General features: G+C 52.5%; 1 protein-coding gene across 3 annotated transcripts; it reads left to right on the top strand.

Moving 5' to 3' along the window:
* The first annotated feature begins 12,880 nt into the window (after positions 1-12,880).
* TMCC2 (transmembrane and coiled-coil domain family 2) lies at positions 12,881-49,360 on the top strand. 3 transcript variants are annotated; one of them, XM_081112390.1, is made up of 5 exons: positions 12,881-13,306; positions 25,752-26,294; positions 44,932-45,872; positions 47,309-47,444; positions 47,927-49,360. In XM_081112390.1, exons 1-5 carry the CDS (start codon positions 13,106-13,108, stop codon positions 48,236-48,238), a joined length of 2,133 nt encoding a protein of 710 aa, XP_080968516.1. In that variant the 5' UTR covers positions 12,881-13,105; the 3' UTR covers positions 48,239-49,360. The 3 variants fall into 3 exon arrangements, with proteins under 3 accessions (XP_080968516.1, XP_080968517.1, XP_080968518.1); XM_081112391.1 differs by lacking the exon at positions 12,881-13,306 and adding an exon at positions 14,248-14,374; XM_081112392.1 differs by lacking the exons at positions 12,881-13,306; positions 25,752-26,294 and adding an exon at positions 37,153-37,360.
* Positions 49,361-70,214: the final 20,854 nt, after the last annotated feature.

The raw sequence follows: 70,214 nt of genomic DNA, 5'->3' as shown, positions 1-70,214 counted from the left end.
TGAATGTCCACGGTAGCGTTTTTGAATATTCAAGAAAGCACAGGGGGAGAAAATAAAGACCACTGATGTTTCTATCCCGAAAGAATCAGTCGGTTTCCATTTGTATAAGTTACTGTGGCCCACCCTGGAGGAAGAGGAATGGGTAAGAAATATAACTTCCTAACTTTACTGTTCTATGGCAAGTTCCTCTTGGTTAGACGATTTCTAGAAAGATTCTGAAGCCTTGGTCCTCGCGTTCATGTAGGTGGGATTCGAGTGTTTTCTTATGGAACACCAAAAGACATGAACATTGACTTCTGCCAAGTACATTAGAGACAAGCTTACTAGTAGAAAGTATTACTATTCTCCATCATGAAACATAAAATCACAGTCAGAAATCCAATAATTAAGGATCCCACAAATTAGCCCCAGTCGGTTTGGCTCAGTGAATAGAGTGTCGGCCTGTGGACTGAAGGGTCCCAGGTTCAATTGTGGTCGAGGGCACAGGCCTGGGTTGCGGGCTCGATCCCCAGTAGGCGGCGTATAGGAGGCAGCCGATCAATGATTCTCTCTCACCATTGATGTTTCAATCTCTCTCCCTCTCCCTTCCTCTCTGAAATCAATAAAAATATATTTGGAACAAAAAAGAAAGAAATCCACAAATTAAAGGGAGAAATACAATTAAACACTTCTGAGTTTCCCATAGGTATTTTACTACTGCTCAATTGTTGTCATCTTCTAAAGTTATCACTAACAGGCAAGTGAAACTCGGCTCCAAAGAAGAGAGGGAAAAAATAGGAAAATAAAATGAGATAATAAGATTTGTTAACCATTTCTTTTCTATGAATTGGGAAAAGATCACCATTATCAAGTTGAGCAACAGAAGCGTACCTTCTTCCAGCTCAAAACGGATTTCCAAGGGAACATGTTTGAGAATCCCTGTTTTATTTTTTTGTTTGTTTCTGTTTTGTTTTAAAAATCCTATTCTAGCCCTAACCGGTTTGGCTCAGTGGATAGAGCGTCGGCCTGCAGACTGAAGGGTCCCGGGTTCGATTCCGGTCAAGGGCATGTACCTTGATTGCGGGCACATCCCCAGAAGGAGGTGTGCAGGAGGCAGCTGATCGATGTTTCTAGCTCTCTATCCTTCTCCCTTCCTCTCTGTAAAAAATCAATAAAATACATTAAAAAAAAAAAGAAGAATCCTATTCTAGACTATCTTGCTCTCTTCTCTGCTTATTCTGTATATTGCTGATGGTGTTGCAATTCAGTGCCTCTCAAACTTTAATGTGCACAAGAATTGTGTGGACATCTTGCTAAAATACACTCCTGATTCAGTAGGTCTGGGCGGGACTTGGATTCCACATTATTACAAGCTCCCAGGTGGTGCCAGTGCTGCGGTCTGTGGACCACACTTTGGGAGGCCTGGGTGTGCAAAGACAGAACAGGAGTTAGCAAAGCCACAGGGTTAAGCAAAAAGTCTTGGAGTCAAAGGACCTGCATTCAGATCCTAGCTCTATCCCTTCCCATCTGTATGCTGTTGGAGACATTCCTTACTTTCTCTGAGTCTTAGTACCTCCTTCATAGAGCTACCGTGAGCATTAAAAGAACAACGCCAATTGTAAATCTCAAATTATGTCCAAGTGTTTAAAAAGCAGTATCTGACACATAATAAGCACGCAATCCATGGCTGCTGCTTTTATCAATTATATTATCAATATGACAAACCTGAGTTCTAGCCCTGACTTGCAACTTTACCATCTTGGGAAAATTGTTGGCCCCTCCGAGTCTTCATTTTCTCATCCATCAAATGAGATAATAGGTTATTATGAGGATTAAGATGAGGGGGAAAGTACTTTTAAAAATGCTCAACACAGAGCCTAGCACATAAAAGACACTCAATAAAAGATAACTGTGAGATAATGGTGCTTGCTATAAACCCAAGTTCTAAAAGCTGGCTCTGTGACTTCTGGTAAAAGGGAGAATCCTATGATTGTGCTCAACATCAGTCTTTGGTTGGGATGAGCCACAGTAAATGGAAATTAAATTTTGTAAAAATTTAGGGAAAAGCATGAGTCAGAATCTGACCCGAGTTCCAGGGCTGGTTGTGTTGCTACTTACTTTGTGATCTTAAGCAAATAATTTAGCTTCTTGGAGCCTCAGTTATTTCATCTGTGTAGTAGAGTTAATAATACCTAACTCATGGGGTTGTACAGATTGAATGGCATAATGTGCAAAGCAGTTAGTACGCTGCCTGGCACATAGGAATGCTTAATAAATGTTTTCTTCCCTGGAGACCAAAGGTCTATAAAACTGAACTAAATGCATTCTATTTAATTATACATCAAGTATCATTCCAATGCTGAATATTTCATCAGTGGCATCCCTGGCTGTTAGGATGCACAGCATGGAGAGGAAAAACAATTAAAAGGAATTTGGTGCAACCCCAAACAGTGATAATCTTGTTTTCCTGCCAAGTAGAGGAACAAAGTTTCTAGAAATTTTTCTTTTTTATTGATTTTAGAGAAAGAGGAAGGGAGAGAGAGAGAAACATCGATTTGTTGTCCCACTTTTTTACGCATCCATTAGTTGATTCTTGTATGTGCCCTGACTGGGGATCGGATCCACAACCTTGGTGGGTGTATTGGGACGATACTGTAAACCAACTGAGCTACCTGGACAGGGTTAGAAATTTTTTAGAGTAACTGACCCAAAGCTTTCCAGAAGTCCTGAACATAGTTTTGCCACAATTCATTTCTCATCAGCAAGATAATATTGCTTTTCCCAGTCTAAGTGGTTTGGATTCTTTCTCCATGATGTTGTCTGACACTTTAGTGGAATTCATTGTTGGTTCATGTTTTTGCCTGCCCAGCGTAAAACATAGCAACAGGTTGTATTTTTATATCTCTGGGCCAATCCTGGATGGAGGAAGATGGATAGATGAAAACCTGTCAATACCCTTTTCTGTGTCCATGCTCTCTTGGTAGAGGTTTTCTGAAAGATTCTGAAGCCCGAGTTCTAAAACATATTCCAACTGGCTTAGTATGTATCTATCCATACGTGTCCAACATCATGCCCGAAACAGCTCAACCTATTTCAGCTGAAAGAAAATATATCTCTCATATCATCCTCTGGCCTACCCACTTTCTCATGAATCCAGCTCTGAAGGGAGGTGGTTTAAAGGAAGTGAGGCTTAGGATTCCGAAGCAAAAGTGGATGGAAGGCATCCTGGTCACGAGAACATTCCCCACGCCCAAATGGTAGAGGAGAGAGGGAGTTCTACGTAGCAAGCTGCACATACATCTCTAAGTGCATGGAAAACAGTCCTGGGACCCAGCAGAGCCACCTTCCTACGTTCTAGGGTCTGGGACTCCTATCGTTCTCCTGCTCTCCAGCTCTTCTTAAAGGGCTAGTGACCCATTTGGGCAAGTTTCCAGATGACATGAGCATCCATCTCTGGCCTAAGGAGGATGAAATGCTTTAAGGATGTGGAGGAATAACGGGAGAAAGTAGTATTACATTTAAGGCATCATAAAAATAAATACATGTCAAAATTTTCAACAGCACTCCCGTCCCATCATGGTTTCTACAAATTTTACCCATAGAGTTTATATCACCTTTAATTCTTATAACAACCCTGGAAAGATAGATATGTTTACCCCTTAATTTATAGACAACAATTGAGACGCAGGTTAAGTGATGTGTCTCCGTCCTTATATTTAATAACACACGTTCATCGGACTCCAAAGCCCTTAATCTAGCTCAAGGCAAACTCTGTAGTCTAATGTTTCCATTTTACATCACATAAAGAAGGCTTTTTGTGTTTCTATATGCTTCTATGTATTTTGCTTAAGAGCAACATAACATTCCATTGTATCGTTATGCCATTGTTTCTCCTTCACTCCCTATTCTTGGGCATGAGGGTTGTTTCAGGCTTTTCATGGTACTAAACATTTTTGTGGTTGTTGTGCCATTACTTGCTTTCTTTATAATTATTTCCCAGGATAGTGGGAATTGAGTACAGACATTTATATGACCTGGTCTATACACCGCTGAATTGCACTGTCATTCTGTCTTGACTGGAGTACTAACTCCTTTCATCAGCACCCTGTGAGAGTACAAGGCGAGCTGGGTGGGTGGATTCACCAGTGAAAACAGGCCTTTGTCTCTCTGTCTGTGTGAGTATGCCCCAGGCTGGGTGAGACGGGAAATTGTTTGTAAGTATGCATACTTCAGAATGAGATCTCACATGGGATGGTGTGATTCCCCTTCCCAGAAGAGGCTCCCTTGATTGGGGTTGTCTTTTTCTTTGTAGTCACAAGATCAGCAGCAAGTTTTTCAAGCAACTGACATTTTCCTCTTGATTCAGACGGTGGCTCTCGTCCCTGTTCAGAAAAGGTGTGGTAGCTGTTAGAAAAGGAAACCAAGATTTCAGCTCATGATTGGCCATTCCAAACTAGGTGCCAAAGGGTTGGGATAATTTATACTAAGAAAGGAAGCCCTGGCAGCTAGAGCTGGAAAAAAGTATGAAAATTACTCAGGAGGAAGTAACAGTGAGGAAAAGCCATCCTAGAAAAAAAAAAAAAAAAAAAAGGAAGCTCTGTTCTCACTGGTGGAAGGTAATTTTGAGATTATAAATTAATATCTCTGAATCTTAGTTATCTTACATGGCAACAGTACCATTTGAGGGCATTGAAAGATTTAGGTTGAAATTATATGGCACATAATAGGCACTCACTCCCTTGGCACACTGTGGTAGGCATTGTGGGAAAAGTGCACACACTGAAGGCAAGCAGAACTGGTTTGGCTAGCTCTCTCGAACCAGGTGAACTCGGGCAAGTTTTAGTTCTCTTTGAGCCTCAGTTTCTTCAACTGTAAAATGGAGGTTACAATACTGAGCTACTAAGTTTGTTTCACAGACGAAAGTGAGTGTGCTAGGCATACAGGAAGTGCTCAATGAATAGGAGATGGTATTAGCTCGCAAATCTATCACTGTATGCCATTAACCAAGTCTTCTGCTACATCAGTGTTTCTCAAACTTCAATGTGTATAAGAATCACCTAGGGGCCTGGCCGGGTAGCTCAGTTGCTAAGAGCATTGTCCAAATATGCAAGGTTGTGGGTTCAATCCCCAGTCAGGGCACATATAAGAATCAACCAATGAATGCATAAATAAGTGGAATAACAAATTGATGATTCTCTCTTCTCTCTCCTTTCCTCTCTCTCTCTCTAAAAATCAATAAATAAAAATTTAATCCCTAGCTATTTTGGTTCAGTGGCTAGACCATCATCCTGCGGACCATCATCCATGGAGTGGAAACTTCGGACACTGGCTTTGCTGCTATCTCTGCTGAAGCCCCAGCTGCACATCCTCCAGGACTAGTTTAAGGGAAATGGGACTTTACCAACCAAGGGATATAACTCTATACAAATAAAAATCACTCATTCTCCCGTGTGAGTCTTAGTAAATTCTTTTTCTCACGATATCATAACAGCCCCACACCCATTAGCAAGGGAGAAACCCCACCCTTGCAACTCTGATAACACAGGAGCCATACTTTGAGAAGTACTGCTCTGTGGTCTCAGAGAATAAAAACAAAAGGTGTTTTTCCCATTACTAATATGCCATAAAAATTCTGTAATAGGCAGGTGTTAAAGAGATCCAAATACTGAATGAGTACATATTCAAGATGACATATAGTTCTTGCTTACTTAAAGGCTTTCGAATCATTCTAAAGCAACATTTTATCCTTTTAACATGAATGATATGGATGAATGTGTGTAACACTTCTTCCTTAGTCTCCTTAATCCATCCCAGAGAGCTCTCTCTCTCCTCTGGACTGTGGTAGGTAATGACTGCTCCCCCCCTCACCCGACTCTGAGTGCTGATAGACATTACTACTTCAATCCTGTGCTGTTGTTTTATGTTTCATGTGTGTCTCATTTCCCCAACCAGACCTCTTTTTAAAAAAATATATATTTTATTGATTTTTTACAGAGAGGAAGGGAGAGGGATAGTTAGAAACATTGATGAGAGAGAAACATCAATCAGCTGCCTCTTGCACACCCGCCACTGGGGATGTGCCCGCAACCAAGGTACATGCCCTTGACTGGAATCGAACCTGGGACCCTCCAGTCCGCAGACCGATGCTCTATCCACTGAGCCAAACCAGTTAGGGCCACTTTAAGTGCAAAGGCAGGGACCAATGACTTTTTTTGTTCTCTACCTTCCACAGGCATCTTGTAAAGCGTTTGTACATACGTGTTTCATAAATATATTTGAATGCATGTCGGTATATTTAACTATAGACTAATACTCATTGACAACTTCTTTACCACAAGAGTGGCTCAGAATTAGTCGTGAAAAGGTGAGCTACAGGCTTTTAGGGTTCGAGTCAGGCAGATCGCAGGCCTATGAAAGGGCTATGATCTCTCCAAGCCTGTTTCCTCTTTCATAGTGTGAGAGTAACACCTGCCTTTGCAGAGCTGCTGCGGGGATTAAGGGAGCGAGAGTTCACAAGGTTCCCAGCAAAATGCTTCACACCTAGGTTTCTCTGTAAATGGTAGCTGCTTGCTCTTATTATATCTAAAAGTACCGCATAGAATAGCAGATGAAACTGCCGTAGGTATTTACCTTCAGAAGTAAAATAATAAACAACGGATTTTCTCTGAGTCAAGCTGACATTTTCTCTCTTTCCTTCTTCCTTGTTTTTTTAAGGTCTAGCATTTTCAGCTTTAACTAACAGATTGTCCGGAGGTTTGTATGGTTCCCCTATAGAGACGGGGAAGGACACAAAGCAGCCATTTTACCAGTCCCAGGCTTCCACACAGAGCAGTATAATCAGGGTTTAAGTTTATGCCTCACAAACCTCCTCTGTTCATGGCCATGATTATTGTGACTTTTCTCCCATCACTGAGCAGCAACAAGCACCCAGAATGAGGAATATGCATCCTCCCCGAGAGGAGAAACAGAAACTTCCAGCTTTTTGTACTATAGATAGGAGAGTCACCGCTCCAGGGACCAGCCAGACCCTGGAGCCTCCCATACAGGTCTAGGGATGCTGGGAGCGCAAAGGTCACAAGAGGGGCAATCTGTTCAGTTTGTTCAGTCCTTTAAAACATCGTCTGGTATCAGAGGTTCTGTGCTATGGAGGAATAATATATACCATTTCTGAATAAAAAGAGTATAGTTTATTTCTGAAGGTGAAAAATTGAAATAATTATCTAAGAATAAGGTGGTTAAACCATGATATATTCACTTGATAGAATGGTAAGCTGTCATTTTAGATGTTTACTTAGCATATGTCTAATTGCATATGCAGTAACATGGAAAATGTAATGACATATGGAAAATGCTCCTGAGTACATTTTAAATTAAAAAAAAAACACAACAGGATAAAATTTGTTTAGACACAGAGCCTTCTCCAACTCACGAGTGAAGCAGAGCCTTCCCGGTCCAGCCTGCCTTTCACAATAGCCAATAAAAACCGTGTATTGCGGTGGTGGGATGGTGATGTCATCAACACTCTAGCCAATCTCCCTGAGGATGATTTGCATAGTTTCCTCCTCCCAATCCCACAGAACCCAATTTATTTTTAAGGGAAAATGGCTATCTCCAAAAGAAAGGGAAGAAAGTTATGTTAACAAGGGAATATTTGTAATGATGCTGGTATCAAAACACAGTGATCAAAATTATTATACCTAGTCTTTCTAAAGAATGCTTTCACCTTCTAAGAAAAGCAGTCTACTCAGTATGTTTAAAATAGCTCTCAAGCCCTAACTGTGGTTTGGCTCACTGGATAGAGCGTTGGCCTGTGGACTGAAGGGTCCCAGGTTTGATTCCGGTCAAGGGCATGTACCTTGTGGGCACATCCCCAGTAGGAGGTGTGCAGGAGGCAGCTGATCAATGTTTCTCTCTCATTGATCTTTCTAACTACCCCTCTCCCTTCCTCTCTGTAAAAAATCAATAAAGATATATTTTAAAAAATAAAAATAAAGATACATAGTCTTTAAATAAATAAAATAAAATAGCTCTCAAAAACTACCTACCCATTTGATACATAAGATGTTTTCTTTAATTAAAATAAAACTTTTTAAAATAAAATAATCTCAATAAAAATTTTTTTAAAGAATTTCTACAGAATAGGAAACAATTTTTTTGGATAATCTACAAGCCTCTTGCTATTGGCAAAAAGAAGTCTTTTATTTCTCAGACTTAATTGATTTTACACACACACACACACACACACACACACACCCTACTCTATGCTTAGTTGTTGATCTCAGCAACTTATCCTCTATAATTAAAACTTTATCAGTTTATCAGGCTAAATGAACTGGCTGTAGACAAAGGAACAGGATTCCACAACCCTTATCTTTATCCTTGTTTATCCAACTTACTGGTTTAACAAATCTGATACCACCAGAAAAGCCCCCTTTCAAACGGGGATTTCCTTTCACAAAAATCATTAATCCTGGTGAGACAATTCCGCCTTTCTCATGTGGCAGACAGGGGCTTGGACAAGTTGATTATTTTTGTGTCCTTCAGGTTTACTGAGCACATCAAGCCTCTTCACATACATTGTCTAGTTAATCCTTACAATAACCATCTAGGATAGATATGATCAGTCCCTGTTTATAGATGAGAAAAACAAGGGTGAAAGAAGTTGAGTGATTTGGTTGCCCAAGAACACACAGGGAGTAACAGAACCATAATTCATACATGGGTTTTCTAACACCAAGATCAATGTTCTTCCCACGAACTACCCATGTTATTCATTGGTAATGAACTAGTGATGCCAAAGCAGAAAGGGGGAATGCTACTCTTACATACCAACTATAATTTCTTGCTTTGTAAATCGCAATTTTTTTGTCTTATCTTGAACATCGAAACATAGTATGTGCCTGTATTTTCCCAAAGAAGCCTAGAAAAATAGAATGATCCAATCCTTCAAGTAGAATTTCAATCAAAATACTTCCAGGTTCTATTTGTCTCAGGTGCCCAAGAATTTACTATGGCTAATGATAATGTGCTACCAGCTTCCAACTGGCTGTTGCAGGTCACGCAGCTCTCTACACAGACTTCCCACTCAAACTTCCTTGGCAGTAGCATATTTGTTCTACAATATGACACTCAGTGGAAGTCAGAAGTGGGTGAGACACATTTAAATGAACCTCCAAGGATAGAACCGTTGGAGTGGAATGTACAACACTTTTGAAACCAGATGACATCTCTGATGATAAGTATCGCCCTCACTCTGTGCCAGGCAGTATCTAAGGGCCTTACGACAGAGGTGGCAAAAGTAGGTTTACAGCTGTGAGTGTATATGAAATATACATTCTTCTGAGTTAATAAAACTATTGTAATAATCATAACCTGCATGTCTGTTTCCATCCGAACTCCTGTAAACCTACTTTCACCCACCCTATCACCCAGTACCCACTAAGGTAGATATAGTCAGTATCCCCCCCCTTCCAAATGAGGAACCTTGGTATAAAGAAGCTAGAGAACTGGCCTCCAATCACATACTCGGGGGAGAGCAGAGCCAGGATTTGTCCCCAGGCAGCCTGGTCACAGACTCTGAAGTCTTAACTACCATGCTATCCTGCCTCTCCAAAATGGAATGTAAAGTATTCGTTGATTTCATGAAACACACCACAGACTTTTTGTTGACCTGCATCACACCTTGTTAAATATGGCCACAAAGAGGAAATTTGGCTATGTGTACGATAATACAAAAACCAAGGCCCTGGCCGGGTAGCTCAGTTGGTTAGAGTGTTGTTCCGAAATGCCACGGTTGCAGGTTTGATCCCTGGTCAGGGCATTCACAAGAATCAACCAATGAATGCATAAGTAAGTGGAACATCAATGTCTCTCTCTCTAATCAACAAATAATTTTTTTGACCATATATATTTCTTTATTGCTTAAAGTATTACAAAGAGTATTACATATGTCTCCTTCCCCCCGCCCTTGACAACCCCCCAGCCTCCCCTCCCCCCAGTGTCTTTAATTTTTTTATTTTTACTGATTTCAGAGAGGAAAGGAGAGGGAGAGATAAAAACATCAATGATGAGAGAATCATTGATCGGCTGCCTCTTGCACTCCCCCTACTGGGGATTGAGCCCGCAACCTGGGCATGTGCCCTTGACTGCAATGGAACCTGGAACCTTTCAGTCCACAGGCTGACACTCTATCCACTGAGCAAAACCACCTAGGGCAACAAATAAAATTAAAAAAAAAAAATCAAACTTAGGATCACTTCAACCTAGTACAGAAATGAGGCGTAAGTCAAAATGATAATGGTCTCTGCTTCCTTAAAGCTTCACACCATCTCTCCACGTTTCTTCAGCTTAGAGTCAGGTCATGAACATGTGTCCATGTAGGTTCACCATTTTCTGGTCACTGCTTGCCCCCCCAAGACTGGCCCAGGGTCTATGGGGCCCCTGCACTTCTCTGGGGCCAAACAGGAGGCAGTAGACTCCTCTGCTTGACATCTTGCACCCTGGGAATCTGCCCACTGGTTCTGTCTAGATCTGCCTGGGTCTTCATGGCATTCCACCTTTCCCTCACCATTAGAAATGCTATAGGCTTGCATTGTGTTTCTTCTACATTGTGTCTGATACTGTGTAGTGGATGTGGGGGGTGGTTTTACATTCCCAACCCATCCTAAGTTCCCATCTTCTAAAAAATGGAGCTGCCTAGTTTGGAAAGTAAACTCTTAACACCTTAGGCTCTTCTAGGATGTACATTAAGGTGAGTGATTAGAATGGGAAGCAGATGGAAGAGAGTCAAGAAACTCACAGGCTAGTAGGACTGACATGAGGCTAGAACAGAATGATGGGTGTAAAAAGGATTGTTACACTGTGAAACAGTGGAGATCGTCACTGTGACTCACAGGGTCAGCGTCCCCTTCACTAACAGTCTGGGCCAGGGGTTCTCAAATGTGAGCTTGCATCAGAAATACCTGGAGGCTTGTTAAAACAGATGTCTGATTCGGTGTCCAATAATTTGCATTCTATCAAGATTCCATGTGCTGCTGCTGCTGGTCCCAGAACCATTCTTTGAGAACTGCTGTTCTAGGCTGCTGGACGGGCAAAAAGTAAGCACACAGTAGGCATGCGGATGGCTTTGCTATTACTAGGCTCTGTATATTGGTTACCCCAATCAATATTTGCTCTCTTCTACCTTCAGATTACTCGGTGCAGTCTGGCTGAGATTTATGGGAAAAAGAGATTGCATTCCTCTCCTCTTCCATACGTCCCACTCTCCTGTCATTAATATCCTTTCTCATTTAAAAAGCTCTTTACAGTTTACAAGGCATGCTCACATTCATTATTGGGTTCAAATATGAAAGGCTTTGTCATTCCTGAGCATAAAGCTAAGACTCATGAGAGTTAAAGTGGGGGAAGGGGCAACGGGACAGAAGAAGCACCCTTCCCTTTGTGTTTGCAGAGCTGAATGTAGCTATGAGTTTCTGTTTCAGACCAAGTTTCCTAGGGACCAGGGTCTTCCACATTGAAGGGATAGCTATATATCTATAACAATAAAAGTGTAATATGCTAATTAGACCAGAAGTTCTTCCGGACGACCTTCTGGATGAAGCTGGGCTGTGAGGGAAACCCCGGTCCGGGGTGCCTGCTGGCGGCCGGAAGGAGGCCCGGGTCCTAGGTACCAGAGGGAAGCTGGTGCCAGCAGCCAGGGGAAGGAAGGCCTACTCTTGCACGAATTTCATACATTGGGCCTCTAGTCTATATGTATAAAAGGCTAATATGCTAAGTGTCCAACTGTCCGACCATTCAACTGTTGACCAGTAGCTATGACATGCAATGACCACCAGGGGGCAGACACTCAAAGCACAGGCACGGAAACATGGAACAGACTGATGAATCTCAGAGGGAAGCAGGGAAGGGGGGAGGGTGAGAAGAGATTAACCAAAGATCTTATATGCATACTAGAGTCCTGGTGCATGGATTCGCACACCAGTGGAATCCCGCAGCCTGGCCTGCACCCTCTCGCAATCTGGGACCCCTCGGGAGATGTTGGACTGCGGGTTTCAGCCTGATCCCGCAGGCCAGACCAAGGGACCCCCCACCGGTGCACAAATCCGTGCACCAGTACTCTAGTATGCATATAATGTGCAAAGTTAGAGTGAAAAAAAGCGGTGATGATAAGCATACCTACTGCGCCCCTCCCCACCAAATAAAACTGGGTGGGTGGGGGGTAATCCCGAGAGTCTTTCCTGGGAGGTTCCCTGCAGCATCTGTCAGCCAGGTCCGGGGTGGCCCGCTGTCCCCGCCCCTACTCCGCAGACCTCCCCGCAATGCCTGGACGCCCGGCAGAGCCCTCCAGACTTCTCCTGGGGGCGCCCACCGTGCAACCAACCCTAAAACGTGGCCGCGCGACGCCCCCTCGGCCCTGCAGGCTTCCCATTGGCTCGTTGCCCTTGTCACTCCTTCCTTGCCTCGCCTTCCCCTGCCAGGCGGAGGCGCCGGGCCGGGTAGGTTGCGTTCGCCGTTGGCTTTGGCTGCGGTCGCGGCTTTGCAGCAGGCGGCGCGCCGGCGGGGAGCGGGCCGCGGGCGGGGAGCGAGGAGGCCCGGCGCGCCGCGCGCCGCAGGCTCCGCGACCGGTCCATGCGGGGCGAGGGCCGGGGGCAGGGCCGGGGGCCCCCGCCGGCGCCGAGGGCGGCCGCCGAGGTCCTGCCCGGCCGGCTGCCCCCTGCCCTGCCTCGCCCAGAGCCCGGCCAACCCAGGGGGATGCGCTGCGCTGCTCAGCTCCCCTGCCCGGCCCGCGCCCTGAAGCAGAAAGTTCGGGGGCCGGGGGCCACCCTCCTCCCGCTCCCGCTGCCATGACCGCCCAAGGACTCCCGCCGGCCAGCCTCCACTGTGCTCTGCCTCCGCGCTCCAGGTCGTCGGGAACTATTCCAAGCTGTAACCAAGGCTCCCCTCCTCGTTCCTCCCTCCCTCTCCTTTAAAGATTGATTTCTCGATCCAAGAAATTGTATTCTGTCGACTCCTTCCCTCGTTGGTCACTTAGACCCTGGGCCTCGTTTCTGAGTGTAAGAGGGGGTGCGGTCTCCCCCCAAGACGGCTCCCCGGAAGGACAGATTCCCCGGGCCGACCCACATACAGCATGAAGAGGTGCAAATCGGACGAGCTGCAGCAACAGCAGGGAGAGGAGGATGGAGCGGGGCTGGAAGATGCCGTTTGCCACCTGCCCGGCGCGGACCCCCGGCCCGGGCTGGCCATGGGTGCTAACTCTGCCGGCGGGCCAACTTCAGACGCGGGCGCTGCGCCCAACCCGGGACCCCGAAGCAAGCCTCCCGACTTAAAGGTGAGCGCAGACCCTCCCCTGGCCGGGCCAGCCGGCGACTTAGCTCTCCCTGCCCCGCGCCCAAGTGCTTTAACGGGATGCGAGTGCTGGGAAAGCCAGGCAAAGGTCAGAGAGGATGTTGGGCCAGAACCCGGGGCTGAACTTCAGGTACCATTTGTGCCTCTTGTCTTTCGGCTCCATTTCAGGCTTCTGTGTTTGTTCCTCATTATTCAGCAGACCTTCTAGTGACTCACCCATAAAGATTGTTTGAAAGATATGTGTGAAGTGCTTAGTCTCAGACAAAGGGCTGGAGAAATCCAAGATGCTAACCAAAATGTTGACACCCACTTTCCGTCCTGTGAGATGGCGGGGGGAGGAAATGACAGCCAGGAAGGCCAAACAGGACCGACCCTTCGTCTTCTTTGCTGAATTAGTTTCCTCCTTTGGAGACCTTTCTGGATGAAGCTCAGTTTGCCCATCTGTGAAAGGGGAGTGTGGATCTCTTGCCGTTAGGTGGAGCCAGAGGTTAAGCTAGTGCTTGGCGATCCCTTCCGTGCCTGCTTGTGGAACCAACCCCCGGGTGGAGAACTGACAGGTGGCCCAGCACTTGGGCTGGTTTGGGGCCTCGGTTCAAGTTGCACACATGCTGAGCCGGCAGTTTGAACCAGAATCCGAGAGAGAGCTGATCACACGCAGCGGGGAGGAGTGGTTTATTTTCCAGCCTGAGGGTGCTGAGAAAATTACCGAGCTGTATTGTGTATGTCTCTGTATTAATGAAAACAGCAGCTGCGATAAATAAATGCACCTTTGCTGGAGCGGGGACTGCAGGCTCAGGCTTCTGAAGCCAGCTCACCTCCAGACTGAGCGAGATGTCAGCCCCAGGGAGGAACTTAGATGCCTTGGAGGTTGATGCCTTGAGGAGATTTTCTCCAGACGGGGTGCGAGGTCTTGACTAGGGGAGTGAACGGACTCGCTATGTTCAGGAAAGCCTGTATCCTATAGCAGCAGACACCGAGGAGCTCAGCAGAATAAGCCAATGACATTCCTCGTTTGGCCTGAGCGGCTCAGAGTCAGGAACTCAGAGCGCAGGTGAGTGTGCTCTTACCTGTGTGTTACCTGTCTGTGTTCCTTGGGGGAGGGATGAGGTGGGGGACCGCTAGCTCCTTGTGTGTCATTTTTTAAAAAATGGTAGTAGTTACTCGAATGTGACCTCTGGTTCTGCTGCCCGTCTGGGGCTAGCCTCATGTCTGAAGATGAGCTCTGCTGGCTAGGCTGTGCACAGGACGCTGCGGCCTGGCCCCGCTGTCACCCTTGAGCCCACCCTGTGTGCTCAGGAGGCGTGGGTCCTATTTTAAAGGAGATGGGGAAGGGACAGGGATGCCCGGAATGCTGTCGTGGGGAGGGGCCAGCCTTCTGCTGCAGGCTTCAGCTTCATTCCGTGCCGCTGTAGATGAGTTTGGCCGGCGAACTCTGATTCCTTAATCAGGTGGACCCTCAGCCTGAGTCCAGAAAGAGCAGCTCGGAAGCCCCCCACATGCTAGCTTAGGCCAGCAGTGGAAACTGGGCTCCGTTCATCCTCCATCCCCGCCCCCCCACGCCAAGATGGGCTGTTTGTGGTGTGAGGGCTACAGTGTCTGCCTCTGTAGATAAAGCTACTTTAAGAAGCTGGTTCACCTCACTCTATAACCCTTCTCTCTCTCTCTCTCTCTCTCTCTCTCTCTCTCTCTCTCTCTCTCCACCTTCATTCTGGTTGCGGTAAAAATAGCAACACCTCTACATTTGATATTGAATGCTGAACTCCCCTGAACCAAAATTAACACGAGGTGTGACAAAAGGAGTTGGATCCTCCCACTCCCACCCCCAAGAAAACATACCACTGAGGCGGATCCCAGCCCTATGGACCCAGGTTGGCAGCAAGGAGTAGAAAACAAGAGCTGCTGCCTGCTGGTGGGAGCACAGGGAGGCAGGCAGGGTGTTTATCTCTGTCTGCTTTCACACATGTTTACAGGGAAGGGACCTCAGAGCCAGACACGAACTTGGGGGCTGTTGCAGTTTGCTTTGCTGTGTGATCTCGGGCAAATCACTCAACTTTTCTGAGCCCCTTTTCTGGAGACAGGGGCTAGAAATACTAAATGTGTCCAGACTTGTTCTCCCATGCTGGCACCGTTTCCCAGCGATGGGAAAATTCCACCCTTGGCTCTGTCTAGCACGGGGTCGAAGCTGGGTTGTTTTTGACTTGATGGCAGTACCAGAAAGGGGCAAGTTTAATTTTTAACGCCCCCTGCTTCACACCTGTGTTTGGCCCAGGGAGACCAGCAGTTCCTGTTTGCTTTTGTTTTCATCTTAAACTTTGGAGAAAGGGCACTTTTGGTCCCTCACTCCCACTTCTGTATTCTGTGACAGCTGCAGGCATGGTGATGGGTTGAGTGCATTGGAGGAAGTCATCTTGAGAAAGGGGCAAAGAAAGTAAGAGGCCTTCTGTGAAGCACCTCCGCTGAGGTGAGGGGGTGGGGAGAAGAGAGCATTTTAGTCTTTGCCAGAGAGATCTGAACGATGCCCTGACCAGTGGCGGCCTGCGGTCTCCCTCCCCGTCCTTCCATCCTTCAGCCCTTCGGTCCTTGGGCGTTGTGGAGCATCTCTCTCTGCACTGTAAACTTCTGCTCCCGTGGCCTGCATCTGTGGTTATGGGGTGAGGCGGGCCAGTGAAAAGAAGGGGAAATAGTTAAGCAACAGTCTTAACCAGTTTAAGAGCCATCCTAAAGCCGTAACTGACAACCTCAAAATGAACATTGCCCTACAGGAGGCTTATGCAGTTAGTGTGGGGGCCGTCTGAGCAACTCCTCACACCACAATCCAGAAGTCACATCCCTCCCCTCTGTGGCTTGGGTTCCTGTCGAACCCCTCGAGCTTATGTCTTGATTCCACGGTCATCCTTATCCAGTCCTTTGCTGCTCCCAGAAGCCCTGCTAGGAGATGCCAGGATTGCTGGCCACGGAGAGTGCTGGCTGACCAAAAGTACATTGGAATTCTCCAGCGAGGAGCCCAGCTCCAGGGAGAATGGGAGTGGGGATGAGCTCGGGAAAATGGCAGAAAGGGACGTGCAGCACACATTCCTGTTACAAATACAGCAGGTGATAGACGTTGCTGAGGTCGGGGGTGGGGTGGGGTGGGGTGGAAGAGGGGTGGGGTGGAGGGGGAGTGGCTAAGCACAGGTCCCTGGTGTGTCCTGATGCAGTTCAGAAGCTGAAGTCAGGGGAGGAAACCCCCAATCTTCTCTCCTCTCCCCTCTTTCTCCTTTCCCCCCTCCCCCCTCCCCGGGCCCCCACTCCTCCCCACCCCTCACCCCCTCCTTCTGGTGTAGCAGGAGGAATTTCCGGAAAGGAAGGGTCTGGATGTGCCGGCCAGAAGCCTTTCCCTGGAGGTTCTCTTTTCCCTCACAAAAGCCCCTGCGAATAATTTCCCCAGGGATTTCTGGGCAGTATTTCTATTTTTCCAGGAAGAAACAGGGGGTGGCTCCAAATTCCATTATTCGAAGTGCTTTTGACCCAAGACCCATTTGGGTTCCTGCTCATGTGCTTTCATTCCCACCATACACTGGTCCCACGCAGGAAGACCAGGAAAAGCAATTAGAAGCCGAGGGCAGGTCACAGCCGCTCCCCCGCCTTTGCTGGTGAGCTCTGCGCTCCAGCCCGCACCCCACGGCGGCCCTGTTCTCTCAGCTCTCCGGCCGAGGGCCCACTGGAGAAGGGAGCATGGTCCACGGGTACTGAACGCCTTCAGGGGGAAAGGCACTGTTTTAAACTGTGAAATACGACATGCATATATACAAGTGTCTGAAAAGATAGGTATGCTTTAAGTAACAATCGCAAAACAAACACCCCATCTCCCTGCTACCCAAGTCAAGAAAGAGAACGTTGGCATTCCCAAGAAACTCCGCTTCTTGTTCTGTTCTTTTGTTTGTTGTACTTTTCTTTTCTTTTTTTTTTTTTTAAGGCCTAGGGTTTTGATAAAATTAACGGGTCTGGGTTTCTCCACTTTTTCAGTGGAGGAGACAAGCTATTATTCATAGGAATGTGGGCGGGATGAAGGAGTGTGCGCTCTGGGACTCAAGGGGAGGTTACCCTGGCAAGCGTGTGGCTCTGTATGGCCTGGCTGCACCTTGAGGCTCCTGGTTCTCCTTTAGAAGTGAGGTGCTGAGGTGTGGAGACCCCTGCAATCTCAGGTGGGAGCTGGGCCCTTGGGGGAGGCAGGATTGAGGTAGACCTAAGAGCAAGGTCATGGAAGATGAGTTCTTTGGCAACAGGCACTGCTTCTGCCTCTAGGTGAGCTCCCAGTCAAACAGGATGGAGTACTTGCAAGAAAAAGTCACCCATCGAAGGACATATGAGTTTCAAGGTGCTTCAGGCATCATACGATGGAGACAGAAGCACATGGAAAAGATGTTCTGGGGGAGGTGGACAGAGAGCAAGATGTTAAAGTAAGGGTGGATGTTAATTATCAAACAAGAAGACCGGGGCTTTCCAGATGGGGAGTGAAATGGCAGGTGCCAGGTGCCTTTAGGGGCAGCATCCTTTTTGGCAGGGATGGTGCTTGTTTTCCCAGCCCTGTAAGTAGTCAGGGCCAGTGGAGGATGTCGAAGAATGGTGAGGTCACCTGTTTGTTTTGTTGTTTGTTAATCCTCACCCGAGGATATTTTCCCATGGTTTATTTTTAGAGAGAGTGGAAGGCAGGGGGAGAGACACAGAGAGAGAAACATCGATGTGAAAGAGACACAGGGATTGGTTGCCTCTGGCACACGCCTGGGCTGGGGATCGAGCCTGCAACTGAGGTACATGCCTTTGACCAGAATCGAACACGGGTCCCTTCAGTCTGTGGGTCTGTGGTCTGCTGCTCTACCCACAGAACCAAACCGGCTAGGGCAGTGGTTGGCAAACTGCGGCTTGTGAGCCACATGCAGCTCTTTGGCCCCTTGAGTGTGGCTCTTCCACAAAATACCACGTGCGGGCACGCATGTACAGTGTGATTGAAACTTCGTGGCCCTGTGCAGAAGTCGGTATTTTGTGGAAGAGCCACACTCAAGGGGCCAAAGAGCCGCATGTGGCTCGAGAGCTGCAGTTTGCCGACCACTGGGCTAGGGCGAGATCACCTGTTCTTATCCCACCTGCACTTAATGTGAGGAGGGCAGGGCTCCCGAGGCCTGGGATTGCCCCACTGCCAGCCCCTGTCTTCAGTCATATTCAGAGCAGCCCTGTACGTAGGCTCAGGAGGAACCAGTGCCCGATGGGAAAGCACGTGGCAAAGAATCTCTCGGTTCTCCTGCCACGTGTATTCTAGATCAATTCCCAGCTGCCTGGTTCTAGTGGGAACTGTCCTGCAGGCTCAGTATTTACCGAATGTCCTTTCAGTGCATCTACTTGTGTTTTAGCTGCCAATCCCATTACCAAGAATCTCTCCCTCAAGGAATGGAAACATCTGCTGGGATCTGAATTTGGGGTTGAAGTTTTTAAAAAAAATGTGAGTGTTGGGTCTGGGAAAAAAGCTCAGCTGGCTTCTCAGTGATGGTCTTGGAGGCCAACTTAAAACCCATCTCCACTTCCATTGCTCCTGTAGGAAATGGCATCTCCTTTTTTTTTTTTTTTTTCAAAGGAAGGAAGTGTATTTCTTTTTTATTTATTTATTTTTTAATATATTTTATTAATTTTTTACAGAGACGAAGGGAGAGAGATAGAGAGTTAGAAACATTGATGAGAGAGAAACATCGATCAGCCGCCTCCTGCACATCTCCCACTGGGATGTGCCCGCAACCCAGGTACATGCCCTAGACCGGAATCGAACCTGGGACCTTTCAGTTCGCAGGTCGACGCTCTAGCCACTGAGCCAAACCGGTTTCGGTGGCATCTCCTTTTGACATCCTCATAGATGAGGAGGGTCCTTCTTAGAACGGGGTCTTGACTGGTCCACCTCAGCCAGCCAAACGCGTCAGCCTCTCTCCTTATTAAGAAGTCAGAGCAAAGCTGTTGAGGGATAGCAGGTACATTTCGTGATTATGTGAGAAAGACAGCCCTTGACTTTCCAAACCAAATGGCGAAAGGCTTCCTTATTTCAGCCAAGTTAACTGAGGGACGCCCGCCCTGGAAAACAAAGCCGGCAGTGGGGACCCGAGCCCCACCTGAGTCCTGGGTGGAGACAGTGAACACTTTGGGGTTCCTGGGTCTGCCATGTGCCTCCACGCCAGCTGGATCTTGTCAGCTACTCAGACAAGGGTTTAAAATGCAGCGGGAGGGATCTGGGTTAGACACCAGAAAAAGCGGCCCGACAAAGGATGAAATAACCTTTTAAAGATACTTTTTGTAGACTTGGATAGCTCCACTCAGAAAATAAACATAATTAAGAAGCACTCGCCATGTTTGTGTTGAGGTCTCTGCTAGGTAATATCAGGGACACAAAGATACAGATGATATAGGTCCTGTCCTCCATCCACGCATATTCTCATTGTGAATTTCGTCCAAAAGCCAGTGAAAAGTTGGGTGACTTTGAGAAAGCAGGGGAAGCCATAGCATGAGGCAGGACACGATTAATTGCAGATCATGTGCTCTCTAGAGCAGCGGTTCTCAACCTGTGGGCCGCGACCCCTTTGGCGGTCAAACGACCCTTTCACAGGGGTCGCCTAAGACCATCCTGCATATCAGATATTTACATGACGATTCATAACAGTAGCAACATTGCAGTTATGAAGTAGCAACGAAAATAACTTTATGGTTGGGTCACAACATGAGGAACTGTACTTAAAGGGCCAGAAGGTTAAGAACCACTGCGTCTAGAACAGTGATGGCGAACCTTTTGAGCTCGGTGTGTCAGCATTTTGAAAAACCCTAACTTAACTCTGGTGCCATGTCACATATAGAAATTTTTTGATATTTGCAACCATAGTAAAACAAAGATTTATATTTTTGATATTTATTTTATATATTTAAATGCCGTTTAACAAAGAAAAATCAACCAAAAAAAATGAGTTCGCGTGTCACCTCTGACACGCGTGTCATAGGTTCGTCATCACTGGTCTAGAGTCTAGAGTTCAGAGCAGGGGTTGGGGGCGGTGAGCTCACTGCAGATGGTGTGGTCAGAGAGGGCTTTACGGAGAGGGAGGCAGGGAGAGGGCACACCATGCAGGTAATTTGAATCACAATCTTCTATGCTGGTGGATGTTGAGTCTGTTCTGCCTAATGACCCGATTGGTGAGGTCACTGTCCCACCTTGTGTTGGCTCTAGACAGAATTCTGTAAGCCACTAAGGCAGCGGTTCTCAACCTTCCTAATGCTGCGACCCTTTAATACAGTTCCTCGTGTTGTGGTGACCCCCAGCCATAAAATTATTTTCGTTGCTACTCCATAACTGTAATTTTGCTACTGTTATGAATCGTCATGTAAATATCTGATATGCAGGATGTATTTTCATTGTTACAAATTGAACATAATTAAAGCATAGTGATTAATCACAAAAACAACATGTAATTATAGATGTGTTTTCCGATGGTCTTAGGCGACCCCTGTGAAAGGGTCGTTCGACCCCCAAAGGAGTCGCGACCCACAGGTTGAGAACCCCTGCACTAAGGAACCGAGGAACTAGGATAAAATTGGGAGTGGGGAAATCATTTGCCCGAGTTGAGGTCTGTTTTTTAATGTCAGCTCTGACGCTGGAGAAGAAATGATTCACAAAGTCCTTCATCACTGCGCTTCTAATAGAAACTCTTCCGTGTGCTCTTTGGTGCCAGACCTGGGGTGGCAGCTCCTGCCCCCCTCCAGTCCCGGGGTCCCCGCCCGAAGCTTCTGAAGAGCAGTTGGAGACTTCTGCAATTCACTTTGCATCCCAGATAGGAGAACTCTGTGGGTTTTTACAGCGATTAGCTCTCTAATGCTGGCCCTGTTTCCATAGAGACCCTATAAATAGAGAAACGTTGGCGACTTAGGCTCACTGAGGCTCACTGTGACCCAGTCACCCCCCGAACCCTCACAGCCAAACCTTTGTGGGGGACAGAGGGAGTTTCAGACCCAAGCGTGAGGAAGGGACATGCAGTCAGCTGCCAGGTGGGATACGTGAGCTGTAGGTTAGTGTGACTTTGCAAGATGCTTTCAGCTTTTCTGGGAGTTGTTAGGAGCACAGGGACCTGTAGGAATTAGAAGCCACTTCGGCTACTTTTCATCAGATGATGGCAGGGACTCTGTACCTCGAAGCATTTTCCTTTTGGCCTCATGCAGCTGTGTTTGCAGATTTTGGAGCGAACTTCCTCTTTGGGGGACCCACACCCAGGGAGGACAACAGATGGAGCCTGGCTGTTCAGAGACCACAGGCATCTCAGGAAGGATCGAGTCCTCCCTTTCTTCCGGAGAGGATGATGTCACCAAAGAAGATGGGGTCCTTCCTGCCCTTAGAGAGAGTTCCAGGGAAGGAGGCAGCACCCTCCCCTCGTTCTCTCCCCATGCATAGGCCTCTGATGCCGGAAGCTCTCTTTCTGCTCACTTCCAGCCTCTGGGCTTTTTGGGGGTAGATCTTGCTTTTTCTTGTGAGTTAGGAAACCTCTGTTTGTGCCCACCTCTGACTCTGAAACATCTCAGCTCTTTTCCTACTACATAGCTTCATTTGGCCCCCAAAACTGGTGTCTGGCCGCTGGGGAAAAAGCAAAAGTCCGTGTGGAAAAGCAAGTGACATTTAGTAGCTGGAACCTGTTAGTCAGAGCAGGTGGTGCCTTCTGCTGCGTTGGTGGCTAAGTTCCCTCCATCTAGTCACCATGGTTTTCCTCGTTCCCCAAACTTAAGACTGGTTCTGTGGACGTGCTGAGTTGTTATTGTTGTTGTTTTTTAACACACCATGTTATATCAAAACTCCTTCACCACCTCCTCCCTGGCACCCACGTGCAGAAGCAGCCCGGCCCGCCACCCTGCTTTCTTGCCTTGCACCTTGTGAGGAAAAGCCCTTGGGTGTGGAGCTCACCTGCCCCCCACTATCCTTGGACTTTTTCGTTCCCTTCCTTCGAGCCTACCACAGGCTTGAGCAGACTCCTCCACGCTGCTGGGCCAGAGGTCCCGCGTCCCTTCACCTGCCACACAGGTGGGGAGGTGTGACACGAAGCCACAGCGTCGAAGGTCTTGCCCAGGTCCGACAGGTGGCACGGATGGAGTTACCACTCAGTCCCGGGGGCCGTGCGCCTCCTGGCCCAGGCGTTTGTTTTGTCCTGAACCTGCCTTTGCCACTGTCCCGGGAGACAGTGGGGGTCAGTCTAGGGTGGGGGTCGGTGTGTGAGCAGGGGAGTCCCTCAGAGGCTGGGGGTTTGTCTGTGTGATTTGGATGAGCCCCGTAGCGTTGCTGGCCTCAGCGTCTTCCCCTGCGAAACGGAGACGCTGCTGCTGTATCCGTCACTCCTCCTTCCTGAGGGTAGGCTGGCCTCAGGCTGCAATGACAGCATCAGTTGGACAGCACTTTGAAAAATGCTGTTGTGTAATATTAAAAATAAGCGGACCAAGGATGTTAGGATGCAAGGCCGTGTGGCAGACAGCGCTGGCTGCTGTCCATGGCACCTCCGCCCATTTCCTGGGGCTGAGTGGGGGCGGGGAGAGGAAATGCTGCCAGGCGCTGGGACCTTTGGAAGGGACTTTTTTTGTTTTTTTTTCTTTTTTGCCTGAGTGGATCTGGAAGGTTGGCCTCACTGTGGGAGAAGCCAGGTTAGGAGTGGTGGGGAGAGGAGAAAGACCCGGAATAGGATGCTAGAAAGGCAGTTGGTCATATGTGATGTGACCCTTTGGCAGAAGCAGCTGGACAAAGGCCAGAGCCAGCTGGCCCATCCACGGCACTGGAGGGAGGTCTGGTATCGGCCTGGGCATAAGGAGGAGGGAGGTGTCCTGGCTCATGCCTGGTCTGGAGACGGCGAATCTGGCCCTTTCTAGCCCAGAGCCGCCTGTGCTCCCCGGTCCAGGCTGCCTTGGACGCGTTGGTTCTACCCAGAGTGGATTCAGGTGGTCCTGCCTCGTCGGGCCCGGAGGGATGGGGACTCCCGTGGGAAACCTGGCATTGTGTAGCCTGAACTCAGGGGCAGTCCCAGAGTTACATTCTTGAGAGGGAATGGTGGTAGCTTTAATTTACTCGTCTAAAAATGGAAATGTTACTGCTGTCACTGTTGTTAGTTTCCGGGAAAACCAGGTGAGATGATGCAGGAGGAAAAGCACATTGAAACTGCAAAAGGTTAGTTTACAGTGAGTTCTGATGATGTCATTTATCTGGTCGGTAGGAAGGGTGAGGCCAGGGCCCCGCCCACTTGGGGGATTGCGGTGAGACAGGGAGGTGAAAATGAGAATGCTAACCTTTTACACAGCTCCGGGTCGTGTGGTCACAGACGGCTGTCTGGGCAGTGGTCTACACAGACAACGCTGGGGATAGAGTCACAGCGAGCGTGGGGCAGCTGACGCAGAGCTACAGGCGGCGTCTTTTGGTTTCTACACGGTCTAAGTTTTCTGCTCTGGAAGTTTTGTTTCTAGAAAAAAAAAAAAAAGAAAATCCAAGAAGTGTAATCCTTTGGAATGTTTTTAAAATGACGGAGGCTGCCTCATGCGATGAAGGGCTGCTTCTCCAGATGTGGCTCATGGGGTCCCAAATGGCTGGGTTCAGAGTTCCCGCCCAGGAGTTACAGACTGTGGGTTCTCACCTGGTCCTCCCAGTCCCCGGCCCTCCTCCCACTGGCTCTGGAGCTCTGCTGAGGGCTCATCCTGGCCAGAGAAAACAGCCCCCGACAGAACAGCTGTCTGGGATGACAGCACACGTTGTCTCGCCTGGCCTGGTGGTCCAGCTGCCTCTCTGAGCAGCCCTGCCTGGGAGCAGGTGGGGAATCTCAGCGGCAGAGCTGCCAGGGCCTCACTGGGCCCTGGGGCCTCTTGGGATTGTTCCAGTCTGAGGGGAAAGGCTCTCATTTGGACAGCAGGTTTTGATACGTATGCTAAAGAAGTGGTCACATTACTGACGACACTAAAGGTATGTCCATAAGAGTTTATTTGTTGATTAAAAATATTTTTTTATTGATTTTAGAGAAGAAGGGAGAGGGACAGGGAGAGAGAGATAAAAACACCAATGATGAGAGAGAATCACAGATCGGCTGACTCCCGCATGCCCCCATGGGGGATTGAACCTGCAACCCAGGCATATGCCCTGACCAGGAATCGAACCGTGATCTCCTGGTTCATAGGTCAACCAACGCTCAACCACTGAGCCACACCGGCTGGACATACTTATTTTATTTTTTTACGTTTACCAATTTGTTATAAGGGACACGGAAGAACAGCCAGAGGAAGAGGTACATAGGGTGAGGTCTGGAGGGGTCCCAAGTGTGGGAGTTTCTGTCCTGAAGGAACTGGGGTGTGTCCCACCCTCCTGGCATGTGGATGTACTCACTGACCTGGAATCTCCAGTGAAGTTTATTTTATTGTCAACAATACCAGGAACGAGACTGGCTCCAAATAACAGAAAATCATACTAGCGTTGTATAGACAAAGCGAGGTTTATTTATTTCATGCAGCAGGAATCCCAGGATAGGCACTCACAACTGCTTTGGTGGTTCCGTAGGGCCCTCAAGTTCTCAGGCTCTACTGTGTGCAAACAGACCTTCATATCATACCAGTCACCTAGCGGCAAGATGGCTGCTGCATCTCCAGCCATTACCTCCACATTCCAGTCGGGAAGAAGTAGGAAGGCCAGGACCTTTATTAGGGAAGCAAGTCTTTCTAGAGAGTCTCACCTTGTTTTTGTTGTTGTTGTTTGTTTTTTGTTTTTTTGGCTAAAACTGTGTCATGTGGCTACTCTTAGCTGCAAGGGAGTCTGATGAAGCAAGAATTTTTAGCAGGGTGCATGAAGGCTATGCAGTTTGGTTGATAAGAAAGAAAGGGGGAAAGATATTGAGTGGGCAGTGAGCAGTGTCTGCTACGACAGCATAGCCTGATTGTATGACTCTGATTTTCCCAGAGTGTCACACTGAGGCCTCTTTGGAAATGGATGCCTGGTGGTCTAGAGGAGCCCGTGCAGCTTGAAGGAGGACCTACCTTAGAATGAGGCAGGGGATGAGGGACGGGGGAGAATCAGACCAGAGGGAAACCACCTCCGAGCTGCCTGCGTGTGCCCCTGCGCATGCCCTTGTGCCCCAGACTAGCCACGAGGATCTCACCAGTAACCCTGACCCCACGTGTGGGTTGGGAATGTCCTGTGGGGAGCCGTGGAGGTGCGTTTCTTTGGAAGGAAAGGAGCAGGTCTGGGCTGCCACCTTTCTGCAAGGCGTGACCTTTAGGTGTGATGGGCCCTTAAAGGGTCTTTCAGATTCAGACAGCTGTAGGGGCTACACTGATCTCCCAAGAGCAGACGCCTCACTTCTGCCCACCAACTGGGCATTCAGGAGCTTTCCACTCACCAGGGCCCTTTGTTTCTCCCTCTTAAGAAAACCCAGCAGCTCTCGGAGGGCTCCATGTTCAGCCACGGCCTGAAGCACCTGTTCCACAGCCGCCGCCGGTCACGAGAGAGGGAGCACCAGACGTCTCAGGATTGCCAGCCGCAGCCGCAGCAGCAGCAGCAGGGCGTGTCTGACCATGACTCCCCGGATGAGAAGGAGCGTTCCCCCGAGATGCATCGGGTCTCCTATGCCATGTCCCTGCACGACCTGCCCGCCCGGCCCACCGCCTTCAACCGTGTGCTCCAGCAGATCCGCTCCCGGCCCTCCATCAAGCGGGGCGCCAGCTTGCACAGCAGCAGCGGGGGCAGCAGCGGGGGTGGCAGCCGACGTACCAAGAGCAGCTCCCTGGAGCCCCAGCGTGGCAGCCCCCACCTGCTGCGCAAGGCCCCCCAGGACAGCAGCCTGGCCGCCATCCTGCACCAGCACCAGTGCCGGCCCCGTTCCTCTTCCACCACTGACACGGCCTTGCTGCTGGCGGATGGTGGCAATGTGTACCTCTTGGCCGAGGAGGCCGAGGGCATCGGGGACAAGGTGAGGTGGGACAAGGTGAGGGCCTTTCAGGTGGGGGGGCTACTCAGAGGCAAGTGCTGTTTCGGGGCGCAGGGGGTGGTTCTGCACCTGGGGCTGAGCTGGGGGCCCGGCACAGTGGGCTTGGACACCTGTTGCCTGCGGATCAGTCTGCCTGCCTGAAGGAGGCAGAGGTAGACTGAGCCAAAGCCAGAGATGATCCCAAAGGCTCAGGCTGATATTAATTTTGGTGTGTTTTCCTCAAACATGCTATTGAGAGGAATCACGTGCAGTGGTTAAGAGCACAACCCTGCTTCTGCCACTCGCCAGCTCCATCAGTCACTTAACCTCTTTGTACCTCAGTCTCCCCAGTTGAAAGTGGGGATAATAATAGAGTTGTTGTAGGAGTAAATGGCTTCATATGTGTAACATACTTGGAATGGAGCCTGGTACAGTGGCGTTTTTATTATTATTACCAACCAAAGAAGATAGGGGCGGGATCCGTGAAGTGCTGTTCAGCAAGGAGACAGTCTAGTTTGGTACTTCCTGAACTTATTCATGTAACAGGTATTTATCGAATGCTTGTTCTGTGCTATTAGAGTGAACAAGCCAGAGGTGTGTCCTCAGGGAGCTCGCTGAGTAGCAGGGAGACAGTGGGGAGAGTGGACCGATGGGGTGATGAGGCTGTGCTAGAGGCCGTGGGAGCTTCAGGAGAGGGAGGCTGGAGGGGAAGGAGGAGTTGGCAAAGACCTTGTGGAGGAAGCCATCAAGCTAAATCTTGAAGAAGGAAAATAATTTAGGCAGCAAAGAACTCGGTGAAGGGGACCAGAGAGGGAAGGTGCAGTTTGTACAAAAGCTGGTGCCAAAGGCTCCTAGGGCAACGGTTTTCAACCTGTGGGTCGCGACCCCTTTGGCGGTCGAACGACCCTTTTACAGGGGTCGCCTAAGACCATCCTGCATATCAGATATGTACATGACAATTCATAACAGTAGCAACATCACAGTGATGAAGTAGCAGCGAAAATAATTTTATGGTTGGGTCACAACATGAGGAACTGTATTTAAAGGGCCAGAAGGTTGAGAACCACTGTCCTAGGGGCTCATTGTGGTTGGAGAGACCAGCACTTTGGGAGACTGACAGGTAGACTGAGGCCAGTGAGACATGGAGAGGAAACAAAGTCAGAAGACACTTGGCATTAGAATCAATAGTGCAAGTGGAGACGTGGATATGGAAGACGAAGAAGGGAAGGCCGAGAGGCTGGCTCCAGGGTTTAGGGATGGGCCTTTCCCTGGTAGGAAACACGGGCGGAAGGAGCATGTTTGGGAGGAAAGTGGTAAATTCAATTTTGCTGTTTAACTACAGAGCACCATGGCAGCCGGGCTCATGGGGCGCGGTCTGGGCTGGGTCTAGCGCCCCGGAAGTCAGCACTGAGCTTGAAGTCGGTGTAGATGAGACTCCGGGAGGGCGTGTGCTGAGTGAGAAGGAGACCAGGGGCGGATCTGGCATACAGGGACAGAGCAGCCAGGTATGTAGGAGAGAGGAGGCGGAAGCCAGAGGAGAAAGGCATTTGGAGGAGGAGGAAGTAGTCCACAGAGTGAGTGTGGCCGGGGTGCAGGTCAGATCTGGGTTTGGGAATGTAGATGGGTAGTAAGAATCAAGGTGGGGCTGCGGGGGTCACTGGTAACCAGCAAGAAACCACTTCCAGGCCATTGAGGAAGGTGGTGGGAGGGGTGGCAGCACGTGTAGTCTGGGGGAGGAGACAGGCCAGTGATGTGGGGTTGGGGCAATTTTATTTTGAGTGATTTTTATTTTTATTTCATTTTATTTTTTTGAGTGGTTTTTAAAAGATGGTCAGGGAGGATTGCAGATCACATTGGGCCCAGTAGGCCAGGAAAAAGGCTTTTGACATTTTTTTTTCTCAAGTGAGATGGGAAGTCATTAGAAGGTTTTTATACAGATGAGAGACACCTTTCAAGAAGATCACTCTGGCTGCTGGGTGGAGAATGTGCTGTGAGCCAGGGCATGAGCATGGAGCCAGCTAGAAAGTGCTGGAAGCCTCTAACGGGGAGGTGATGCCTTGCAGCCAGGTGGGGGTAAGAAGTGTGGGTTCTGGATTTGCTTCAGAGATCAAGCTACATCCATTTCCGACAGATGTGGGGCACGACAGGGAGCAGGCAAAGGTGGCTTGCGTGGTTTTGGCCTGGCAGCTGGAAAGAAGAAATTGTCCTCAACTGAGTTGGGGGAAAGAGGCAAATGGAACAGATATTTGGCAAGGGCTGTGGGGGTAGAAATGGAGCAGGTTTTAGACATGCTACATGTGAGATGTCTATTAAACGCCCATGAGGAAATGCTAGCAATCAGACGAATAAATCTGGAGTCTCGGGGAGAGGTCCAGGCTGGAGGCACACACTGGGGAGTTGTCAGTGTGTAGACAGTGTTTAAAACGGTGGCGCTGGACCATTCACAAGCAAAGTTTCAACTGTGAAGAAGTCTGTTCCGAGAGTGAGATCTGGATGTATCTCCAGAAGGGTAGCATGGCCTTGTGTGTATGTGTGTGTATGTGTGTGGGGGGTCGGGGGGGAGGGGCTCCGAGGGGCCCAGCACAACCGTCAGCCTGCATGTGAGGTAGCCAGGCCCACGGCTCACTGCTGAGTCAGCGAATACATTTTAAAAATCAAATTAGAACAGCTCTGTTAATTGAAGGTCTCTGGTGCTACAGTGACTGTACTCTAACAAGAGAGAACATGGACCGCGTAGTCTCTGCCCCTGGGGCAGATGGAGCGGGTGGGCGGTGGGCCCCGGGGGAAGCTGGGAAGGGTTGTAGATGTTTGCCGACTGGGAGCACCGGCAGGGGAGCTTCTCCCCAGGGTTTTCTGTGTGGCTCATATTTGGCCTTCACAGTGCCCTGGAGAAACCCAGAGGGCAGGCAGGGTTCTCTTCCTGCAGCCGGCCGAGGCCAGGCCCAGAGACTCTTGGGTGAGGTGACTGGGGTCAGGGTGGTGTTGGGGGAAATGGTTGTTCCTGTGATTGTTTTCTATCCCTATTGAAAGCTTTCAGCTCCCCAAAGCTTTGTCACGTGCACTGCCTGGTTAATCTTACTAACATCCCTGTGAAGCAGGCATTATGATCTGCGTTTTACAGCTGGATAGACTGAGGCTTAGAGGGAGGAATCAAGGGGCTGCTTGTCTGAGGGTACCCAGCTCGTTCATGGCAGGGAGGAGACTAGATCCGATGTTTTTATGCAGGATCTCCCGTGAGCAGGTTTGCCTCGGCCCAGGGAGGGTGGCTTGATCTCCTTGTTGACATTTCCCTCGGTTACACAGCTACCGAACCTGGAGCTGTCCCTCCAGGGACTGGTGTGGCCCTGGGGGGGTCCTTCTAGGTGTTGGGGGGGGGGGGTTCCCTGCTCTGTCAGCTGACTTCCCCAGACCCAGAGGCCATTGGTTGGTGTGAGAAGCTGTGGTGGTTACCCCCTGGTCTCTGGCATGAATAGGAGGTATTCTTCTCTCTCGAGTAAACACAGCCCCACATGCTCTCTGCAAGCTCCCTGGTGATTACTAGCATCTATTTTTAATTCATAAGCCTCCCTCACTACAACACCCCTTGCCATTGTTTAGAATGCACCAGCTGGCTTTCGGACCAGAGCCCCGTCCAGAGTCCTCTCGGGGGTTGAGTTATCAAAACACCCCGGAGGCAGCTGAAGTTCCTGGGCTGCCCTGGAGAGGCTCACCCGACCCCAACCTAAGAAAGTAGGGGCCCTGGAGCCCCGAGGAGAGCTTGGGCTCCGCAGAGGGACAGGATGGGGCCCCCAGCCCCAGCCGCAGTTCTGCCCTGGTGATATGGTCTGGCTGTCATTTGTTCTCTCCAAACCCAGTTAGCTGTCTTTGAGGTTGTGCCTTAAATGAGTCCCTTTAAAACAACAACAAAGTTGTCATCTCAGCCTCACCATTCTGCTTTCTATTATTTGTGTGGCACTGAGCAAGGTAACTACTCTGTCTTATATCTATAAAGTGGAGAAACATTGTCAGCATCCGCTGGCACACTGGGCATTGGCAGGCGAACAGAGAAGGCAGGTGACACGACGTCTGGGTCCCCATCGGAGTGTGGCCTGCTCCTGGGAATCCCCGCGGCTGCAGCAGGAGCCACTGGTCATAGGTGCAGTGACTGGATATGGGCTGCCTCAGCGGATGAGTCCCTACCCTCTGTTTTAATGTTTTCTTCGCTGAGCAGCAGTTTCTAGAAAATGTGTACTCAGGAAAATTGAGTAACCCTTTCGTCCTGCCTTCATTACCTGGGAGCAGATTGGCAGGGGTCAGCGGCCCTTGTCCCTTTTCTCCTGTTCCTTCCTGTCTGGATCGTTCATTGCTTCCCTTTCAGCCTTGTTCACAACCTCTCCCCTGCCCTGGACGGCGTGGCTAAGTGGGTAGAGCATTGGCCTGTGCACCAAAGGGTTCAAGTCCCAGTTAAGGGCACACACCTGGGTTTCAGGTTTGCTCCCTGTCCCCAGTCGGGGTGTGTGCAAGAGGCAGCCGATTGATGTGTCTCTCACATCGATTTTTCTCTTTCTCCTTCCCTCTTTTCCTCCCTCCTTCCCTCCCTCCCTCTCTCTCTGAAAAGCAATGGAAAAAATATTCTGAGGTGAGGATTAAAACAAATTTTAAAAAACACACAAAAACCTCTCCCCAGCTGTCACCACATTCCTCCCTCCCCTCCGGGCTGTGCATGGTGTCCCTGGGAGGCTCTGTGGAGAGGCTAGCGCAGGAGTGTGGGTTACAGCCAGCTCTGCCCAGCAGCCCCTGACCTTGCCCTGCTCGCCCTTTCCCCTCTGTGCAGTGTGCTCCGTCCCCTCTGAGCACAGGGAGCAGCATGGCGGGTGGGGAGCTGGGAGCTCACAGAGGGTGTCTGGGCAGCCTTCAGAGACCAGCAAGGAGGGCCCAGTGGCAGGAGGGCTTTTATGGACAGGCCAGCCTGCTGCCCCCCGCCCCCCTCCGGCTTCGAGGGCAGGCAGGGTGGGGAGAGGACCAGGTGCTGAGGAGTGAGGAGGAGGAGATGATGTCATGACTGGACAGTTCCCTGCGCCTGTGGAGGTGTTATCTCCAGGCCCAGCTGGGGAAACCAGTGGCTCATCAGCTAAAGCAGGGCCGGCTCCGGACACTCCTCCACCAGATTCAGCCGCAGGGGGACTTCCCCTCCGCCTGGCGTAAATAAGCACCCCTCTGTGCTGGGGGTGGGGGGTGGGGGTGAGGGGCCGCCCTCTGCCCGAGGCTCTTGCCAAGAAGACAGAGCTTGGCAGGCCCAAGGGCTCTGGTTTATTTATGTCTGGGAGCCTGCTGGTTCAAGGTGGGTGGGGTCGGCTCTGCTGAGAGAGGTTTCCAAACATGTCCCCTCGGCAGCTGGGGGAGGCCAGGCCATTCATCTGTGCGGCCTGCCGATGGGTCTGAACTTGTAGGCAAGTTACACGGGCGGCCGAAGGGGTCCCTCGGCCTGTCCACGCAGACGCATGCGCTTTGGAGCCTGTGGCGCTGCTCCCGGTCACAGTCACTCTGTACCTGCTTGAGTCTGTGCCGGTTGCTGGGGAGGACAGCTGCCGTCTCTCTTCCCTCCTCCAGATTTCATCCTATTTCCCTTCTCTCTCCCCCCACCTCCTGCCTGGAGAGGCTCCTTAGGCGGCGCAGGGCCAGAGGCAGCCAGCCCCGTGGCCTCAGAAGAGCCTCCGCGGCCAAGGCAGGCAGCTCTGTGATTTGCCACAAACTCTTGCTTCCAATCCCAGTGATTAAAAGCCCGGATTTCCCAGGGGCCTCCAGGCCCCACCACAGCAGTCTGCCTTACGGTATCTGGCAAGCCAAGTTGTGCACAGCACAGGGAATAATCAATAGTGTCGTCATAACTTTGCATGGTGTCCAAGGGTCACACGTATTGCGGGGGCCACTTTGTAAGTAAGTTACATAAATGCTATTGTGGGGGACACTTTGTAAGGCATAGAAATGCTGCATCGCTATTATGCACCTGAAACTAATATAATATTGTCTGTCAGTTGCACTTTCATTTTTAAAAAAGTTCTCTCTTTAGTCTGATTTGAATTCCAGTTTGAGGGGAATCCCCTTTCCTTTTAGGGTCTTGCCCAGTCAGGGGAGGGGCCAAACATGCGGACTCTGCCCCTTACCTGAAGCTCTGGCCCCAGAGGGCATGAGCAGCAGCTTCCTCTCGACTTTTAGAACTGACCGTGGGCTCAGACAGTGTCCCCGCAGGCACCTGGCCCTGGAATTAGGCTTTCTTCATCCTTTCCCCACTGACATCCATGACTTTCTTTCTAGATAGAAAGTTCCCAGTGCTCCCAGATTAGCTCTGGCTTCTGAGAGTACAGAGTCCCCGGGTGCAGTTAGGTAACATCACATTACCTCGCCACCTGCTTGTCTCTAAGCTCAGGCTCAGCCCCTGAGGGCTGAGATGATGCCGGCCCAGACACAGGTGGGCGACACCAGTCAGGCCCCCAGCCTGCTCCCTCAGGGTCGTCGGCCTCAGCCTGGGCCTCGGCACCCTCTGACACGCACGCCCCAGCACTGCCAAGGGAAGTTGCGCGGAAGGGTCCGGTGTCAGCCCCCATGCCAGCGCGATAACCGTCTGCAGCAAGAGGAGCCCTGTCATCTGGTTCCAGACAGTGAGGAGCCGGCGCTGGTGATGTGGGCATGGGGCATGGGAGCTGGCACAGGTCTCCCAGACATAGGCACATTCCTCCCTGATCCAGCACATCCCTGAGATGTGAAACATGACCCTCGCCCCCTCTGGTGCCAGATGAGGCAATGGAAATACAGTATCACGAACCTGATCCCCGCCTCTGCCTCTTCTTTCTTTTCATAGGCACAGTTTGGGCTTTCTCTATTTATACCCTCTGAGGCAGAGGGCACTGACATAGGAGCAGAGAGGAGTGCACACCACCTATTGCCTTCCTTCTGGGCTCCCAGGGGCTCCCCGGTTTTGCAGTAGGGGGGCTGGAGGCAATGAGTGAAGTTTCTAAGAACAGTCGCCTTCTCTCCTCTCTCCAGCAGCAGGCGTTGGGGTGTTGCAAGCAGCTTGTCTGACTGTTCTTGGTGCCCCCGGCCCACTTTCCACCTCCTGCAGAGACGGATCGGATGCCCCTGACTCTTTGTCCTTTTCGACCTTCACCCAAGTCTGGATTTGGAGGATTCTCCCTGCATCCTTTTCCATCTCTCCAGATACCCCACCCCCGGGACCCCAGAGCGAGGCCAGTATCCATAGCTAGTGAATAATTCAACAGGCTCACAACAGCGAGCTCGGATCCAAGGTGATACCGCGCCCAGGAGGCCTCCTCGGGGTGGCTGGAAAGGCGAAGCCTGCCCTGGAAAGACCAGAGCCTGTAACATTAACTTCCTGATATAAGGTTTCTTCCCTGACTGCAGAGGCAGCTCCACACCCTAATACTAGCTGGGTCGCAGGACTCCTCGGGGGCTCAGCGCCATCGTGGGCCAGCCCCTGGGTCATGCTGGGCACGTCCCTCTGCGCCCCCCGGGCAGCACAGCACGCTGCAGGGGCAGAGTGCCTTCGGTCACTCACTGCGGCTCCCGGGAAGCTCTGAGCCCTTGAGGCAGCAGGAGGCCTGAGAGTTCTGTGTTCAACCATCCCTCTGCTTTTGGTGGAAAGGAGCCCTTGGGAATTATTCTTGGCAAATAGGGTGGAGTGGAGGGTGCTTTGTTTCCTAAAAATTGCCCCCAAATAGTGCTTTCCTCGGGGTCACCTTCTCTTAGCCCTGTCAGGGTCCCCTCCGCCAGGAGAATAGAGTGGCCAGGAAACCCTTGGCATCGTCCCTCTCTTTACCTGCCTGGCACCAGTTTTGATTTTTTTAAGAAGCAGCCTAGGTGCGTGGTTCTCTCCACTGCCCAGCATCTGGCTCATGACGGTGCCCCAGGAGGACTCCGGAAACAGGAGTGTCTCTGGCATCAGACGGGCAAAGGACCAGCGGGTGGCAGAGATGGCCTCCTCCCTCCCTGGAAGCCGCTGAAAGGTGGCGTGGCGTGTGCATGCGATGTCGCCCCATGGCTTTCTGGGCGGTGGCCTTGCTGCCTGCTTCTTCAGCCCCTTCGGCCAGGCCTGCCCACCTGCCCCTGGGAAACACCCCCGCCCCACCCACCCTGGTTCCTCTGGTTCGTCCTGAGGAATGTGAACCTCCTCCCGCATTTCCCCAGAGGGAGGCCAGGCTCCTCGATAACTGGGGTTCCCGAGAAAGTGCACTTTCCGGCTGCGGCTAAAAGTGAGTGTTAGGTGAGAGACCTCTGAATATTGACCATTTCCCAAGCCCCGAAGTCCAAGAGGTGAGCCTTAGAGACCGGAGCCCTTCACGGAGCAGTGCTAACAGAGATGTGACAGCTCGTCTGGAGCCTGAGATACTTTTTTAAGGCCTCACCTTGTATTCCGAGCTACTAAATTTAGCTGCTTTTCAGCGTTAGACTTTGCTCCTACAGACTGACTTCTCAGGTTCCCCATCTTTCAGAATGTGTGTTTCACGCTTTCTTTTTTTCTCTCCCAAGACAAAAAAGTAAGTAGGAAGATTTAAAAAAGGAGGGGACTGAAGAATGATCACAAGGGCAAAGGGAGAGACAAGAAAAATTTAATACTTAGAGTGTTAAAGAAAGAAGGGGCGTGGCATGGAAATGAAGGGTCGGGAAGAGAAAACGAAATGAAGGGAGCCCAGTGGGAGAGGGATGGGACCCGCCAGGCGTGCAGAGCGGAGAGCCTGCGAGCAGGACCTGGCTTCTGTCCAGGGTCCCCTTCCAGGGTGCCGTGAGCCCACCTGTCGCCCCCGGACTCAGGCTAACTTGCAGAAGTGGCGAGAGTGAGGCCTGCCACCTGCCACCGCGCAGCTGCCTGGGCCTGCGCATCCCCAGTGACTTGGCGAGGTGGGGCCTGCGTCTGTGCCAGGCCCCGGAGCAGGTGGCAGGGCAGCCAGCGGACGGCCAGGACTTACCAGGAAGGACGCGTAATGGCACTTACCGAGCTCTGTGGCGCCTGTGCTTTCAGAGCCTGTGGCTTTAGCACCCACTGCAGCTCTTCCTGTGTCCTTCGGCCACTCTCAGCTGTGTCCTTACAGCAGCCACTTTCCTGGCTTCTTCTGTCCCAGGCAAAGTCTTCCAGGGACCTTCTATACTGACCGTGGCACGTGTGTGTGTGTGTGCGTGTGCGTGTGTGTGCGCGCACGTGTATGTGCATGTGTGTGCGCGCGTGTGTGTGCGTGTGTGTGTGTGTGTGTGTGTGTACATACACAGGTGGTGACCAGTCATCTATTAAGTAAAACCTATGACGTGTCATGCTCCCATTTTACCTTCACTGCAGCCTGGGAGCAGCTAGAATACCAAGGCTGGGATTCAGAAGAAGTCTCCAGGGCTCAGCTCACCCCCCTCTTCCCGTTGGTGCCCTGGTCTTGTTCCCTAAGGCCTCTTCCTCCAGGCAGCGGCTTTGTAGGTGCTGCTGCCTCGTGCAGTTGTGAAGTGAGTCCGAGGCCACACAGCCTGAGCGGCAGGGTGAGGACTGACAGCAGCCTCTGGCTCCACACCCTCCGTGTGCCACTGAGTCCCAGCCCGCACCGGGGACCGCCGTGCCTTCCTGCCGTATGCCCACTCTCAGCCAGGGGCCTCCCCAGCCCCCCGCTCCTCTCGGGCCCTCCCACGGCTGTTGTGGACGCTGAGTATCAGAGCCTCTGGTGACTCGAACAGGGTCCCTTAGCAGGTCTGGACCCGAGACCCAGGCCCTCGCCATCCATCCGGAGGCCTTGGGCGCCTGCTTCCCCACCCAGAGCAGGAGGCAGATTTGAGAACAGTCCTCACATGCAGACAGAAACTGACTGGAGGATCGGGGATCGCCCCTGCGGGCTTGCCCAGCAGGCACCGCTGCTTCCTGTTTGCTGCTTTCCTCTTAGCAGACTGTTGCTTCACCCCTGAGTTCCACCGGCCGTTTCCTGCGTTTGTTAGTGTGCTGCTGGGTAGGTGTGTCTGGAGGGGAGCTGGATCCTCTCATTAGGGGATGCCAGCGGCCGTGTTGGGGTGACTCTCCTTAGGGTCATCTTGGTGGTTCCGTGTGGCTGGTAGAAAGCTCTTCCGGGTGCTTCTGAGCCTTCATGATCCTTGGCAGCCTGGGGAGCGGGACCTGTGAGGGGTCCTGAGAGAACCCCAGGGCTCAGCTCATTCAGCCCCTCCCACCTCGGGGCTCCTGGAGGAGAGGTTAGGAATCCTAGCCTGGGGGAGCATAGAGAGGAGGGGCCGGGAGGGTTGTCTTGAGTGTGAGGACCAGGCCAGCTCCATTGCTGCTGCAGTAGATGACTGTCTCCCGTGGCAGCCGAGTGAGATGACACAGTCACTTTACAGACATAAATACTGAGGGAGGGTCGGACTCATGCTGGGCGCAGCGCAGGGCCTGGTGTATTTGCCATCTGACCCCTGCCTTCCTAGGGACAGCAGGCCTATTTATACATAGACATTATGCAAGAGGACAAGTGCTCAGTGCCAAGGCGTCAAGTGAAAATTGAGAGAGCTCATCCTTTATAGACGGGAGGCTGCCGAAGTGGTCCCTGACCCCTGACCTCAGGCCAGAGCTGGCCCCAGAAATGAGAATCTGTGTTTTTGTTTTTATTGGGCTCCTGTCCTCACAAACCCCAAGTCATCGGCCACCACAAATATTTGTAAGGTTTTCACAAGCCCCGGGTGGGGATTCCTGCCCCTGGTGTTTTGGCTGCAGGACCTGGCCCTGGGCCCCAGAGATAACACTGGGCCCTTATCTCCTCGCACCTTCTTGAACTTGGAACCACCCCATCAGCACGATCCATGTTCACCCGCAGTATTTAAGCTTTGAGTCCCTCACCAGGCTCAAGTGGGTGCAGAATCCATGTCTTCTCTGACTGGTGACTCTGCCATGGGAAGCTGCCCTTAGAGAGACGCAGCAGACCCCAGAACTCTGTGGCCTCCCCACTACCCTCCTCACAGCTTGCTCTCCTCAACTGTGAACCTCTGGCCCCCTCTGCTGGCCATTCCCAGGATTTCCTGCCGATACTGTCAAGATGAAGGTCAAGGAGGAAGAGGCTGCTGTGAGTTTACCATTAAGTTTTATCTTAGATGCTTTTGCCTGGGCAGTGCTGCTGGGGGTGAGGGTAGGGGTGGGCCGGGGAGAGAGGGGGAGCAGAAGCTAGTGGAGCAATAGCTGCAGGGGTGTCCAGAGCACAGGGTGGATTTCTAAGAGAGGACCTCGGGGCAGAGGAATTCCCCGGTGAGGCTGGCTGCAGTCTGGGTATCGGAGGAGGGAGGGTGCATTGGGAGGGTGGTGCCTTAAGCCAGGGGGCAGGGCAGCAGGGAAAGGCAGAGGACTTGGCTAAGCTGGCTGCGCAGGGATCCAGCAAGGAGCCCTTTTGGGCTCCAGCCCTGTTGGCTTTGGAGAGCTTTCGATCCCGGAAGCCTGGCTAGGAGACCCACTCCCGTTGGGAGGCTGAAGAAGGGTGGACTGTACCTCTGTTTGTGAGAGGGGCTGTGATGGTGGAGGGGCTGTGATGGTCCAGGCATGCACGACGGCAAGAAATGATGCAGGTGCACACGTTAGAGTTGCTTCCTGTCACACCTGGGTCTTCCGTGCTCACTGAACTCACATGGCAACAGCTGGACTTGGGGACAGGCAGGGTGGGTTGGGCAACAGCTCATCAGAGCTTGGTCTACCGGCCTGGTGAACGCTTTTGTCTCCTTCCAGATGGGAAGGAGCAGTGCGAGAGCCCCACGGGAGGGGGAAATCTCCCAGAGCAATCCGCCACTAATCCTTGGGCTGGGCCTCAGGCGAGATGGCGGCTGCAGAGCCTGGGAGCGCCGGCACCCCTGCTCGCAGGCCCCGGCTTCCCTCGGCAAGCCCAGTGCTGCCCAGGGACTGTGACCTCGGGGGTCCTGCACGACCTGCAGAAAGCTGGGGCCCTAGAGCCCCCGGCACCCCAGCACCAGCACAGCTTCAGGAAATGGTACCCACACGGGTGAGGCCCCTGGTGGGTGGGAGGAGAGTAGCTGCCGGGTGGGGCAGGGTGATGGAGAAAGCCACTTGGGCAGTTTGTCAGGCGGGCTGTGCTCTGGGCTCAGGGTGCGGCTCCCCTTCTCTCCCTTATAGAGAACTCTTTGTGGAGGGAGAAGGGAGGAGGGGCGAGCACTGGGCCTCCAGGCGCAGGCGGCCCAGTGCTGGGGGGGCCTGTGAGGGGACCTTGTGCAGGAGGCGAGTGAACCCCGGCACTGATGCTTCCAGAAACCAGTAGCCACATGTCCCTCCACCCGGGGCTGGAGGAGCTGACGTGAAGTTACGTAGAAGGGCGTTCCTGGTGTGGCTGTTTATGTCCATGGAGACACAGTGACAGGCAGCGGGGAGTGTGACGGTCCATGAGCACTGACCCAGGGGGCCAGTGGGAGAGTCTAGAGGGAGCAACATGTTGGGCGCTGGGAGCTTTGGGAGAACTCGGAGGAGGCCCCCAGGTGGGAGGGCAGCTCAGGGCCTCATCGGGTCTGTGGGAGTGAGGAGAGAGGGGACTATGGGACTTCTGTGTGGACAAAAGGGCATTGTTGTCAGCGGGGTAGGGAAGGAGGCCATGGAGTGGAGGGTGTGGTTTTGACCAGAACCCAGGGGGGGACCTAGGGAAAAGGCCTGGCAGCTGAGGGCTAATGAGGGGTGTCCCCTAGGGGCAGGGTGGGGGGAGCGTCGCTGGCTGCAGGAGGAGGCTGATCAAAGCCTCAGCCAGTGGCGCTGCCTTGAGATCGTGGGTGCAGCATGAAAGGATGAGTGGTCTTTTTCGTCTGTGTGTACCCTGTACTTTGGAATCCTTGTAGCAGCGTGAGGTTGCTTGTAAACCACAGAGGCCGGGAGAGCCCGGAGCCTGCGCATCTGCCCTGCCCCTCGAGGCCCCCGTGTGGAGGTGGGGATGTTACTGCAGTTTTTCACCCCACTTTACCCCAGTGAACAGGCCTAGTGTACAGACCTGCTGCCCCCTGTGTACCCCGTTATCTAAGCATTTGCCTCCCAGCCCTCTGGAGAAAAGCTCAGGCTCTCAGGCACCGGTGGGACCACTGGGCGGGCTGGTGTGCTCCCCTCCGCTCTCCCATTCCTGTCTCCACCTGAAGGTGCTCGTGTCAGCTGTGATGCCGCATGTCTCAGGAAGAGAGAGAGCCAGCAGCCCAGCAGCTGTGCCCGCTGATTTGGTGAAAGGGGGGCAGCCCCTGATGCCAGGACCGAGAGCTGGGGTAATGATCCTGCCTGCCATGGCTGGAGTGCCAGGTTGGAATGGGAGATGTCCGGTTCCCTCCCTCCCAGCTGCCTCTTCGCGCTGAAGGATTGTAGTCGGCCATGGATTTTCCTCTCTGCCTGGCCTGGTGTACCTCCCTCCCTCGCCCTCTGGGAGCTCATAGGAAAAGGGAATCTGGGGGTTCGCCATCCTGGGAGGGGTGCTCCGATCAGTCACGGGGCCAGAAGTGAGCAGATGGAGGCATCTTGCTGAGTCGCCTGGGGCAGGCAGCTCCTGACTCACTCGCCTGCTGGGCCTGTAGCCACTGGAAGCCCAGGCCCTGCTCTGGGCCGTGTCCTGAGAGGACCTTGACCCGCTTGGCCAGGCCCACAGACAGGGCAGTTCCGACCCCCTTTCCCGACCCTGGGAGGGAACCTCAGGGCAGCTCTTCCCGAATGACAGGCTGCCGTGTCCTCTTAAAGGGAAGCACAGGAACCCCAGAGCTCTTTTCGTGTCAGAGCAACCTACCTTAGTGCTGGCTTTCCACCCCGAGCAGGACTGGACGCCCATCTCTGTGTCAGCGGCTCTGGGGACCCCCCAGGAGCTCTTTGTACATCTAGGAAGGCACTATCTGTCCCTGGGGGTGGGGGTCAGTCTAGGCCCCTCTGCAGTCTCCTGGGAACTGGGAGCTCAGGTGTGGAGCGCACACCATCGTTAGGACCCGTTCCCTCCCACACAGAGCTCCACGTGGGCTGGGGTGCTTTCTCGTCCACAATGTCTCCTGTGTGCTCCTGGCCTCGGGGCCAGGCTGCTGGGCTAGTGTGCGGAGGAAGGGCCGCTGTCCCGTGCCTGGGCCGGGTTAACACGAGGACATGAGCTCAGGCCTGGGAGGAGGGAGGAGGCCAGAGAGCCAGGGCTGGGGAGCTCTTATAATCTGGCCCAGTGCCTAATCTGGTTTTGCTTAGAGTGGTTGGGGGCGGGGGGCGGGGAGGGGAGGCCAGGCCCTGTGAGCCATGTGCAGGGCTGCTTCCAGGGTCTCACAGGGGCAGGGAGAGGGAAAGGGCAAGTAGGGCCCTGGACACTAAAGACAGCGTCCTGGTTCTGGCTCTTCCAGGACGTTCATCCGCACTTCCCGGAGCCCAGTCTCTGTGAAGAGTAAGGGCTTTGACGCGGGCCCTGGCTGGTGGGCACCAGGCACAGGGAGCATGGCATGGCCTCCCGAATGGCCTGGCATAGAAGAGGCTCATGGAAGAGGCATGGCCTCCCTCCACAATCTCCTCTTAGACCCTGCCCAGCCTGTGCGCAGGGGTTAATGCTGGGGTCAGGTACCTGTGGAGTGTCCAGCCCCTCTCAGGCCGGAGAGAGGGGGGAGGGGCCCTGGGCCAGGTGAGCCCCTGGCAGTGTTGAGAGAGGAACAGTGATGCCTCTGTAGCCCACGCAGTTTGTGCCCTGGGCTGGGGCACCCTGGAGTTCCACCCGCTAGTGACCAGTATTGCTCTTCTTTTTACTCACCCAGCCCCAGGAAGGGGGTTGGCAGTGAGTTAGAAACAACCTCTGCTCTACTGCAAATGGGGCTATAAGATGAAGGACCCACATACCCTCCACAATAGGACATTGGTTGGACCTGCAGCCCAGGCTAGCAGGTGGGAGGACCCTGGCCTTGCACACTTCCAGGTGTGCAACCATCACCTCTAGTTCCAGAACATTGTCCTCACTCCCAAAGGAAGCCTGTATCCATCAAGCAGCCACTCCCCATTTCTCCCTCCCAGCCCTGGCCACCACTAAGCTGCCTTCTGTCTCTATGGATTTAACTGTTCTGGATGTTTCATATAAATGGGATCATTTAATAATGACCCTTTGTATCTAGTTTCTTACACTTAGTGTAATGTTCTCGAGTTTTGCAGTGTTGTAGCACGTGTCAGTACTTCATTCCTTTTATGGCCGAATAACATAATATTCCATTGTATAGATTGACCAATTTTGTTTGCCATTTACTATTTGATGGGCATTTGAGTTGTGTCCACCCGCTGGCTATTGTGAATAGTACTGCGATGAACAATATGCACAAGTATTTATTTGAATACCCATTTTCAATTGTTTTGGGTATATACCTAGGAGCGGAATTGCTGGGTCATTTCAGTTGGTAATTCCATGTTTAACTTTGAGGAACCACTAAATTGTTTTCCACAGTGGCTGCACCATTTTACATTCCCACCAGCAAGCTGTGAGGGTTCTAATTTCTCCACATCCTCGCCAACAGTTGTTATTTTCCTTTTTAAAATTACAGTCATTCCAGTCGGTGTGAAATGTTGCTTAATTTGTTCTTATTTGTTTTTGAGCGCCTTCTGTATGCCCTGAGGTTGTACTGCCACTGTGGACTTACTCAGAGTGACTTGTTTCATCTTCCTGATAACCCTTTGGTGTAGGTAGAATTGCAGCCCTTTTCTAGATGTGAAAACTGAGTCTCAGAAAAGGTAATGACATATCCAAGGGTGCACAGCTGCTAAGTGAAAGCCGGGATTCTAAACTGGTGTCTGACCGCACGTTTAGTGCCCTTTCTGTTCCCAGCATGGGTCCTATCGCCTGTCTCATTGTTTTTGCTTTTTTTTTTTTTTTTTTCAAATCTTTCTCCTTTCCTCATTCTCTGCTTGTTCCATCCCTCTTAACAGCTTTCTCCTTCTGTGCTCTCTTTTTCCTTCCTTAGTTGAAGCACCCTCCCTCCTTGTCCCTCTGCCCGTCTTCTGCCACCTCCTTGGCTCTCATTTGCTCAGCCACCCCCTCTCCCTTCAGTCCTTAAAGGACACTGCTGCTGTAGGGGGTGCCTGGGGAGGCCAGGGCATGGAGAGCCCCCCCTTACTCCTGCGTGCTCCCTTCCTCCATGGTGACGAGGGCGAAGGGGATGTTCTGTGACTGGAGATGACCAGCAGGACCCAGGCTTGGCAGACCTCAGTGAGTGGGGAGTGGGGGAGCCGCGAGGAGGCTGGTGTCCTGCTGCAGGACCCCAGGGCAGAGAAGGGGGTGGGCGAGGGGGCCAGGGTCCCAGCCCCAGGTCACTGCAGCCCACCATCAGACTCCAACTGGTTTTACCAGTGTTGTTCTCCTCTCGATCCTGGGGTTTCTCAGCCAGCTTCACCTCTGCTCTCCATGTGTAAGCTAGCTGGCCTCCAACGGGGCCAGACTCCAGGCTGCCAGAGCAGAGCTGCGTACACTCCCTCGCAGTCCCGAAGCACCTCCACTTTCACAGCTTCTCCGAACCCGCGTCTCATTAGTGCCTCCCACGCTCCTCCAAGACGCTGGGACCGCGGCCGCCCTCCCTCCTCGTTATGAGGATGAGCGAACGGCAGTGCGGAGCCTCAGGCAGCGACGCAGCCAGATGCAAGCTCGTTCTCTGGGAATTCTCTCTCCAGGAAGAGCGTGGAGAAGAGGGAAGGAGTTGAGTTTCTTGGGAAAACACAGGGGCCTTATGAGAGGGTCAGGTTCCTTCATGTAAAGCTACGCGCTGCAGATAGAATTTTGTCTCGTTCACGTCTATATTGCCGCGTCAGCACAGAGTAAATTGTTGGTATAATCTCTTAAATACGTGGCATTCCTGCCCTGAAAAAGAACGGTGCTGCGTAGACCCCACAGCATTCTGAGTGCCTTCTGAGTGCCCTGCAGACAGCAGTGCTGGCCACTCAACGCCCGGCCCTGTGTGACCCTCACCACAGGCCTGAGAGCGGATCTGGTCACCCCTGTGTCGCCGGTGGGGACACCGAGGGGCAGGACAGTTGAGATGGGCTGTTGGCCGTCACGGCAGGGAGCAGCGTAGGAGGAAGGGTCTAGCTGCAGGCTCGGTTTTAGGTCAGACAGTGGGGCCATGAGACCTGGGGACAGACCGCGTGAGGGGCTGTGGCCTGGGCTCCTCTGCTGTCCCAGGCCAGCAAGTCAGGGGAGCAGCGTCCTGCCGGGATGAGCGCGTGGCAGGAGGGCCAGGGGACACCAGGGGAGACCCAAGCGAATGTAAGAGGAAGTCCTGACTGCAGGAGAGGTGGGGAAGCGACCTCGGTGTCCCCAGCGTTCCCAGTGGAACCCCGACCTGAAGAGGCCCCAGAGGAAGGCCAGGAGGAGCCGCCCTCCCCTGGCTCCCGAGGGCGGCGGGGCCATTGTTTTCAGTCCTGTTTTCACGACTTGGTATCTCGGCGGACCTCGAGTTGGGTGACTTCTGCCTGTAATTGGCATGGGCTGTTTCCAGTTCTGGAGCATGTGACTGGGCCACTTGCTTTGTGTTTGACCCCTTCCCCCACATAGACCTCACCCCGCCCCTGCCCCCAGACATATAAAAAGCGATGATGTGACCCAGCCGAGTTGGGGTGTGTAAAAATACATGGGGTTGAGCCATTTCCTGCTGCTTCCGCTGTTGCGTGGCGATAAGACACTGAGACTCGGTTGTGGAGAGAGATCTTCCTACAGGCTGGGGGGAGCCGGCCCTGCAGGACAAGGCTCCAGGCCCACCCGCCCTCATCTGACCTGCGTTTCCCATCTTTCCTGTCTTCTGTGACCTTCCCTTCCTCCCTGCTCTCCCCCCACCCCCTTATCAGTCTCTCTTTCCTTCGTGCTAACCCTGACTCACTCAGGGTCAGGGGCCTGCTTGCCTGCTGGCGAGGAAGGGCTGTTGTCATCTCTTTCCTGCACATCCAGCCCCTTCCCAGCAGGGCAGCTGGTGCCTCTGGGTCCCAGACCGCTGCCTGCTTCCCTCGGCCTGTGGGTTACTTCTGGGACAGAGGCTTCGGGGAGCTGGCCAGCAGGGTGGCAGGGGGCGCTCCCCTCCCAGTTCTGGGAGCCTGGGCAGGGTCGGGCGCTCCCACCATCATGAAGCGGAAGAGGTTGCTGACAATCCCAGTGACCTGGAAGGTAACGGGCCGGGAAGGTGCAGCAGAAGTGGGGTGACCCGCTGAACTGCATTAGAGAAGCCGGGGTGGGGAGGGCGGGGAGCTTCCTGTGCCAGCGCTGGGGCCAAAGTGTGGGCTCCGGTCAGGTTTGAGCGAGAGGCCGCTCAAGGCAGGAGCCGGTGGGGAGGTTGGGTCCGGAGGGACAGCTTGTCTCATCCCTGAGAATTCAACCCTGTGGCTCCAGTGAAGCCCCAGCCCGCGTGGTCCATGTGGGCAGGAGGCCTGACTGCTCATAGTCACGTGAACTCTGTCCCAAGGAGGCACCCCTCTGCCTGGGCGCACTCAGGGCCGTTGTGGGATCAGGTGGATAGCAGGTGGCAGGTGAGTGAGGGCGGCCGTAAGGGATTCTGTTGTCATGCTGAACCTCTTCCTGAGGTTCCCCGTCACCTGCCTCCACTTTGTAGGTAGAGAAGCCAGGTCCACAGGTGTCAGGGGCTCCCTCCCGTGGTTTCCTGGTGGACCCAGGCTTCCTCTGCTTGCCTCCTCCCCTAGGTTGACAAAGGGGACCTCGTGGGCCTGAGCCTCTCCAGTGGCCCCGGCCATGGTGACACTGATGGCCCCATCAGCCTGGACGTGCCGGACGGGGCCCCCGACCCTCATCGGACCAAGGCCGCCATCGAGCACCTGCACCAGAAGATCCTGAAGATCACGGAGCAGATCAAGATCGAGCAGGAGGCGCGGGATGACAACGTGGCGGAGTACCTCAAGCTGGCCAACAACGCGGACAAGCAGCAGGTGTCGCGCATCAAGCAGGTGTTCGAGAAGAAGAACCAGAAGTCCGCCCAGACCATCGCACAGCTGCACAAGAAGCTGGAGCACTACCGCCGGCGCCTGCGGGAGATCGAGCAGAACGGGCCCTCGAGGCAGCCCAAGGACGTGCTGCGGGACATGCAGCAGGGGCTGAAGGACGTGGGCGCCAACGTGCGCGCCGGCATCAGCGGCTTCGGGGGCGGCGTGGTGGAGGGCGTCAGGGGCAGCCTCTCGGGCCTCTCGCAGGCCACCCACACTGCCGTGGTGTCCAAGCCCCGGGAGTTCGCCAGCCTGATCCGCAACAAGTTTGGCAGCGCCGACAACATCGCCCACCTGAAGGACCCCCTGGAGGACGGGCCTCCCGAGGAGGCGGCCCGGACCCTGAGTGGCAGCGCCACGCTCGTGTCCAGCCCCAAGTACGGCAGCGACGACGAGTGTTCCAGCGCCAGCGCCAGCTCTGCCGGGGTTGGCAGCAACTCTGGGGCCGGGCCCACCGGGGTGCTGGGGAGCCCCAAGTCGAACACACTGTACGGGGCGCCCGGAAACCTGGATGCTCTGGTGGATGAGCTGCGGGAGATCAAGGAAGGACAGTCGCACCTGGAGGACTCGATGGAGGACCTGAAGTCTCAGCTGCAGAGGGACTACACCTACATGACGCAGTGCCTGCAGGAGGAGCGCTACAGGTGGGTGCTCCTCCACCCTCACCTCCGCCCAGCAACCCCTGGCCTGAGGTGCGGGGCCCAGGGCTCAGGCGCAGGGCTGTGGAGCAAGTGGAAGGGCATCCACAGGGCCCTGTGCTGCTGGAAGCCTCCTCTGGTCTGGGCAGGGAGACGGGAGCACAGGCCTATGGGAGGGAGGCTCTGCCTGTCTCAGGAGCTGTGAGCATCCCCACTTGATTGTATGTGCTCAGTGTACAGAAGGGGAAACCAAGGCAGGGACCAGCTACATGGCTTCTCCTCTGGTGAGGAGCACTGACTCTGGAGTCAGGTGACCCGGGTTCAAATCCCAGCTCTACTCTTTACTGTTTACTATTGACAAAGCCCTTACTGCTCTCAGCACCTGGTTCCCTTGTCTGTGTGCGGGAAGACCATGAATCCCCGCTCGAAATGTCTGTGAGGATTGAATGAAACCAAACCTGTGAAGTTAAAGGGTGTCAGTCTCCGGCACGTCAGTGTGCATTGAGCTTGGTCCCTCCTCCCCTCTGCCCACCTGCTCTTCTGCTCTGTGCCTCTCATGTGGCATTGGCACTTGCTCCCTGAGATTCTTAGGGATTTTATCCTTAGCACTTTTTCTTTTTAAAAAAATTATTTAGCCCTAGCTGGTTTGGCTCAGTGGATAGAGCATCAGCCTGTGGACTGAAGGGTCCCAGGTTCGATTCCAGTCAAGGGCACATGCCCAGGTTGCAAGCTTGATCCCCAGTAGGGGGCATGCAGGAGGCAGCTGATCAATGATTCTCTCTCATCATTGATGTTTCTATCTCTCTCTCCCTCTCCTTTCCTCTCTGAAATCAATAAAAATATATTTAAAAAAAATATTTATTGTTTTGAGAGAGAGAGGAAGAGAGAGTGAGAGACATCGATTTGTTCTTCCACTCACTTATGCAGTAATTGGTTGATTCTTGTATGTTCCCAACTGGGGATCAAATCAGCAACATTGTACTGGGGGCGCTCTAACCAACTGAGCTGCCTGGCCTTTTTCTTGTTCGTGTATATGAAGGAGGTTTGGAATCTTCCTGGAAACTAACCACCCCCACCTAAGAGTCATCTTTCAATATTCGTGCCCTCAGAGCAGGGATTGTTACTCTATATTCTGGTGTGCCCGGTACCCAGGAGAGCATCTTAGCTCAGGGCAAATTCCTTAACCTCTCTGTGCCTCACTCTTTTTATCGGCAAAATGGGGGTGACTAGTACTTGGCTTGTGGGTTGTGATGATGATCCTATGAAGTAATCTGGGTGAAGTGCTTAGCACAACACCTGCTCCTGAGAAGTGCTGTGTAAGTAGTACCTTTCATTGGTGTCGCTGAACACATGGGGTGGGTTGAGAATGAATGGAATTGATCCCGGGGAGAGAAGGGAGGCTCGAGAGCCAGGCCTGGTGTCACACATCCTCCCTCTGCCAGGTACGAGCGGCTGGAGGAGCAACTCAATGACCTGACCGAGCTTCACCAGAATGAGATGAGCAACCTGAAGCAGGAGCTGGCCAGCATGGAGGAGAAGGTGGCCTACCAGTCCTATGAGAGGGCTCGGGACATCCAGGTACAACCAGGGACCCTTCTGAGGAGGCCCCAGCTGTGCTGACAGCTGGCAGCAGCCAGAGGGTGAGGCTTTACCAAGTGGGGGGTGGCGGGCACAGGCTATTGCATCAGCTGGGGCAGACGGACACATGGGTGAAGCGGGTAGTGTGGGGTGAGGTGAGATAAGAGCGGAGCGGCCTGGGCAGAGTATGCACTGTGCAAGGCAAGCTGACGGGCGAGGGCCGCCGGTGCCCCCGGCTCTGTGATGGCAGCCCTGCCCATGAATGATGGGAGTTCCCAGTGCCTCAAGAGGAAGCTGGGATTGGGCCAGCTCCGCCCCTTCCCACATTAATCAAGACTCCAGTTTGCTACCAGCCTGCCCAGAAAGTCATAAGTAAAGGGCTCTGCCCACAGCTGCAGCTGCTCAGCCTATACCTGCCTGGCCTGTAGAGGGGGAGTCTGTGCACTGTCCCTCTCTCATGGGCCCACCCTCTGTCCCCACAGGAGGCCGTGGAGTCCTGCCTGACCCGGGTCACCAAGCTGGAGCTGCAGCAGCAGCAGCAGCAGGTGGTGCAGCTGGAGGGCGTGGAGAACGCCAACGCAAGGGCGCTGCTGGGCAAGTTCATTAACGTGATCCTGGCGCTCATGGCCGTGCTTCTGGTGTTCGTGTCCACCATCGCCAACTTCATCACGCCCCTCATGAAGACGCGCCTGCGCATCACCAGCACTGCCCTCCTGGTCCTCATGCTCTTCCTCCTCTGGAAGCACTGGGACTCCCTCACCTACCTCCTGGAGCACGTGCTGCTGCCCAGCTGAGTGGCCAGCTGGTCCCTACCCCGTGCTCCCCTGGCCCCCATCTGGCCCTGGCTCTCCAGGAGGGATCTTGGGACTCCCCACTCCCTTGGACTTTTTCATGTGTCTGGTTTGGCCTCCTGACCAAACTGTTCATTCCAGCAGCTCCTGCCCCTTCTCTGTTCTTGCTTCTGTCTGTCACCTTCTCCCTGTTGGCTAGAGGGGGACCTCCAGAGCAGCCCTGGCTGGAGGTGGTGGGGACATCTGTGGCCAGATGGCGCAGAGGAGGACACCGGCAGGGACTGTTTCGATTGCTTACATTTGCACAAGGATGTCTCCCAGCTGACTGGGATGCAGCCAGGCAGGAAGGCCCATGAGCACAGGAGCAGGAGAGGGCCGTGCCTCAGCTTCCCCAGGAGCCCACCTGGTGGCCCTCGCTGCTCCCTCTGAGGCTTTGCTGGCCCCAGAGAGAGGGAGGGCCTTCCCAGCCTTGGGCACCTGCTGGGCTGGGCCAGAGAGAAGGTTTGAGGCTAGGTTCTGGGCTGGTCCTTTTGGGAGCTGGAGGATGCAGGCCCTGGAGGCCTGGTGGGTGTGACTTTGGACTGGAGTTTTCCCTGTTCTTCTTTCTGCCTGTCACTGGATCTGCTTTTTCAGGGAAACAGGCCCCAGGGGCCCTGAGCCTCAGCCTAAGCCCTTAGGCCCCTGGGGGCGCGCTGGGCTCTATTTATTTATTTATTTGTTCATCTGTCCCTGATGCCTACAGAGCTGGAGCCAGGGCTTATTCTTGGCTGTCAGGCACTTCCATACATTTAGCCTCTGGATCATCCTGGCCGGGAGAAGCGGGCAACGCCACCCAGCCCCTCTCCCAAGCAGCCTTTCGAGCCAGGACAGGAGGAGCGAAGCTTCTCTTTTATGTGTCTATTTATTTTGTGTGTGTGTACTTGTGTGGAGGAGGTTGTTTGTGGCTTTATTTTTTTAAGGCTCCGGAGTGTTGTGTATGGTTTCTCTTCACATCCCAGCCTCCCCGTGAGCACTTCCAGGAAGAGAGGGGATTTCTCAGAAAAGGAGAGAGAAATCCCCTAGAACGGGAGGGCAGTGGCTGCCAGCTGTGGACCTTAGGAGAAATAAATAGCCTCTAAATTTTCAGCCTTCCTGTCTTGTGTTGATTGATTAGGCTGTCTCCGTGGAAACCGGGAGTCTCCCCGCTCTCCAGCATTGTGGTGGGTAACACACACCGGGCCTCACCTATTGGCCTCAAGTCTTCTTCCTCTGGGATCCTGCGTTGAACAAGGGACCAGCTACTTTGCTCAGCCTACGTGAGAGGGCACCTACCTCCTCCTGCCCTCCTGGAGTGCTGTCCAACAGGCGGGGAAGGAGATTTTCTTAGCTCGGAGAAGATCAGCAGCCAGAGGCCTGGACAACAGCAGTCTTGCCCAGAGGTGGCCAGGAGAGGGCAGCATACTCCTTAATTCTTAGGTTCAGTCCCTAGGGGCCTCTGTTGGCCTTAGTGTGGCCTTATCTGCTCTGTAGCCAGAGCTGGAGCAGGGCCTTAGCATAGAGGCCAGGCCCTCTGGCTGCGTCTCCCACTCCTGGCAGTTAAGGGCACCCGCAGAAGGCACCGGGTTCCCGGCAAGAACACTGTGGGAGCTTGAGTCTCCCTAAAAGGAGGGAGATGCTGGCTGCCAGCATTTTAGAAGCAAGAGGGTGGGGAGAGCACCTACCCCAAAGTCCTGGCCCGTAGTGAGTGTACCTGTGGCCAACTCCCATCCTCCCCCCGCCCCCTCCCAGGGCATCCGTTTCCATATCTGTAATACGGGATGGGTGCAGTAGCTGCTAATTTCAAAGGGCTCTGACATTCTGTGGTTCTGTAGGTCTGAGAAGTCAAAAGTTTAGCTGCCTCTATGAGGGAACTCCAGGAGCAGGGCCAGGCCCTGACAAGCCCAGAAAGGGCACTATGCTGGTACCATGAGCAGGGCAACATTTTTGTTGTTGCTAATTCCACTGGAGGATACTTTTTCCGTTCCTTTTTCAGAGGGGGAGGGAGGGAGGGAGGGAGAGCAAGAAACAACGTGAGAGAGTCATATCCACTGGTTGTCTCCTGCACTCCCCCCGACCAGGGCTAGGGATCAAACCCGCACCCCAGGTACATGCTGTTGATCAGGTGCATAGGCCAAGGCTCTAACCACTAAGCAACACCGGCCAGGGCAGGAGTTTCACCAGGTGACCTCACGGGGCCTCCAACAGTGTCATTCCTGGACCCTGCACCCCCCCCCCCTTTCCTTCCAAGCACTTGCACATCTCCCTGGGGGGGACTGGAAGGGAGGCTGCCTGGCTGGGAGCCCACATTCCTGGGCCCTAGGTGGGGGTTTTCCGCTCCAAACTGCAGACATTTTCCACATTCCTCCCCAAGGTCAGGTGCCTTCTCTGTGCTGGCTCTTAATGTCACTGCAGCCACAGTCCACCCTGAAAGGGAGGGGGCGGGCAGAGGGGGCAGGCTGCGTTCTCAGCCCGTCCTGAGGCTGCAGGCCCGGCAGTGCAGGAAGAGGGGGAGGTCAGCCTCAGCTCTGGTCACCTGCAGAAAGGACCACTACGCCCCTTTGCCTTTTCGTGATAACGGGGTGCCCAGGAAAGCCCCGCCCCAACTGGGAGCTGGGTTTTGCTCCTCTGATGATCACTGATGCTTCCTTGTTTGGTCAAAGCCTCCACCCTCTGTAAAGAGGGGGTGAGCGGCCCCCATTCTGGACCTGCCTCCCTCTCCTGCCAGGGGTTCGCAGGGTGGCCTCCTCTGGGGGGACCATCCTCCCTCAGCCGCAGGACCCACAGGCAGGCTCCTCCCCCGAGCATCTGGGTGCTGGTCCTGGCCCCACACCTGGGGGCTCGGAGGGCTCAGTGAGGCCTGCACATCCTGCAGCCTTGGCCTGCCCGGGGCGGGGGCTGCCCGGGCTTGGTGTTTCCTGTTCCAGCAGCACCTGGGCAGGTGGCTGGCCTAGAGCCGCACGCTTCCGGGGCCCACGCAAAACTTGCGCTTCCGCCAGCCGTGTGGAACCCGTGGGGCTGTGGCAGGTGCAGGCTGAGCAAACACCACAGTCAGCGCAGCACCGGCCGAGGGCGTGACTTCCCCTGCTTGCAGGTTATTCTGGGGATCCCAGGAGAGGAGGGATGGAGGGGAGGAGAGGAGACCTGGGCCACAAGGTGGGAGAGGAGAGGCGCTGTGACTGGGGCACCTGCAGGGATCCTCATGGCTTCATTTCCCCATGTGGTGGGGCCCCCGAGTGAATTCCAGACCCCAGTGTTAGAGCATGGGCTTTGGGGCCCGCAGACCTGGGCTCGAATCCCAGCACTGCCCTTGCCTTAGACAAGGCTCCAGCTGCTCTCACACCAGCCTCCTCATCTGCCAGTAGGAAAGCCAATGACGGGCATCGCGGGTTTAGGGGTCAGGAGAGAGGGCATTCGCAGGACTTGAGCTTGTCACCTAAAACCTAGTCGGACTAACCCAAGACAGTTCTGGCTACTCCTGCTTTCTGGGTCCAGGCCCTGTCCGAGTGCTGAAGAACCGCTCACAGGAGCCCGAGGCAGACCCTGCAGGGCCACGCGGGCTGAGGGGGACTGAAGGCCTTGGCCTCCGATGCCTTCCCTGCGAGCTTGCTTATTCCAGAGCCACTCCCTCAGTCTCAGAAACAAGGCGGCCCAGTCCCCAGAGGCCAGCCCCAGCCTGAGAGAGGATGCAGGAGGCCTGCCTGGCCCAGGCAGCGGCCTGTGTGCTGGCCCTGGAGTGGGTCAGTGCACAGCACCGAGGGGCCTGGGTTTGCGTGTCGACCTATGAACCAGGAGGTCACGGTTCGATGCCCCATCAGGGCACATGCCCAGGTTGTAGGCTCGATCCCCAGTAGGGGTGTGCAGGAGGCAGCCGATCAAAGATTGTCTCTCATTGATGTTTCTATCTCTCTCTCTCCCTCTCCCTTCCTTTGTCTGAAATATATATATCTGTATATATATGTATTAATATATATATCTATATATACTAGTATGTATATACTAATATATATATATATATATATATATATATATATATATATATATTTTTTTTTTTTTTTTTAAAGAGGCCTAGGCTTGAGTGACTGAGACCCAGCCACTTGCTGGCTGTGAGGTCCTGGGCCTCCGTTTCCTCGTCTGAAACGATAATGACTCCAGTGCGACCGAGTGTCAGGCTGTAATTGAGGCTGAGGAATCTCGGATACTTGGCTGTGGTGCCTGCCTCCACCCCGCCCAGAGCTCTCAGCGGGGAGATACCGGTCAGGAGGACGCTGGACCATCTGAGCCCCTGGGAGGGATCCCACTTGCTCTCGGCCTGAAAGGTTGCAGCCAATCTCCAGATGGAGAGGGAGGAGGAGGTATGGCCCCGCCAAGCATGCCGGGACAGCTGTGGGGAGGGCGGGAAGGCCGGGACTGACCTCAGCACATCTGGACCTGCTGGCTGGGAGATTATAGGGAGGCGGCTTCTGCCTGGCAGGTGTGGCTCAGTGGTTGAGCATCGGACCAGGAACCAGGAGTCACGGTTTGATTCTCCCATTCAGGACACATACTCGGGTGGTGGGCTCGATCCCAGTAGGGGGGCATGTAAGAGGCAGCTGATCAATGATTCTCTCTCATCAGTGTTTCTGTCTCTCCACACCTCTCCTTCCCTCTCTCTAAAATCAATAAAAATATAAAATAAAATTTAAAAAATTACCTTAAAAAAGAGAAAGGAGGTGGCTTCTATGCACAGCCATCGTCTACTCAGGTGTGATTGAAGGGTGTGGGAAGGCCCAGCCCAGACCAAAGTTATGGCAACATCAAACCCTCTTTCGGTCCAGAACCTTACAGCTAACACATGCTTTGTGTGTACATGGATCCACTTTCTCTTCACTACAGCACTAGGGGATGGCTAAAGAGATGCCAATAAATCCCATTTTTACAGACAATCAAACTGAGTCTCAGAGAGATGAGGGAAACCTACTCATGGACACAGTGGTGAGCGGCAGGCCCAGCACAAACCCAGCCTTGCTGGCAATGTCACTGCCCTAATAAAGCCCGACACCCACGGTGAGGTGAATGTTGCTTCTTCATGGACAAATGCTAGTGCTCTCAGGAGGGTAAACCTTGGGCCATTCACACCTTAGCGTGTGGTTAGCCCACACCGCCAGGGAAGGAGGAGGCTAGGGCTTGTGGGGCCAGGAGAAAGCACTTTGACAGAGGCGGAAAGGTGCTCGCTTTGGCAGCACATAGACCACTACAACTGGAACTTTGCCGAGAAGATCAGCATGGCCTCTGCGCAAGGATGACACACAAATTCGTGAAGCGTTCCATATAAAAAAAATTAGAGAGAGAGAGAGGCAAAAAGGGAAGACAAGCCCTGACCGGTTTGGCTCAGTGGATAGCGCGTCGGCCTGTGGACTAAAGGGTCCCAGGTTCGATTCCGGTCAAGGGCATGTACCTTGGTTGCAGGCACAGCCCCAGTGGGGGGTGTGCAGGAGGCAGCTGATTGGATGTTTCTCTCTTATCAATGTTTCTAACTATCTATCCCTCTCCCTTCCTCTCTGTAAAAAAATCAATAAAATATATATAAAAAAAGAAAAGGGAAGACAACACTTCTACAAATTCCACTGACTTTCTAATTTTCCCCAGAACTGGGTCCTTTAAACCTTGAAACCACAGGCCAATCCCAGAGGAGAAAGGCGAGGGGGTCCCAAGGAACCACTTATTCACCCGGTCAGCAAAGCTATATACACGTCTGCTTTGCGTAAGACACGGAGGATGCTGAGGTGAGTCAGACAAACCCTTTCTCTTTAGCCACCTGGAGATCTGTCCTGGAAGACAGATAAAAATAGGTAAATGACGAGGCAGCTGGGTAACTGCTGAAACAGCTGTGATCTAAGGAAGAGCAACCACCGCTGGAGGGGAGCTGGGTTGGCAAGGCTCTCCTCGCTCGATGACACACCCTTCGTCATACATTTTTCACCCATCCCAGCGCCTCCTAAGTCTTCCAGCCAGAAAGTCCTGCTGGCCTCATGTACCTCCCTCTTGCCCAGCACTGCCCAGGACACCTGGCCACGCCCAGTGATGCCACCCTGTGACCTCAGCAGCCAGGTGAAGGGCTCTGGGGCCTTTATGGAGTCTCTGGCCAATGCTCCCATTATACGGATGAGGAAACTGAGGCCAAGACAGGGGAGATGACTTGCCCAATATCACCGAGGTGCGCTGGTGCTGCAGGAGATGTCCCCACCACGACACACAGACCTGGAGGGGGGTGACTGAGGACCCTGTGCTAGGTACGTCCTTGAAGAAGGAAGGTAAAAAGGCATGCGGGGAGCCGAAGCCGGTTTGGCTCAGTGGATAGAGCGTCGGCCTGCGGACTGAAAGGTCCCAGGTTCAATTCCGGTCGGGGGCATGTACCTGGGTTGCAGGCACATCCCCAGTGGGGGGTGTGCAGGAGGCAGCTGATCGATGTTTCTCTCTCATCGATGTTTCTAACTCTCTATCTCTCTCCCTTCCTCTCTGTAAAAAATCAATAAAATAAAAAAAAAAATAAAAAAAAAGGCACGCGGGGAGACCTGACTCCACCCTGAAAAGTGGACGCTCTGAAGCCAGGGGGAAGAGAGAAGGTGGGGAAAGCACCTGTCAGGACAGGCTCAGATGGTGACAGGGCCCGAAGCTCATGCTAAGACCTCAGTTTCCCTCCACAGAGGGACACCCCTGCTGCAGGTGTCTGCTCACTACGAACCTCAGTTTCCCCCTGTGTGCAACGACCCCGGCAGCCTGCCATTCTGAGCTTCCGTGAGCTGCAACCCCCCGGAGGCATCGGGAACCAAGGCTTGGGCTTGACTGGGGGCAGGAGGGAGGCTCTGCCCCTCAGACCAGACCAGGCCCTGCTGCGGGGCAGGCGTGAGTTACCCTCACTCTTCCCAGGCTCCCCCGGGGCCCTGAGGTAGGGTGGGGTGCTCAACAGGCCTGCTAGGTGAGAACAGGTCTGCGGGAGGTTTAGGAAGGGTGTGGTGGGGAGGGCGTGCCGCTCACACCCCGGTGTGATCACTCCAGGGGGTACGCCTGCCAGCTTCCTCCGTGGTGCCAGACGGGGCAGGGCAGCTTCTCGCATCTTAGCAAGGAGCGAGGGGAGTTGGACACCCGCTCCCTCACCACCCACCCAATGCCAGCTCACCAGCCCGGCCCTGCTGGGTGCTGGAAAGGAGGGCCCGGGAGCCAACTCCAACTGCCCAGAGCTGTGAGGACAGGAGTGAGGAACCTGTCCTCACAGGCCCAGCTGGCCAGAAGCCTGGCCTCCCTCGGCTGCCTCCCCCAGAAGGAGCAGGAGCAGACAACTGCCACAGGTGACTCACCACTGAGCCTTCTTGCCAGTCCCACTCCCGGGGCCAGCCCAGGACAGCCCAGCATATCTCCCAAGGGGGCTGGAGACCAGCCTTCCTCATGGCCAACTTCTCTGGGTGTCCAGCCCTGCTCCCCCGCTCTGTGCAACAATCAGGGTCCATGGGGGAGGGGGTTGTGTTTGCAGCAGATTCTGGCAGTCAGAGCAGATGCCTTTGTGAAAGCAGACAAGGCCAAGGGGCCCAGACCTGGCCCGAGGTTTGCTGTCCTGCCCCCTCCAACCTCCTCCACACGGCAACACCCATTCTCCCCGAGTCCAGGGACTGAGTGGTCATTGTCATTTCTTTTCTTTTCTTTCTTTAAATAAACATCAATGATGAGAATCATTGATTGGCTGCCTCCTGCACTTCCCCTACTGGGGATGAAGCCCGCAACCTGGGCATGTGCCCTTGACTGGCATCGAACCTGGGACCCTTGCATCCACAGGCCAACGCTCTATCCACTGAGCAAAACCAGCTAGGGCATCATTGTTATTTCTTCATCTCCTTCCATGATAGAGCTTAGACCCTGCCTCACATTGATTCCCTTCTGAACGACCAAAGATGTGGGGCCTTGGGGAGTTCTAGTCCATTCACTCCCGTGAGATAGAGCTCACGGTTGGAAAGTATTCCCTTTGGCTGAGTTACTGTCCACCTCTGTGGCATCCATTCCCAGCACTTCAAGAACTGCATGTCCCGTCCCCATCCCCATCCCCATCTAGAATTCTTCGTTCTGAGCCAAATACCTCAGTTTTTCCAGTCATTCCTCCTGAGACTGGTTTTAAGACCGTTTGTCTGCTGGCCTGTGTCCTCTGGACACGTTTCCATTGATCCGCATTTCTCTTATAACACGGTGGGCACGACGCCTCAGCCGAGGCCAGGCCGGTGTGGAGAGTGATACCAAGACCTCACGTCCTAGACTCGGGCACCATGTGGATGCGTGAGCTCCGCTGTCTTGCTGGCCTGCTCAGAACTCGGGCTCCGTGAGCATCTCCATTAGCTGCCTCACCAGGCCCATGTTGGGCGGTATGCACAGGGCACCCCAGCCTGCGCGACTGCTGACCCTTGGAGGCCCTCTGCCTGCCTTGTGGGCAGTTCCCTGGCAGATGACTCCCCATTGAGGGAGCCGCCCCAAGGATCAGGCCTCTTCATAGGTTTTTACTTGTGGATTCCTTTCAGGGTCTGATGGGAAACCCCATTCTCTTCCTAGAAAAATGCACTCGCAAATGGCAGCAGGACTTTCTGCAGGCCACCCCTGGACCCAGGTTAAGAATTCCCATCTGGAAGCTGATGCCTGAACAATAAACTCGGCGACAGCCTTCTGTGCAAACTATGGGCCTAGGGAAAAGTCAGGAAAATAACCTCCCAGACCAGTGCTGTGCTCAACACCTCGCAAAGCGTGTTCACGTACATCACCCCAGACAGACCCTAGGGTACAGATTTTAACTGAACAAATGAGACATCGAGGTCCAGAGATGTGCAGTGACTTGCCCAAGGTCACACAGCCATCTGGGCAGACTCCTCTACCCACCTGGGTCCTCAGAGAAGCCCAACACAGTGGGGAAGACACAATGGAGGATCCTCTCCTGCCCCGCCGAGTTGGCTGAGCATTGGCCTGTGCACTGAAGGATTGCCAGTTTGATTCCAGGTTAGGGTACATGCCGGGGTTGTAGGTTGGAGCATGTATTAAAAGCAATTTATTGATGTTTCTCTCTCTCTCTCTCTCTCTCTCTCTCTCTCTCTCTCTCTCTCTCTCTTTCTCTCCCTCCCTCCCTCCCTCCCTCTAAGTGTGTCCTAGAGTGAGGATTAAAAGAAGAACCAGCTCCCCTTGGCTACTGGGCACACTGGTCCTGGCCTGTGGTGAGCTGTGCTTCTAGCAGCCTCCTTCTTGGCAAAGGCAGAGAACGGCTGTGTGTCAGGCTCTGGCTTGTGGGAGGGGAGGGACAAGGGCAGAACCAGGCCTGGAACCCGAACCTCAGGGACCAAGGGGACCGAGAAAGAGGCTCCGGCCTCCACCTCTCCCAAGAGTGCGGACAGCTCTCTGGGCAGGAGCATACCCTCTGGGAACAACATGTGTTTGGGGGCCCGGGGGCGGGGGGTGAGGGTGGTGGAGGCGGGTGGTGGAAGGGTGGCGGGGGGGGGGGGAGGAGATGAGGGGTAAGGGAGTCAGGATACAGAGCACATCTGAGTGTATGGGTCTAACACAGGCACCAGAACTATTTGAGGCCAGTTTTTAAGTTTCCCCAAAATTCTTATTTCCTAAAACCCCCTCTACTTGACCCAGAGAACTCCTCAGCCTGTGAAGGCGGCCCAGCTCACTCCCTGCAGGAAGCTTTCCCCAGGCCCTGTGGCCCAGGGCCTTGCTCTCTCCACACGGCCTGTGTTCAGACCCCACTCGGGCCTGCGTTCGGACCCACTCGGGCCTGCGTTCGGACCCACTCGGGCCTGCATTCGGACCCACTCGGGCCTGCATTCGGACCCACTCGGGCCTGCGTTCGGACCCACTCGGGCCTGCGTTCAGACCCACTCGGGCGCTGTCTGGTCATTATCTGACCCCTCTGCTGGCAGCTGCGGCCCAAACTCAGTGCCTCACCCCACCCCTGGCAAGTGAACTCTAGACACTAGAAATGACAGGCTGTCTTTTGCCTCCACTTGTTCTGTGACTTTAAGTTGGATCCAAAGCCATGGTCAAAGCCAGCCAGGCCCCTCAACGTGTCCTTTCAGACCTTCTGAAGGAGCCCCGCCGGTGTGGCTCAGTGGCTGAGCGTCGACCCATGAACCAGGAGGTCATGGTTCAATTCCCCGTCAGGGCACATGCCCATTAATCAATGATGGAGGCAGCCTATCAATGATTCTCTCTCATCATTGATGTTTCTATCTCTCTGCTCTCTCTTCCTCTCTGAAACCAATAAAAACATTTAAAACAAAACAAAACAAAAAACAGCCTCGGAAGGAGCAGCTAACAGCTGTTTCCAGGCTCTGCTGGGTGAGGGAGAAGGTTCCGGAAACTGTCATTTCTGTCTTTCCTCCAACCAGGCGATTTCCCTTTGCTCCAAACAGTTGGCAAAAATGGGCAGAAGAGGGGTGGAGAGCTTGGAGCATTGCTCTGCGGACAGCTGGATGACTCTGTTCTCCATTGGTTTGTGGCCTGGGCCAGGGCTGGGGAGTTGCTGGGAGAGGGGGTGGAGGAAGGGGAGAAGGAGGACGGAGCTTAGGTTTGTTGTGGGCCTGGGGGGGGGGCGGGGACTGCTGCTCGGGCCTTCAATTATTCACTCTTATCGCAATAAATTCATGCGCTCAGATTGATTTTGTGCATCTGTCTCCTCCCCTGGACTACCAGGCTCTGGAGGGCAGGAGCCATATTTTATTCCATTAAGGATCTCCAGGGCCTGGTGCGGTGCCAACTACACAGCGATGCTCAATACACATTGAAAAAAGCATCACCGCAGCCCCCCGCACCAGTCTTATATCTGGGGCACCCCTGCTTCTCTCAGTGGGAAGAGCTTCTGAGAGCCTCCCCTGCAGGTGCAGGCAGCGGGCGCCTCTCCTCTGGCTGCTCCTGAGGCCAGTTCCTTCTGGCTGTTTATTTCCAGCCCCAGTCGTGCTCCTTAGGTGTTCCTGCCCCCTGGCCTGAAGCCCTGCCCCGCCCCCAGCCTTGGCTGCGCAGCCTGCCCAGACGTTGATTCACCTCCCGCCAGCCCCCTGATAGACCTCCCCCACCGAAACCACAACTATTTTTAGCAGAATCTCGTGTTTTTGACATCCTCCTCCGCCCCCACCCACCCTTCACGGGTGTCACTTCCCTCTTATATAACAACAACATTGAGGATGGTGTGTTTCTCGCTGGCCTGTTTGGCTCCTGGGGGCTGTCTGGATTCCTTGGGGGCGGGGGGGGGGGGCGGGGGAGGTGACTCTTGGGCCAGCTCAGGGAAGATGTTTGTCCCCCCAGGCGGTCACCTGGGCCCCAAGCAGCTAGAGGCCTGCCCCGGAGGCCCTCGGACACTCGCTTTCCTCACCGCTGTCCAGAACAGGGAATTCTCCATCCTTTCCTAGGTAGGTCAGAATCCCAGTGTCTGACCCGCGTTCTTCTCAACCTCACCTAAGCCTGCCCTGCCCTTGGCATTGCCAAATTTAGCAAATGAACATTCAGAACACCCATTTCAATGTGACTTCCAGGTAAACAACAGTTTTCCAGTTCAGCGTGTCCCAGGCAATAAATATACTGAAAAAGTATTTGCTGTTTATCTCAAGCTCACACTTCAGTGGGCAGGCATGCTATGTTTTGTCTGGCACCCCTACCTGCTGTGTTCCCTCTCACCAGAGCCGCCGTTTGGAGATGTTTTGGTGTCAGGATCCCTTTACACTCTTAAAAAATCACTGCGGGCACTCGAGGTTTTATGTGGGTGAGTTGGTATTTATCATATTAGAAATTAAAACAGAAATTAAAAAATACGATCCATTTATTTTTAAATAACAGTAAGAACAAATAACTCATTACACGTTTGTGTAAATACAACCTTTCAATGAAAAATAACTACATTTTCCAAAACAAAAACAATTAGTGAGAAGAGGGACATTTTTCACAAGGCTAAGTGGTACGAGTCTAGCATTGGCTGTGGGGAAGGACAGCTGGACGGTCACATTTCAGCCGAGTGGCCTCACGTGAGACCCTGCCTCTGGGCCTAGGCACCCAAAACCGCCAGTCAGGCAAGCTTCTCCCTTTACTGACCCATCTAGTGACCAAAGAGTGGGGGCCCTACACACTCATGGCTCTATCCCACATCCACACCAGCGGTCCCATTACAACCCAATCCAATGGGACTTGAGCGTCTCACACATTTTCTGTACCAGGCACACACCCTTAGCACACTTACCTCTGCCATTCAGGATCACCCTGTAGGCGTTAGTTTACAGTTTATAGCTCCAACTTTATTATATATGAATTCCTTGAGGGAGGGGACCAGGCCTTTTTTGTGTCTGTAGTTTTCATGGCACCTAGAACAATGGTAAGGTCTCAATACATGTTGACAGTTTATGAGGGGATGGGTTTTTACTGATTTAACTACTCGATTCCCCTTTATAAAGGGCTGGGGCCAGGGAAGGGGTGGAGGCCCTTTATTAAACATATATATATCGGGCACCTACTCTCACGCCTTAGGCTTTCTTTGTGGAGGCTGCAGTGACAAAGCGTGTTCATGCGTCGCCCCATTTCATCCCTGCAGCAGCTGGGCTGTGTGAGTGGACTGTAAGCGCGACCTTTGCAATGTGCTCTGCCTGAAGAATGTGCTCAGCCAGGGAGGCTGTCTCTGCGGCACCAAATGTGTGTGTGGGGTGCTGTCCAGGGCTGCGCTGGGCAAGGGTGTCCTGAATGCAGCCACCTGGTGTGTCCGGCATGCCATGAAGACCATTCAGCGGGCGCTCCTTGCCCAGCTTTCATGCTCTGAGCAACCTTCCCACTGAACTTGAGCTTCCCCGGGTGTGAAATTGCCAACAGAGAGTGAACCTGCTCATCAGCAAATCCAAGTACCTGGCTGGTTTGATGACAGTTCTACTTTTCAGAATAAATCAATGAGCTGGCACTCCGATTGTACCCCTTCATCTCCTGGAGACTGTGAGTCTGCCCTGGGGTGACAGGCAAGGCTTCTGAGCAGCAAAGTGAGGCCCGGACCCTGAGCTGTGAGAAGGTCTCAAGGAAAACTGTCACCATGTGGGGCTCTGCCAAAGGGTGAGCCTGCCCTCCAATGGCTTTTCCATCCACGGAGAATTGGGCACCAGGCTTGCTGGCAGAGCGAGCCGGGAGCCCGTTAGTGGGAGAGGGGGTCCATGCCAGGGCTGGCCTGCTGCTGCCAGCCAGGGACCTGCCTGCTGGACATCAGAGTGGTCCCTCAGGGGTCAGGGAGACTGAGGCTCACAGGCCAGGCCAGGCCAGGAGGGTGATGCGCAGTCCCCGGGGGGAGCTTTGAAAGGTCATCGCACCCTTTCGCCAGCTTCCGGTGGGCAAGGGGTCAGTCCTGCTGCACTGATGAGTGCCCCACAGTCCAGAGCCTAGGCCAGTGGCTCCCAACCTTTTTTTGGCCACGCCCCCCTAAGCATCTCTAAAATCCTGATGCCCCCCTGTGACATGTAATTCTTATTGTTCAAAAAGTGAACTCCTATCCACATGGAGGGAGCCTAAAAGGCCATTAATTTGGTCTAAACAAGCTTCCAAAGAACATGGCATCCATGACAGAGAAAAATAAAAGAACAAAAGGACAGTTGAAGTACCGAGGAAGAAATCCTAAGAAACTGTTAAAAAATAATATGAAGTGACATGAAAAAATAGCAAATAAAGTTTCAAAACATATAATAGAGAACTGAAATGCACAAATATGTCACAATATGTATTTATATACTGCATAGGAGGTCCCTAGGACCATAAAAAATGCAAAAAAAATTCAGTTAACAACTCCTCGAATTGCCCCCCTTGAAAATCAAATTGCCCCCCTGTGGGGCATGTGCCCCATGTTGGGAACCACTGGCCTAGGCCAGTGTAGCCTGGAGCTGGGATTGCCACCAAGAGGAGAAAGTGGCGCAGAGCAGGGAGGAGGTGGTCCTGTGACTCTAAAGGCAGAGCTGACCACTTCCACCTGGACGTGGAGTTTCGGCCTCTCGGGCTGGGAAAATCCTGACCGGCTGTCTGTTTATCCCGGAAGCTGAGTCAGGCTGACCCTATCTCCTAAAAAACTCTGTTGTTTTTAGAAGTCCATTAGTCAATCCAGCCCGCCCGCCTTCCTTTCCTCTGGGAATTTCTTTGGGGGAGGAGACAGAGGGGTGAGACTGACCCTTTCCTGGAGGCCCAAACCTGAAATCAGAGTTTTCACCCATTTATGGACTTGAAGCCCCTCCCCCACCCGAAGATTACTCATTTCTCCGGTGTGACCTAAGAGCCCCGCGGAGGGGACTGGGCGGAATTGAGAAGGTGGGATTAGCTCTGGAGACTTTGGAGACTGGACAGAGAAGGGAAGAGATGACTGATAAGCCTGGGGAATTCCTTTGCGAAACAGCAGGGAGGGGAGGGGAGGGGAGGATTTTAGAGCCAAAAAAGGTAGAATGTGTGTGTGTCTGTGTGTGTGTGTGAAAGAGAGAGAGAGAGAGAGAGAGAGAGAGAGAGAGAGAGAGAGAGAGAGAGGAAGAGAGGGAGGGTGGATGGGAGGAAGGAAGGGAGAAAGGAAGGAGGAAAGGAAAGAAGGAGAAAGAAAGGAAGAAAGTGATCTGTATCCCAGATAGAAGCTGCCTGCAGGCAGAATGAAATTCCTCTAAATTTCTTTCTTTCTGTCAAAGGCCATTTGGATATTTATAACATCATTTAAAGGCCATACAAAATTATCAACTTAAAAATTAGCCTGCTACATTTGGTCAAACTCACTCCTAAAGCCGTGGCAGGGCCAGACCAAAGGATTTCGAGGGCCTCATATGGCCCACAGGCTGTTCCCCACTCCTGCAAAGGCAGCAGCTCCAGGGAGGCAGATAAGGACCCTCAGCTGGAGTAAGTCCTTAAAATATATATATATTTCAGAGAGTAAGAGAAAGGGAGAGGGAGATAGAAACAATGATGAGAGAGAATCATTGATTGGCTGCCTCCTGCAGGCCCCTACTGGGGATCGAGCCCACACCCTTGACAGGAATCGAACCCAGGACCCTTCAGTCTGCAGACTGACACTCTATCCACTGAGCCAAACCGGCTAGGGCTGGAGTAAGCTCTCAGACTTCAGTGTGATCAGAGCCACTTGCCAAGCTTGTTGAAATGCTGATTCCCGGGCCACAGTGGACTGTGCTCAAGCTCCCCAGGGATCTCAGGGAGGAAGTTCTGAGAGGCAGGAAGAAGCCGGGAGTTGGAGGGCTGGCTCATCCTCTGGGGGCTGGGTGACATTTCTAATGTTCTTAGAAAACCCGCGAAAGCCCTTCAGGATGTGCAGCTGTGGAGCTGCAGAGCCAGAGGGTCTTGAAAAGCCTTTTAGTGCAGCCCCAGCCCCTCATGGCGTAGATGGGCAAACCGTGTCTCAGGAAGGTTCGACTACGCGAAGGACCATTTTTCTCCAACCTTCTCTTTCCTAAGAGAGAGCCCCTTGGTCTTCCTCAGAAGAAAGCCAACCCCAACCAGGCAAATTGCCTCCCCAGCTCAGCAACACCCACCTCCCCTACTAGCAAACTTCCATTAGCGACTTAGCAGCTACGGAAGTAACTGCTTTCCTATTCAATAAAGTCCTAGACTCCACAGCTCAGAAACTTCTGCGATCATGTAGTTCCACATTCCATCCCGAGCAGGGACTCCTTCTCACAATTCCTACATCTCTATCTCCAATTCCCGTCTCCTCCTCCGATTGCAGCCGCCTTAGACATCTTATCACCACTGGAGGACTAAGTGCTCCCAGCCCCATCCCCACCCCCCCACACATTCTACCTGCAACCCTTCCTGGTCTCAGCTAATGGCCACTTCATCCTTCAAGTCCTTCAGGCCAAGGATCATGAAGTTGACCTCCCACCCCCTAGATCTTCTCAAAATCGAAAGTCAGATCGTGCCACGCCCCTTGTTCAAAACTGGCTCCCCATTTCGTTCAGAATAAAAGCCAGAGCCTGTATAATGGTCCAATGGGAGCTACTCCCCACCTCTCATCTCTCTTGACCCTCTCCCTCTCCATGCACTCTGCTCAGGCCTCACTGGCTGTTCTAGAACTTGCCTGACCTGCTCCCACCCAAAAGCCTATGCTTGGCTGTTCCCCCGTTGGAACACTGTTCCTCCAAATATCTGCATGGTTAGCTTCCTCCCCTCCACAGGGCTTTGCACAAACGCCCCGTTCTCGGTGAGCCTTCCTCTGATCATTCCTATTTGAAACTGTATTCCCTGTCCCCTCCATTCCAGTGCCCCATCCCCATTCTCCTAACACTTATTGCCTGTTGATATAGTATATACTTTTTAAAGAAGATATTAAATTGCTTCTTGACTACTCATGATAATAAATGCTACACAAGCTTCTTTCCCATCAATAACTGTGTCTGGTACCACAATTCAACTTAGATAGGATGTGCCAACAATCATTAATGACCAAATAAACTTTAATGGCGAACTCCAGGTCACACAACGCAGCATCTGTCCATGCGACCACACCAAGGTATCTGAAGGCAACGGCTTTCTTGCCCAAACATGTTGTAAATACATTTCAAATGGAAGCTAGCATCACCCTGAAGGAATTCTAACTTCACGCTGATGACTTCAGAGTAGACAAACTTTACACAGCACATTTATAAAAAGACACATTTATCAGCATCATGATCAGGCTATTACATTTAGCAATCAACAGCGCAGGTACCGAAAACAAAACAAAACAAACATCTACACGAAAACCCTTAGCTGGAATGCTTTCCACTTTCCTCAGAACAGAAATGAAAATAACCTGTTACACAATTAGTCACAAATACAGTCCTTGTGGGTTTTGCCCTTTCATGAGTGTTGCCTAAACCATGTTTTCTTGGTAGCGGTGAGACCCTGCTGCCACCGAGCTGGGCTGAGCTCACAAATTGCTGTGACCTGTGGCTGCCCTGGCCCTTCTCCGGCTCTCCTCTCCTCTAAGCGTTGTTTCCTGGCAGTAATTCAAACCTTCTGCCACTGCCACAGCTACCGCTGCTGCTGGAACCGCCCAGCCACCTTGGTTTCGTGGTTTGGCAAAGTACGGCCTCCACCACCATAGGGGCCAGAGCTTCTGCCTCCAAGGTTTCCTCCTTTCATGGGTCCAACATTTGAAGATTAATTGTTGTAATTGCCAAAATCATTGTAGCCTCTCCCACCTCTAAAACCACTTCCATCACTACCAAATCCATTACAGCCATCCCCACTGCCACACCCCCATTTCCACCACCACCCGGCTGCCACCTCTGAAGTTTCCTCCACGGCCAAGGTTGTCATTCCCACCAAAACCACCTCCAGGAGCAACACCGAAGTTTCCAGAACCACTTTGGCCGGAGGAAGCACTGGCCATGTCTGCTTAGACAGGCTCGCCTCCCTCCACAGCTGTGGCCGTTCGCTGTGTGGTGCTTCTGAACGACAGCCTTGCCTAGAGTCACGGTCACCAGAGCAAAGCCTCTCTTTTGCCACTGCCTCGGCCAGTCGTGGTTTCAGCCACTTCAGTCTCCCCACGCTGTTCACAACGACCCCTCGGTGATGTTCTCCAGGGTCATCTTCCACAACCACCGACAAAACCTTTCCCCCGATAAGTGGGCACCGGGGCTTTGAGAATTCTCTCGAGACAGCCCTCTCGGTCCCTCACTCTTCCATCCACCCCTGTGGCCCTCACTCGTGGCTGCATCCACCTCCCCCACAGTGGCCTCGTGACAAACCACAGCCTCTGGAACCCTTGGTGTTTGGATCTCTTGTCCCCACAGCCTGTGAGCGTCCTCATGGCTCAGGATGGCTCCTCAGACTCCCATCGGCTATTTGAAACCTCAAAGCTCCAATGAAAAGCTTTCTGAAGCCATACCAGCTCTTTTGGGGACTGACTTAGATGTAGGACCGCGGGAGGGGAGACGTCCACCGGCAGAAGGTGATATACTATGTGGTTTACTGTTTTATGGCTTTATCTTCCTCCACTAGAATGGAAGCCCCGTGAGGGTGGAGATTATTGTCAGTTTGTTCACAAGTGAATCCTCAGGGACTAGAACGGTGTACACGGTGGGCGCTCGGTAAATAATTGCTTACGGAAGGAAGGAATAAATGAATGAACACATCACGTAGGTGACTGCCCTACAAGCGGAATCCTGGCTCTCAGGAGCCCCTACCCAGGTCTTGGTCCTGCTCTCTGAGCCTTGAGCCTACAAGTCTATTTCCTCTTTTCAGAAGACACTCATAACATCTATTATGTGGTTTCCCCTCAGTCTCCTCTTTTGCTTAAAAGTGCCAGGCTCTTCAGCTAATCCTCTGTCCTGGGTGCATCTGGGTCTTCAGTCCTCACCACATGCTCAGCGGCCAGTCAGGTGTCAGCTTCTGACTCAAGGAGCGGACCCAGAAGCTCCAGCAGGATGTGGGCACTGTGCCTGGAGGGGAAGGTGTTCCCCACACAGCAGAGTCAGGATCCCCAGAGCCCCTTCACGTGGGCCCACCAGGAGGGTCCAAGGCCGCCCTCTGAAGGGGTGGTCCTGACCTGAGGACAGGCTAACATGCCAGGGGGTGTCCCTCCTTCCACCCAGAGGAGACTTGGTTCTCCGAAGGGGCTTCCACTCAGGGACAGCCTGGATGGACTTGCCCAGGAAAGGACTGAGAACGGGAGAAGATTCTGACCAAGACATTCCTTGTCTTGGTTTCCGAGGGCCCTTTCCTGTCTCCCCACACTGGCCCTTGTCTTTGTCTGGGTTATTCACATTCCGGAAGCGCTCATGTGGCACTAAATATTCCTAGGACTCCAGCCTTCTCCCCTGGGGCGCAGCGTCATCTCTCGGAGCCTGCTTCTGGAATGCTTTTGGTATGGAGCTTCGTGGCAGGTGAGGGGAAGGGCCGTGCAGCGCGGGATCCACAGCCCGAGTCTAGGTCTCTTCAGGGCTGGGGTAATGGGTATTCTCTATCCACCCACTCTCCTTCCCTGGCAGGCTTCCCCCACATCACCCCCTCTGCCGGTGCGCCCTCCCAGCCCCTGGTTTAGAAGGGGTTAAGCAAACAGGTCACTAGGAGGACAGCTATCTCAGGATCTTTAAGTTCCTTCTCCACTGAAATGCCAGCTTCCCCCCTGCTGAGATAGTGCTAATGGGATGAGGCAGCAGGGACTATGGCCTCCTTCTCCCCCATTTCCTTTATGTGGCTGCCCTTCCTGCCAGTCCCTCCCCTCACTTTAGCTTCTCCTTGTTCCCACTCACCCTCTTCTTTCCCAGCTTCCTTTGGGGCTTGTAGAGATAAGGGGAAGACGTTTTTGTAGGACGAACTACTATATATCTCCTGCCTGGGAAAGAGCCTGGCGTGTAATAAATGCTCAATAAATATTTATAGTTCAATTCACTTATATTCTTGCTCTCAACTCTCCAACCCAATCCAGATAAAATGTACCCCCACCCCATCCCACTAAGATTTGGCATCCCAACGACCTGGATTTGAGGTCTGGTTTTCCCACTTGCTAAGTAGGCAAGTTATTTAATGTTTTTGAGTCTTAATTTCCTCTTCTTTCACACGAGAATGATGAAAATTGTATGCCGGGAGCCGGTCCATCCTTGCTGTTTCAAGGGACCTGGCATATATGGCATACTGTTCTTAATATGTTTGCTCACCTTCTTGGCACTATGTGTTTTAACCAAGGTCACCTCTCTGAGAAAGGTTGTTTCCCCAGGTAGGGATTTTCCCCTGAAGTTAGGGAGGGAATAAAACCCCTTAACTAAGTGCCAAGTGGGTAATTAATCACTAACTACGAACAATCATGCTTAAGCTACATAATCTTTACTCCCTAGAATGGAGATAAGAAACGCCCTAACCTTTGGAATAGAGATTGATAGGATTGGAATCAACTGGTATAATTATAGATGTAACAAGACAACTGGACACAGAACCTAGACTCAGAACCTAGAGACAGAACCTAGCGAGAGAACATGGCAAAAAATCCTGGACAGAACCTGGCTACAGAACCTGGATAGAACATGGCAAGAGAACCTGACTAGAACCTGGTGACTGAACCTGGCTGGAGAACCTGGAGAACCTGGCTGGAGAACCTAGCAAGAGAACATGGACACAGAACCTGGCTGGAGATCCTAACCAGAACTTGGCTAGAGATCCTGGCTAGGCTGCTGATCAACTGAACGCTGTCACCGTCCACACCTTTAGGGACCCCTGGACCTGCTGGGGTTGGACCCCAGCAATTGTATAAAATGAAATAACACAACCCAGGGCTTGATGCATAAGCACTGGTAGCCCCTATTATTTTTTTGAAATACATTTTTGTTGATTTCAGAGAGGAAGAGAGTGGGAGAGAGATAGAAACATCAATGGTGAGAGAGAATCATTGATCGGCTGCCTCCTGCATGCAAGCCTGCAATCCGGGTATGTGCCCTGACCTGGAATCGAACCGTGTCCTCCTGGTTCATAGGTCAATGCTCAACCACTGAGCCATGCCAGCTGGGCTATAAGCCCTATTATTATCTCCTAAGTTTCAGTTCTTTTTCCCATCATTCAAAGTCCCCTTCCACATTCTCTGAACTCACAATTTCTCTGTTGAATTTTACTTATTTTTAAAAATCATTCTTATTTTTCAATTACAGGTGACATATCTATATATATAAAAGGTTAATATGCAAAGTGTCCCCTTGGGAATTCAATCAGGAGACTGGGAGTTCGATCACTCACTATGATGTGTGCTGACCACCAGGGAATGGTGTGGAATGAAGGAAGGCCTCAGCTGGCAGCAGAAGGTCCTGATCGGCCCTGATCACCGGCCTGGCCTAGGGACCCTACCCATGCACGAATTTTGTGCACTGGGCCTCTATTAATATTATATTAGATTCAGGTGTGCACTACAGTGATTAGACATTATACAACTTACTAAGTGATTATGCTGATAAATTTCATACTCATCTGATACTATACATAGTTATTAGAATATTATTTTTTAAAATACATTTTTATTGATTTCAGAGAGGAAGGGAGAGGGGGAGAGAGATAGAAACATCAATGATGAGAGAGAATCATTGATCAGCTGCCTGCTGCACTCCCCACACTGGGGATTGAGCCCACAACCCAGGGAATGTTGAGAAATCAACTGACAGTCTAATGGGAGCTCCCCTGTAGGTAATTAACTGGTTTTGCTGCTTTCAAGATTCGCTCTTTGTCTTTAAACTTTTGCATTTTAATTACGATGTATCTTGGTGTGGGCCTCTTTGGGTACATCTTGGACTCTCTGTGCTTCCTGGACTTGTATGTCTATTTCCTTCACCAGGTTAGGGGAGTTTTCTGTCATTATTTTTTCAAACAGGTTTTTAGTTTCTTGCTCCCTCTCTCTTCTTCCAGCACCCCCATGATGCAAATGCTGGTATACTTGAAGTTGTCCCAGAGGCTCCTTACACTGTCCTCATTATTTTTTGGTGGTGGCGGGGGTTCTTTTTTCTTTTTGGGTAGTTTTTGCTTCCTTACATTCCAAATTGCTGATTTCATTCTTGGCTTCATCTACTCTAATGTTGATTCCCTGTAAATTATTCTCTATTTCAGTTCATGTATCCTTCATTTCTGACTGGTTCTTGTTTATGGTTTCCATGTCCTTTTCTATGCTGTTGAAGTTCTCACTAAGTTCATTGAGCATCCTTATAATCAGTGTTTTGAACTCTGCATCTAGTAGATTGCTATCTTCATTTTGTTTAGCTCTTTTTCTGGAGTTTTGTTCTGTTCTTTCATCTGGGACATGTTTCTTTTCTCCTCATTTTAGCTGCCTCCCTGTTTTTGTTTCTAGGTATTAGGTAGAGCTGCAATGTCTCCCAGACTTAGTAAAGTGGTTTAATGTAATAGGTGTCTTGTAGGGTCCAGTGTGCAGCCTCCCTGGGCACTCCAGGTATATCCCTCCCCCCACCCCATGTGAGCTGTGTAAACCCTCCTATTGTAGTTGAGTTTT

This window comes from Myotis nattereri, assembly GCF_964212035.1.
Source record: "Myotis nattereri genome assembly, chromosome: 18".
NCBI lineage: Eukaryota > Metazoa > Chordata > Mammalia > Chiroptera > Vespertilionidae > Myotis > Myotis nattereri.
Note: the sequence above shows the minus strand (reverse complement) of the source record. Positions and strands in the feature narration are given on the sequence as shown.

Bases quoted from the DNA above. Each gene is read 5' to 3' on its own strand.
- TMCC2 (XM_081112390.1), top strand. From the start codon at position 13,106: ATGAAGAGGTGCAAATCGGACGAGCTGCAGCAACAGCAGGGAGAGGAG. The intron at 13,307-25,751 runs GTGAGCGCAGAC...CTCCCTCTTAAG, and splicing joins GCAAGCCTCCCGACTTAAAG to AAAACCCAGCAGCTCTCGGA. The intron at 47,445-47,926 runs GTACAACCAGGG...CTGTCCCCACAG, and splicing joins AGAGGGCTCGGGACATCCAG to GAGGCCGTGGAGTCCTGCCT.